The sequence below is a fragment of the Periplaneta americana genome, chromosome 7, assembly GCF_040183065.1.
Source record: "Periplaneta americana isolate PAMFEO1 chromosome 7, P.americana_PAMFEO1_priV1, whole genome shotgun sequence".
Classification (NCBI taxonomy): domain Eukaryota; kingdom Metazoa; phylum Arthropoda; class Insecta; order Blattodea; family Blattidae; genus Periplaneta; species Periplaneta americana.
Genome location: NC_091123.1, coordinates 144,181,490 through 144,253,578, shown reverse-complemented (window position 1 = coordinate 144,253,578; position 72,089 = coordinate 144,181,490).

Here is a 72,089-nt window from a genome sequence, read left to right as displayed (position 1 = left end):
CAGGCTAAATAAATACATGTCACCTTAAAAAAAATAAATGTCACCTTTACACTTTATACACAACTTTTTAAGTTCTTCTTGAATCTCCTTAAGGAAGGACAGCTCTCAAAGACCGCTGCAGGTAGGTCATTCCAATCATTTATAGTTCTATTTAAAAATGAGAGTTTACCTACCTAGTACATCCGTTTTCTGTTTCCTACATTTGATTTTAAAATCATGATCGTTCCTGCCATAGTACGTTGGCTTCTTTAACCGAGCCGTTATGTCTACCCATGCTTTCTGACCTAGATGTGCTCTATACAATGATGTTATTTTAGTTTTTCTACGTCTGTTTTCCAATGTTTCCTATTTAAGTTCTTTTTTCTATCATTTCCGTCTTCTCTTTTACCTTTAACAAATTTAGCTGCCCTATACTGGATTCTTTCTAAGAAATTTATCTGATATATTCTACAGGGCTCCCAACATGTAGTTCCGTATTCCATTAACGGTCGTACTAACGTTAGATATGCTATTTCCCTCGATTTGGGGCTAGCCTTTTTCAAGATTCTCATAATGAAGTGAAATACTCTCCATGATTTACCCTTAACATTATCAATATGCTCTCCCCAATATATTGTAATATATATTTGATTATTATCAGTATTATTATTTATATATTTATTACATTTTTATTATTCTATTCGTGGAATAGTTAGGTATAAATACCACTCGAAGTTTGACTTCCCCTAGATCAATTATTTCTTAACTAAAGCTTCTGGAAAATGTATCGAAATAATCAAAACCTCTCGCATGTTGCAGTGCATACTGAATCTTAGTTACGCCTGCTCAATGAACAGGAAAAGTTGGAGCTGGTAGACCCCAAAACCTGTGGTTGCGATAATTTTCTGCAGAATTACGTCTGTGATGAAATGTTGAAATTATTCGAAGTGCAACACCACAAAACATAGAAAAAAAAAAAAAAGTAAATATTCGTGGAGACAGTTTCAATAGTTTGTGAAGTGCGTGATTGTAAATTGAAGAGGAAAGCATCAACAGGTTGGAAATATTTTAAAAGATTGGGGTTCTAACATGAGAAAATGGCGGTTAATATGAAGAGTGTCGGTATAGGGGAGAGTTGGGCAGTATCGGACATCGGGTAATATCGGACAGTGTGTCTCTTTCATCTACCACCAGATTATACTACCTGAATGTCATGGTTACGTTTCTGTGATGTTGCATATAGAAATCATGTCATTCAGCTACTACCATCTTCTATGAAACCCGTGATAAATGAGACGGCAAAAGTGATACAAGGGAAATATTTTAGGCAATATCAGCGAAATTAAATATTCCAGAGATGCAAGAAACGCTAAAAGGGAAGAAAGAAAGAACATGCTAGAAAAAAGAGAAGTCGATATAGCAATAAAATCGATTGTGTATTTAATTTTTAATCAAAACTGTGTTTTCAATAAATGATCACGAATAGATTATGTAACTTTATGTAATAGTGTTTCGATCAAGTAGATCATTGTCTTTTCCGAATGTTGAATGTTTTTGTTTTTAGAAGTTGTCGAAACGTTTTCTAAAACAATTGGACTACATTATGCAGGAAGGAACCAACCCACATGATGCTAACGTTGAGTAAAACTGAGTCGAAGTTAAAGGAAAATAAGAAATTCACAGATAAATGTATACAGTAATGTATTTATCAAATTTATATTATGGGGGATACCTTCTGCCCAGATATTGAATTCATAAACTTTATATTTTTAAATATATAATATATTTTGTGGTTTGTTCCTTTCTGCAAAATGACATGCATTACAAACGATATTCTGCAGAAATATCCAATTCACATGTTTGTTTTGATGCAGTATTGTTTTAATATTTCAGTGACATTCATTCAATTACTCATAGTGTTCTGTCTGAGGGAAAGTCTTTCACTGCAAATCCAGCATCCTACAATCTTTCCTATTTTCCATCTTGCTCTTAGTCTGTATACATTATCCATTTATCTTAATGTTGTTTTAATGACAAAGATCTATATTACAAATTACGCAGTTTGTTTAATATAGGGTGACCAAACGTCCTCTATTGTCCGTACATTTCCTCCTTTTTAGCCCTTTGTCCGGGGCCCTGGCAGATTTAAAAAAAATCAAGAAATGTTCTCCTTTTCGTAACTTGTATGCCTGATATTTTGAAATTATTTGATTTGACATCTTTTTCAAGTAACTTGCCTGTAGATGGCAGTAGCATCGACGGAATATAGTCTCTTTGCTCCTATTTGTTATGGTCGTTGCTTTCAAATGTAGGTAACTGTAAAATAATTTTGTATTATTAAGTTTTATCATAAGTATGCTGTAATAAAATAAATATTGACATCATTTTAAGTATAATATAAGCCTATATCTAAAAGTAAATAGATATTTTCTGTCCTCTTTAATATTATAGTTCCCTTGACTTTCATATATAACTAACTGTAAAATCATCATCATCATCATTATTATTATTATTATTATTATTATTATTATTATTATTATTATTATTATTATTATTATTATTCATGGGAAATGCCTGTCATTATTCGGTTGAGAAGCTTTTATCATCCAGTCTGCTGTCAAAAAATCTGAAAGTTAGAATTTATAAAACAGTTATATTACCGGTTGTTCTTTATGGTTGTGAAACTTGGACTCTCACTTTGAGAGAGGAACATAGGTTAAGGGTGTTTGAGAATAAGGTGCTTAGGAAAATATTTGGGGCTAAGAGGGATGAAGTTACAGGAGAATGGAGAAAGTTACACAACACAGAACTGCACGCATTGTATTCTTCACCTGACATAATTAGGAACATTAAATCCAGACGTTTGAGATGGGCAGGGCATGTAGCACGTATGGGCGAATCCAGAAATGCATATAGAGTGTTAGTTGGGAGGCCGGAGGTAAAAAGACCTTTAGGGAGACGTAGATGGGAAGATAATATAAAAATGGATTTGAGGGAGGTGGGATATGATGATAGAGAATGGATTATTCTTGTTCATGATAGGGACCAATGGCGGGCTTATGTGAGGGCGGCAATGAACCTCCGGGTTCCTTAAAAGCCAGTAAGTAAGTAAGTAAGTTTTATCATAATTATTTTGTAATAAAATAGATATTAACATACTTTTAAGTATGATATAAGCCTAAATCTGTACTGTAAATATTTTGTAATAAAATAGATATTGGCGTAATATAAAGTATAATATACGCCCAAGCCTAAATCTAAGCACATATTCTCTGTCTTCTTTTTTCGAAAAATGTCCTCCTTTTTTAAGCTTTGTGTCCTCTTTTTATCGATGTGAATCTGGTCACCCTAGTTTAATATTAATTATAGACACATTACGTGAATTATTATTGAAGTGTAATATTTTTATTTATTTATTTCATCAATCTTTGTTCACGTCATGGCGGATTAGATGTGTCCCAGTTCTTAATCCGCCATCACTCTCTATACAAATATAACAAAAACTAATACATATTGAACCTATAAGTATCCTCTGTTTACAATAATACTAATAATAATAATAATAATAATAATAATAATAATAATAATAATACACAACTAATAATAAGTATAGCTCTTGTATTTAATACTCCAACTTTAGCTTTTTCATTTTTATGCTCAATCTCTTAAGAATTATTCTGTTAACTTCATTGACTACTCTTCGTAGTTTCTTATTGTGTGACTACTCAACATTTATAGTTCCATCTCCGTTAGAGCTTTGACTTTCTCTTCCCATCTAATTTTAATTCTAAAAAGAAATTTTCCTAATTTATGCAGATTGCTGGCGTTTAGGTGACCATTCATTTGAAGTGTAATATTAAATTTATACATATCACATTTCTACCAGTACGATTCTTTTAAACCACAAAAATCATACGAAACTTTACAGAAAAAATTAGTAATCATAGTAGCAATAATAATAATAATAATAATAATAATAATAATAATAATAATAATAATAATCATCATCATCATCATCATCACCATCACAGGGCAGAAAAATACAGAATTGTGACGTTCTTCTGTTTTGTGATAAAAGCAGAGAGAGATTAAAAAATCACCTGTGAATTAATTTTCTTATTAAATAAGGTACGGTTAAAGTAAACAATGAATTTTGGTCCAGAATGAATAACCATAGTGTTCCAACACAGTACGGATAAGTGAGCCATCTGTCGGTGTATCTGGACAAGGATGCAGTCTCTCGTCGGCTACTTGTTCGGATGTGGAACGTTCCGACTGGTAGAATGCATTCGGTTGACTTCGGCTGACCTCGGTTAGAGGCTGTTTTGGGTAAGATATCTACGATCAGCACGCTCTACGACTGAATGAGCTGTCTGCCGGTGTAACTAAACTTTTTAGCTGTCCCGCGGGGACTCGAATCGTAATGTGGTTTATTTACATACTTAGTCTACATTTAATGTGCGTTTAAAGAGCAGCATAATAGCTACAACAGATTTCAAAAGCATTCAGTTTATTAACATTTCCTCTCAAAACATAGTTAACATTCCACGGCTCTAATATTAAAAGAAGTACCGGTAAAATTGTGATCAATAGTTCATTAAAAGTTAAACAACTGATAAGCCTCTAAGGTAGACCTACATGAAAGGCACGACAAGAAGAGCTTTGATAAATAAAGTAAAAAAAAAAAACAATGCAACTGAAATTATTTGAAGCCATGGCTCTGTGCGTGTGTAAGGAAGTAAGCTTTTGAAATCAAGGAAGAATAATATTATAAAGGACGATTGCAGTCAACAGAAGTTGGATTCAGATTAAACCTAACCTAAAGAATGATAAATGAAGGTTTAAGACCGAAACTAAAAATGCAAATCTTGAACGAAAATATTATAATGCAATGTAGAACAAACTGTTCGAATTACTTAAAAAAATGGATCCGATGAAAATACATAGCATGCCTTTAGTTATAATTTTTTGTTGGTTATTTTACGACGCTTTATCAACTGTTACGGTTATCTAGCGTCTGAGTAAGATGAAGGTGATAATGATAGTGAGTCTAGGGTTCAGAGCCGACAGTTACCCAGCAGTTGGTCTTAATGGGTTGAGGGAAAACCCTAGAAAAAACCTCAACTAGGTAACTTGTCCCAACCAGGATTTGAACCCGGGCCCGCTAGTTTCACGTTACTCCACAGCGGTGAACCCTTAGTTACAATAAATACTTAGAAAATAAAATATAAACCGACCAAGAAAAAGGTTCAGGTGAAAGCACTAAAATAGTTTATGTAGATTATGAAGAAAACCAACTGTTCACTTATATTGTTCGCTACAAGATAATGGGTATTCATTTGTCAAAATCAAGCTTTTTCCGTAATTTAGTAAAGGAATAATATGGCAAGCATGTCTGATGATTTTATTTATAATAATATACCATAAATTAACTCCATTGCATATTAGTTTTGTTATTGTCGTATCTACAACATTATGATTTTAAAGTAAATTCAAACGCCTTTACCTTAGTCACAAATATATAAAGACAAGATAGCTTTTAAAAGTCCAATTTAAGATTACAAAACATGAATTTGTTTGAAAGTTGAGGTAATTTCCTGCATATTTGAAGGGTTCAGAGCCATAGTGGGCCAAGCGCCATTTATACCATAGTTTAATGAAGATTGACATATCATTTAGTTTTAATGTGTATACTTTATATTACTTGCTATATGTTTCCATTGTATTATGGTAATAACTTCATTTTAACCCTTGTTTTCTACGGTTTTAGCAAATGGCGCTTGGCCCACTATGGTTCTGAACCCTTCATTTGTACTATGTATTTACCATTATATTGCAGCGAATCCTTCAGTTATTTCTCCACTCCTATTTATGTTTTAAAAAATTGTCAAATGCAAAACATAATATTAAGAATAACTGAAATGGTTGTCCCTTACTGTGGCCTGACTGGCAGTGATGTACATAATATATCAATCCAACTTCAATTCTTTACAGGAATGTGAACATTTATCCTTCTCCCATTGAGAATGGGAGTGCCTCTTTTCTTGTGTTTGTCTTGTGTTCTTTTATGAGGAAATTTTGGACCATGTTAACGACATGGCTTTGATCATGTCACATATGAATATTAAATGTTTCGAAGTTGATGCTAATTTTATTATGACTGTGAAAGAAGGGTCCAAAGATTAAGAACAGAGACTTATTAATAAAGAAATATATTAATTTACTATAAACAATCAGATCTAATGTTTACATATGTGGTTTAGTTGGTCAAGTGATGAGATCACTACGAGGAAGGAAAATCAAGACAGCACAAGAGGAAAAGCTTACAGGGAAAAGACCATAGGGAAGTAAACGATAAATATACGTACGTGGCTTTTTAATGATTATGATGATGCAAGAGTAGAAGCAGCAGTAATGTTGTAGTAATAGAAATAGTAGTACTACCAATAGAAAGAACAACTGATAGTCTAGTTAAAAAAACTTGTTCCGCGCCATAGAAATTAAGGTGAATGTAGAGTATCCTACGCCCACTGAACGAATATTTCACTTTTATCACTGCCAATGTTGCGCTATAATCGTATATGCAAGGTAGGCTATAACAAAAACCTAAACTAACCAAACCTAACCTGTCAAAGAAGCAACAAGTTATACTAAATATGTGTAAAATTGCCCTATGTCTCTATAGTGGGTGGGACATAAGTAACATTGACCGAAATTAAATACTCTATTTTATGTGTCATAAAAGTAAAGATGTATAAGTAATAATATGTTTAATTCTATGTTTGATGAGCTGATGACATCAAATTACTTAAATAGGTTACAGCAGTGCATTACGTTGCAGCCTTTGTTCCCAATCTCTCCGACCCCTCTACGTCACTCTACAAGTCACCTTCCGGTGTACCGCGGGTAAGCTGTAACGCGGGGGTTAAGTATATCGCCCGACAGCAGAGTTGCTGTATATTGGATCTTTACTAAGATTCGTAGGATGAACTAGAAAGAGGGGAGGAATCAGTTTTAATAGTATCTGGGATATACCGAAAAGCTTAAAATCATAACGTAGATCAGTGGTTCCCAACCTTTTTTGAATGACGACACACTTTACTGAACGCCCACGATATCGCGACACACTTATTTGTTTTTATTAAGGTTGTGGAACTCTGTGTAGAATATTTTATAGCGGACGGGGAGATAATTACTGTTCACTGCACGGGAATTTTGTCGTTTTTAACCTCCTTTTCGTCCAACTAAGACTATCAGGATCTAAGCGGAATTCAAAGAAAAAAAATATTAAAAACATAATTATTCACACATACTTCGGTTCCATGATGAAAAATGTAACAAAAATGTGCCGGAATACCAGAGCGTTCCGTCAGAAAAGAGCACTAATAACAATTTCCATGTAGTGTCGGACATTCAGTGTTGTAAATAGGTCGATGTTGACACGCAATCGAAAATTCTTAAAAAAGAAAATAATAAGCAGCAACTTGAGTGGCATTAGAAAAAAAACAAAAATCTCAACCTGTCTATTTTTATTATCGTTTTTGGAAACTCACCTATTTAAATTAACGTGAACTGCGCTTGGTGGGTTGCACAGAGTTTCTCTGTATATGGCCTTATGATTGACAGGCCAACACGTAAATCATCTTCAAGACGCAGCAGTCTGTTCTTTTGTTTAGAGTTCACTATTTTCATGGTAAAAAATTCTAATTGATTGACATAAGTATGACGTTGAAAACGGCAGTTCTAAATGTTTTTTTAGTTTATTCGGCACCATCGACTGATTTGACAAAATATTTTTGCACATTAGACATTCGGAATTTTGTTTATATTCATCTTCACGCTACGTAAAACCATATTGCAATTATTCATTACTATAATATTTACGAAACGCAGTACGTTTTTGCGAACCCTGAAGGGAACTTTCGCTCACATTATTTGAATTACCACTGCTGTCATCTAGCCCAGAACTTGATTCAGATTGAGTTTTTTAATTAAAAATTTGTCCATGAAAAATTTAAATAAAGCACTTTTGATAAAATAATCGCACTGTCACCCGCTCACACATATATCTGAAACTGACCAATATGTTCTAACGATTCTAAATTCTGCTAAGTGGAAAGAGTAAACGAATTACTAAACATTGTTGGAGGTGTTCACTTTCATTCAAATTATCGCCACGCAGAAAAATTAAACTAAGCATTGTTGCAGATGTTCACGTTTCATTGGTAAAGACTATCTCAAAATAAAATTTATCATATCAAAGACTTCGTTGTAAATAAAAAATGCGTTGTAAAGAGACTTCCTGGATGGCATATGTTTAAGTTCCAAAATTTCGTGACACTCCATTGGGCTGTGCGATACACCAATCTGTCGCGACACGCCGGTTGGGAACCACTGACGTAGATTATGGCGATTCAGTTCTTGGTGAGAGTATTATTAGCTACATTGTAAACTTCAGAAATGTTTTTAATTGATATTATTGCTTACTGAGTTTTAAGCACACTTTAATAATAATAATTTAACTAACCTTTGGAATTTCAGTAAATATTGGAAGCATAATAAGACACGAGCTTTGTGAAACAGTCCGTCACGGTTCATGTAGGCACGGGAGAATTTCACTTTTGTGTTGGAAATGAAGGTCGGATTCCAACTGTCTGAAGTAACTTTGAAACACTGAAAGACCTCGAATTTCAACTTAACTTCACAACGTTAATAATGCACGCATAATCTTACTACATGTATGCTTCACAAAATATGGATTTCAGCAAGAATTTAGGTTAAATAAGAAGCCAACATTTAAAGCTCCACTTTAGAATGAAAAGCCAGCATTCGTTTTAAAAAGGCTTCATAGAAATCATTTATCCGAAGGCATTCCTACAACATTATCTTCATATGGCCTTGGAAGGAAGTTGATATCCATGCTGCGTAGCAAGGAGAGGAGGGGAATCGTTCCGTGATTTTTGACCTCGTGGATAGATGGCACTGGACTCGGCGAAACCTGCTCGCCCGACCAAGAGTCTATCTCTTTCTACAAGTCAATTACTTGGGTATAGTAGCTATGTGAAAACGCTTGGTTCCAACTCTCCGCTCTCTCTCTTTGTGTTTGTTACAGCTACCAACAAGTATGTAAAGCTCTCCTCTCTGAAATCCCTCCCCACCCACCTCCGTCATCTTCTTCATCGTCTTTTGCTTCATCTTCGGGGTCAACGGAATTGCTGTCGCGTGATAGCTCTCAGGGCGGTCATTTCTCGCTCTCTCTTTCGTCTATGTTGCCACATTTACTCCGAGGCAAATTACAATTACCCAACAATACTATAGAAACAATGATCATATATTTAAAGAAATAAATAGCATAACATAAAAGTATAATTAATGCAATTCCTTAAAAAATATCAATAATATTAAACTTACTTACTTATGGCTTTTAAGGGAAGACTCCACCGAAAATCATGAAAATTTTTCCACATTTTTTTTAGCTGTTTCACTTATTCAGAATTTATATTTTCATACCCCAAATGGATTCAGCTCAATTCTGATTACAAATACTCTATGTTTACACTTTTTAAATTAAGGCTGGAAGGGGGCGTGGAATTTAAAGAGCTGTCAAAATTGTTTTTCATCGAAGAATTCTTTTTTAAAATGTCTGATTACAAATCTAGTAACTTTTTGTTGGCTCCCTGAAGTTACTTAGATGAATGTAGCGGAGGAGAATATTAATTTACATAAATATTAATTTTATTTTCAAATCTATTTTTCTGTGTTCATTTTTGTTGATTCAACACCAACTTTCTTATGCCAAATATTAATCAATCTGGATGAAATTTTTACTGCAAGTATTTATGAGGTAGCTGCATGTTTCTATGCATTTATTTTGTGAGAAATGCTGCTAGTTTATTTTATTAATGTGTTTCTTAACAAAAATATCAATAAAATAAACTAGTAGCATTAAGAAAAATATTAATAAAATAAACTAGCAGCATTTCTCACAAAATAAATGCATAGAAACATGCAGCTACCTCATAAATACTTGCAGTAAAAATTTCATCCAGATTGATTAATATTTGGCATAAGAAAGTTGGTGTTGAATCAACAAAAATGAACACAGAAAAATAGATTTGAAAATAAAATTAATATTTATGCAAATTAATATTCTCCTCCGCTACATTCATCTAGTAATTTCAGGGAGCCAACAAAAAGTTACTAGATTTGTAATCAGAAATTTTAAAAAAGAATTCTTCGATGAAAAACAATTTTGACAGTTCTTTAAATTCCACACTCCCCTTCCAGCCTTAATTTAAAAAGTGTAAACATAGAGTATTTGTAATCAGAATTGAGCTGAATCCATTTGGGGTATGAAAATATAAATTCTGAATAAGTGAAATAGCTAAAAAAATTTGGAAAAATTTTCATGATTTTCAGTGGAGTCTTCCCTTAAGGAACCCGGAGGTTCATTGCCGCCCTCAGATAAGCTCGCCATCGGTCCCTATCCTGAGCAAGATTAATCCAGTCTCTAAAATCATATCCCACCTCTCTTAAATCCATTTTTATATTATCCTTCCATCTACGTCTCGGCCTCTCCAAAGGTCTTTTCCCTCCGGCCTTCCAACTAACACTTACGATGGAATAAACATATTACATATTTATGCAATAGATTACGTAAAACAATTTATATCGTTATACTTCGGTCATATTTACCTGCTAATATTTTTTATGTCACATTTATTTGAGCTTTATTTCAATCCATTCTCCAGTATGGAATTTAAGGATGGGGAAATGCTTGTAATTCTAATCTCACTCCACTAATACTTATTCAGAAAAAGGTAATTAAAATATGCCTTAATAAACCAATTGATTACTCATCCGAGCTTTTGTTCACTGATTTTAATGTTTTGAAAATTAAACAAATTTATTATATTGCCTTATTAAACTTCATACATAAAAATCGTAATAAATTCAAATTGTATCATCATAAATACGTATGGAACTAAAAGATCCGATTTCATACGACTAGTGGAACCAAAGTGATTCACAAGCACAGCTTTTAGCCATGGTACTTACTTTGATCCAAGGTTATATAATAAAATAATTGAAGCCTCCAATTCCAAAACTGTCTACATCCATTCTTAACAATTTTCAGGAAACGCCAAAAACTGGTAACTTTTTGCAGTGTCCGTCATATTTGAAGCTTATTTATGGAAGGAAAGAGGGAATTTAGGCACAACATGCATTAGAAAATTGCTAGAGACATTTAGGTAGATGACGAAACTGCCATTATCTCATTTTTTTTAAATGGATTTAGACAGTTTTGGAATTGGACGCTTCAATTGAAAAATACCCAAATTTGGAAAATTTTAGTGTCAGAATTTTCAAAAACAGCTTTAGGAATTTAATTTTTAAAGAATGTATATTGATTTAATATGTATATGTATTTGTATGATTTAAATTGTTAAAATTGAAATTTTATTTTTATAGTTAATTTATTCCTATAAGTTTTTTTCTTGGCCCGCTTGTGTCAAATAATTATCTTTGTTTGTGTTCAATATGTGTTTAGATAACTCCCTGAACACGAGTTTTTACTTCTTCAGGGAAGAATTAAGACTGTATTTTTGTAGGCTACATGTTATTTTACTAACAACAATAAACAATAAACATTATGCATTTCTGGATTCGCCCATACGCATATTAAATATTTAAGATATAGAATTCATTTCTGTAGGCAACGAGGATTTTTATAAAAAACTATAATCGTCTAATTGACATTATATTATAAAATTCTGCATAACATGTGAGGAAAGATGATTCTAACGCAGTACAGAAAATACTGTAACTTAGTAAAGAAAGAATATGGCAAGCATTTCTGAAGATTTCATTATTTTGTATTGATATAACTTACCATAAATTAACTCCACTGCATAATGGTTTTGTTATTATCACATCAATGGCATTATTATCATTATAAAGTAAATTCAAACGTCGTAAGTTAAATATTTACATTTGCCACAAACATATAAAGACAATTATTGATATCAGTGTATGATAGTGAATATTGCACTGACAAAAAACATCACAAAAATAAAACTGTAGCTGCAAAGCTAAGAGGATGTTTAATAGGTTTTCAAAAGTAAAACAGATGAAAATTAGAATTGAAAATATTAGGGAACAGTTATAGTCTGATGGAGGGGCTTTGTGTCACCGCCCTCTCTGTAAAATTAACTTAAATCGTTCATTTTATTTCCTTCTCTAATCAATGCTTGGGTTGTGATATAAGACGTACAAATCTAAAATTAGAATATTTTAACGTGGAACGCTTAAATTGACACTTATTAGGGAAAAATGTCAGTTACTATTTCTGTAATAATCTATTCGCATCCTGCTCCTTAGCAACCTGCAACATATTATTATTATTATTATTATTATTATTATTATTATTATTATTATTATTATTATTATTATTATTACAAACTGCCTCCCAACGGAGGTAGACTCCTAAGCTTCACTATACGGACATATTATTTACAACATAAATAGAGTAAAATAAAAAGAAGAAAAAGAAATTAATATGTATACTAAAATAGAATTAAAATATACCTCATGAATATCAATGATTATTTAAAATTTGACAAGATTTTTTCAAAACTATTGTGACAATGTCATCTATTAAATATTTAGATAAACCAAACTGTTTTCTAAACGTATTAAAGAATTTTGGAATAACAACCACGGGCACCGATAAAAACATCAATCAGATCTATGTGTTTAAGATGGTATTTTTCTTCAAAGTACTCAATGGTTGATTCATAAATGTCTTTTTTTTTTCTTGGTGAACTTACGGGAAAAACAAATGAAGTTTGAATATCATTGTAAGTTACATTACATTCAATGTATTATTAGTGGTATGAGCAGTAGATGCTACATTTATTTTCTACCACTGGTTACGACGTTCATTAAAAGTTCAAGTTCCTTGTTTTACGATTATTCTAAAATGATTCTCATCAAGTGGTGGTGACCTATGATTATTTGAACTCACACAACCAACAACCACTTAAACGTGCCACCAATTACAGGTATTTTGCGAATTTCCTGCTATCTTTTAATTTGCCATTTTGATTTTCATAATAAATACTTCATGAATAAATTCAACGAGCCGCCACTGAATTACCCATAGGGAGGTAGATGTTAACTTTCAGAAGCGACTGAGATTTTTCCTCCCTGATAATTCTTAACCAACGCTAAACATTCACAAATAGAGAAATTCTCGACATATATCAGGTTCAATGACAACAAAGGCAAGGAACAACTCTCTTAATCTCTACAGAAAATAGATAAATATGTGCTTTCTCACCGGGAATCAAACCGAGGCCCTCTAGATTAGTACTTGGGATTAGCACCATTATAGTTACAGCACAGGACAGTTTCTCTGAAGACAAAAATATGAAAATGGAATGTAGAAATTCAAAAGCATCTCTCCTGGAAATAGATTAGCATTCACATAAGCAACAGTCGTTTATTATTAATGATATGTGAAACGAGAGCCTTTATTCAAATACTTCAAAATTGATGTCAGTACTTGGTATTAAACCACTTCGTAAATAAATATATCGACGTTCTACCCCAATCCACGGAGGCCCATCCATGTGTCGTGTAGTGTCACAAAGAAAAATAATGCCTATATTTCGTTCCATAATGTCTGACAGGAGAAGTAAACACTGCCGGCAGAGCAGGAGAGAAGTATTAATAACCAATGGCAGAGATCTCATTCCAGGCTTGTCTTGAAGACGGGCGGGGGTAGAACGCTTCAGACTGCCCAATTTCAAGACAAGCATGGAATGAGATCTCTGTCATTGGTTGAATAACATTTATATTTCTCTCATCCTCTGCCAGAAATTTTTACTTCTTCTGTCAGATATTATGGAACGAAGTATAGATATGGATTTAAACCATGGGTGTTCCAGTTTTAAAATACCACGTAGAAGAAGTAATAGAAATAGCAGAAGTAGTAGTAGCAGCTGCTGTAGTAGCAGACATGTAAATTTAGAAGCTGTGGCATATTTTAAAGCAAGGCTAGTCAAAACCAGTCATTATAAAACACACAGATATGTAACATGATATATTTTAAGTAAGGACTGTACGTAAGCATACCCCACAATCTTTACTCATCGAGCTTCAAATAGCACGTTTTATTATCGTGAGCTGAAACGTGAACAATAATCCTAATTAAACAGAAGACGTTTATTCTTAAACCTGATTGTTTCAATAGTGGTTACAATAAACCTACAGTATACAATAAATACTCGTATATTTTCGAACTGCACTTGTATTTATTGTACCGTGCGCGTGTCACTGAAGATCATTGCTTCCATGCCTGTTGATTCAGTCTATCAAACAGCGTCAGATTGTCTTTAAGGACTGAACTTCTACACTTGACTTTATGCAAACATGTCAAGGATCTATTGCGATTTTTTTTTTTTTTTGGAATATCTCCATATACGCCTTATGGCTAGTCTTCTTTTCTGCCTCTCAAGTGATACATTTAGTATACATTCCTGGCGTTCCCCTAGTTCTAGATAACATCTCCGTTTCCTATGTCATGTGTGTTGCCTACATTGAGGGTAGTCCGGAAACTTATTGGTTGCCCCTTGTAAATACAAAACATATTGAATGAGCTAGCTGTCAGGAATTCTTTTCCAAATTGTACCGTTAAGAAATTATCGCACAATTAATGAAGGTAGGTCCACAATTTGATTTTAACGTGAAACGTTTATTGTCAAGCGTCAAATGAATAAAGTGTTAAGAAAATTTCAATATCTGACGTCAGTTATTATTAGTAGTAGTAGTAGTAGTAGTAGTAGTAGTAGTAGTAGTAGTAGTAAGAGCACTTTTGTTGCTGTTGAAAAACTGGAGATATTTCTGTCTCAGAATTTTGTAGAGGTGACTAAAACTCCTGTCTCGAAGCTCGAACCGTGGGACGTGACATCAGCATCAGCGCCAATTGCCGTGGGCACGATTCAACTGGGTGACAGGCGGAGGTTACAAGGGTCAGGAATTACGACACCGAGCCAAAACAGGGTGGAGTGTAAGGTGGGTCATGTCTGCCCACCGCTATGAGCAACGCCACTCAAGATCATATGGAAAACAGCGATTTAAACCCAATCCCATAGCCTACACTTCGGAGTGAAAGGATGGAGCGCGCTGACGGCTAAGAGACGAAAGCGAGATATCGCACAGGTCTTATAATCGATATACTCGTAGTATGACATTGCACTTTATTGTAGCTTTTGGAAATAACGCAAGCCGTACATTTATTGTTGTGGGAACCCAGTACAAATAGAACTACTGTAGCGATTAGTTGCTTTTAGAGAAAACATGGAAAATAATTCCTTATGTTTATGCAAATCCAAGGACCACATGGGAGGAGGTGATGAAGCAGGCCACTGCAAGCCGGGGAAAAAATTTGGGTCAGCTCCGCAGCCTAGCCAGAGATAGGGACAAATTACAAGTGGGTCCGAATCAATCCCCTAACGTTGCGATAGCGGCACAAATAGGGAAGAAGAAGAAGAAGAAGAAGAAGAAGTTTATGCAAATGTGAAAGCGAGTTATCGGATAGAATCTATCACTGCGATTTAAATGCTTTATTCTCGATTGTCGCTTTCCATGAGGGCGTTTATTTTATCTTTCTCTGCAGCAATACGACGTACTGTACATTTTAAGAAAACAAAATCACAAAAATTAAACCTGGAAATGATTATTGACTTGATAGCTAAAAATGAAAACTCATAACGGAATAACGTACAACAGAGTAATCTACAGTAAGTTAGTAAAGATTTAAAACTGTATTCTTATACAAAAATTATATGCCAGTATATCTACTTGTAATTCTTGGAAGAGTCATAATTTTTTCAAGTGGAATCGTAACTTTTTTTTTTGTAGTACTTATAGTGACGATGACTTACTTAACGTATTCCTGCTCCAATTTTTTCTAATAGAATTTCACCTCTAAATTTCTGAAATTTGTGAAAATTATTAAAAGTAAATTTTAAAACAGTTCAACTTCGTGTTATTTAGCATATAAATCGACGGCCTACTTTAAAAGGGAAACAACTCAAAATTTAAAATTTTGAGAAATCTGAATTTTAAAGCTTCATATTTCTATGAAACATCTAATTAATAGCCTACAGGGGTTCCCAACCGGTGTGTCGCGCAGCTCCATGGAGTGTGTCGCGAAATTTTGGAATTGAAAAATAAATTTTACGTCATCCAGAATGTCTCTTTACAATGCAATTTTTATTTGTAACGAAGTTCTTGATGTGGTACATTTTATTTTGAGGTAGACGTTACCAATGAAACGTGAACAACTGCAACAATGTTCAGTTCAGTTTTTCATTTTTTTTTTTTCAGCCATAAGGCCACGTACAGATAAACTCTGTGCAACCCACCAAGCGCAGACTTCACATAAATTTAAATATTTAAATATGCGAGTTTTCAAAAACGATAATAAAAATTTTTATCAGACATCCAGCATAGATAGGTTGGGATTTTTTACACATATCTTTGTTTTTTCTATATGCCACTCAAGTTTGTTCTTTTAGAATTTTCGATTGCATGTTAACATCAACCTATCTACAACACTGGATGTCTGACACTACATAGAAGTTGTTAGCAATGCTTTTTTTTCTGGCGGAACGCGCTGAAACGGCGTTCCGGTACCTTTTTGTTGCATTTTTCATCATGGAACTGAAATATGTGTGAATAACTATGTTTTTAATATAATTTTTCTTTGAATTCCGCTTATATCTTGAAAGTTTTAGTTGGACGAAAAGGAGGTTAAAAACGACAAAATTCCCGTGCAGTAAACAGTAATTATCTCCCCGTCCGCTATAAAATATTCTACACAGAATTCTACCGCCTTTTTCTCCAGAAGAAAAATACTGGTTATATTATTATTATTATTATTATTATTATTATTATTATTATTATTATTATTATTAATAAAATCAAATAAGTGTGTCGCGATATCGTGCGCATTCAATAAAGTGTGTCGTCAGTCAAAAAAAGCTGGGAACCGCTGAATTAATACACTCTAATTTTAAACTTAGTAAACAACAGTGTATAATATAAAACATCATTAACAGAATTTTGACTAATTTGAATGAGCGTTCGATTTTTAACAGAAACATAAAGCTTTAAAATGCAGGTTTCTCGAAATTTTAAATCTGGAGTTGTTTTCCGTTTGAACTGGGCCGTTGAAATATGTTTCTTCTCTTTTTTTCCCCTTAGCCCAGTACAGTACTTTAATATCATATATATTTATTTATACATTTTTTTCTCGTTATGTAGTATACAGTGAAAGAATTCCCATTCTGTAGAAAGAATGTCAGTATTTCAGAAAAACACTTTCTCTCAGCATCCCTATGATCCCTCTCCCCCCCCCCCAAATTTTCACATGACGATTGTGCTCTCCTTGCCCGTTCATTATTTAGGTTGTATGGTGTGTAGTAGCGTCGTGCATTACAGGCGCTATGTTCGGTTCAAGTTTGTCGAGTATGGCGAAGTTCGATATTCGCCGATGTTCGCTCTGCAGAAGGAGGTCCGTCACGTTTGTTAGTGTCGTTATGAAAATGTTCGCTGTCCTCCACTTCCATCCCTTCATGTTTTAACCGCTTAACGATTTTAGGCAGATATTGCGACTGGTTTTTCATATGAAATAAGACGGAGTTTATAATATTTTGGTTGCCTCTCTCATGTTCGAACATTGCAGGATTCTAGTATGTGCAACAATTTCTCCCAACGAATTAATAAAATTCACCCGGAAATAATGCATAATATGAACTAATATAATTTTCTTTAAATATATCACTTGAACATTTATATAAAACATGAAATGGAAAAAGATTCGAAATTAATTCCATCGATTTTCTTATTATTTTCCGCCCTCGAATCTCTTTTGCTACCTATTTGATAAACGCGTAATACGGTAATCGATAATCATTTCTTTCTATTCTTCTCAGCGGCAGAGTGAGAATGACATTGCTGTATCCTGAATCGGAACAGAAATTTTTGACGAGGTAACACAAGGTCAGATCTGGATTCATGCTGACGATGGCCTTCCCTTTACTCTCCAAGGTAACCAACAAACGTCCTGTTTCCTGCTTGGTACAAACTCGTTTTCATCCTTCTCGGATGTCTCTCTGTTTATCGGATTTATGACGATAGAATCTGCATCATCTTAAGCACTAATATTATAAGGATAATAATAATAATAATAATAATAATAATAATAATAATAATAATAATAATAATAAATGCATGCGTATGCACGCAAACACACACATATACATGTGGCTCTTAAGAAAGCCCGAGGTTCATTGCCGTCCTCACATAAGCCTGCCATCGGTCCCTATCCTATGCAAGATTAATCCAGTATCTACCACCATATCCCACCTCCCTCAAATCCATTTTAATATTATCCTCCCATCTGTGTCTCGGCCTCCCTAAAGGTCTTTTTTCCTCCGTCTCCCAACTAACACTCTATATGCATTTCTGGATTCGCCCATATGTGCTACATGCCCTGCTCATCTCAAACGTCTGGATTTAATGTTCCTAATTATATCAGGTGAAGAATACAATGCGTGCAGTTGTGCGTTGTGTAACTTTCTCCATTCTCCTGTAACTTTATTCCTCTTAGCCCCAAACATTTTCCTAAGAACCTTATTCTCAAACACCCTTAATCTCTGTTCCTCTCTCAAAGTGAGAGTCCAAGTTTCACAACCATACAGGACAACTGGTAATATAACTGTTTTATAAATTCTTTCAGCTTTTTTGAGAGCAGACTGGATGACAAAAGTATATACAAGCAACTAATGTAACCCGTTCAATTCCACACCTTTTCTGTTATTCTGAACTTTCCTAATGACATAGTAATAATAATAATAATAATAATAATAATAATAATAATAATAAATGTAAAATTACCTGCCTGCCTGTTTATTTATTTACTTATTTTTTATTTACTTATTTACTTATTTATTTATTTACTTACTTATTTACTTACTTATTTATTTATTTATTTATTTATTTATTTATTTATTTATTTTACATATCATAACATCATCAATCATCACAACTAGACCTAAATATAGCTGTGTCAGCCTTAATTATCTCATCATTGGTATTACGGGACAAATCCAATCAGTAGGGTTGTATTTATAATTTGTAAAGCAATTAGTTAATTGTTCATTCGATAAGCGTGTTATAACCAACTGTTTGTGGATTTTTTAATTGTTTCTGCACGTGATGTCATGTTAAATTCTTTTATCTTCATTTTTCTCTCTTCTTATTTTCTGCTGTTTTTCTTCAGAAAAATTTGATCTCAGCTGATTACAATCTCTCTTTTTTTTGTATCCAGATTTCACTATCATACAATAGAGTTGGTAAAGCCAAAGTGTTGTATAGTCTTAATCTCAAAATTCGTTTTATTGATATCTACTTCATTAGTGCCTTAAGATATTTCACAATCTAGTCCCACTCCCAGTAAAATACTATCGTAAGCCGAAAATTGCATATTACTTTCGTAAACTATTTCTAACGCTATTTACTAGTTAGAGGTATGAAATTCTAATAATAAAATAGTAGGTTTTGGTACCTATTTATTAAAATATTTTTACAGCAGTATTTTACTAGGAAATAGCATATCTTTACAAGTCATCATTTTCGAGTTACGACACTACTTTACAGGGAGTGCGATATTTAAACCTTAGAATTAGTCCTAGACGGTTGTCTGTACTATTATTTGCTTCTTATTGGATTTGTGCCAACAAATGCGTTAATTTTGATTTTGTTGTTGAAACTTCCATTCCGAACTCTGTTACTATGTCGTTTAAGGTGAATATCGCTCTCTTTAAATTATCTTCAGGATTTGCAATTGACAATTTGTCATACGCAAATAAAAATGTTTTTACTCCCGTGTCCGTTTCCCACATTTATAAATTTTCTTATAAACTTGGTTCTACTTTTTTATATTTTCGTTTATGTAAATATTGAATAGTATGATTGAGATTGGGTATCTCTATCGAACTGTTCTGTTTATTATAGGTCTATTTGAATCAGATAGTCCATTATTCATTATGATTAAGATCTTATTTTCGCTGTACTTATATCTGAATTATATTTTGTAATATATTATTTGGAAAGTTTTTTTTCCCCTTAATAGACTATATTAAACAAAATATTTCTGTTAGCTTTATCAAATGCTTTGATATAATCCACAAAACTAAAAGAATCTCTAAATTAAATTATTTTTTTCTCATATTAATAATCTCATACTAAACAGTGGATCAATGCAAGATCTTTCTTTCCGAAAACGTTTTGACATTCCAAAAGGATATTTTTCTGCGTAAGATTTTATTTCTCATGTAATATTTTTTGTTTATCGTTTTTCTTATGTAATGGTAAGACAATGATGAAAATGTATTTAGTTGGAAAATGTTATGAGCACGGGACGGATGTTGATGACCTAAAAATCTACTTAAAATGATCATTAAAATGCTCATAAACTAATGGAAAAATGACATAAAATTAAAAGAATGACATTTAAATATTATTCACCGTACTCGCACCACAACTTCTTAAAAATTAGTCACCTTGTTTCAATGACTGTCCTGCAAATCTCGGAGAGAGGAGACAACTTCTTGGAATTTGGCTGAGATAAAGGAAAAGAACATGCAACAAAATGAAGGTTTTAAGGGAAAACTATACTTTTTAATGAGAGTTTACAATGTGTCTCAATCAGTGGTGGTCCATGTCAGTGCCTTCACTCTCCGTCTCCTCCTCCTTCCCGCTTCACTTTTGTTACCACATCTTCCAGATGAGGAAGTGTGAATGGCAAAACAAATTGTGGGCGCAGCGTCCATTCTTGCATGTGAAAGTTTCCCCCCTTCCAAACATAAATTCTAAAGACACCCTCGTGCCGGCAAAAAAAAAAACAGTAGGAGTCAAAGTCCTCACTTAAACTAAGCTGCTGTCAAGCATTTTATATTACTTCCGTTATATGAAATGAAGCCTTCAGTGGAATGAGGGATGGACTTTAGAGTCTGTTCCAAACTATAAAATTCAAACTTCACGTTATTCACTTATTCAGTAGGTAATTACTACTGACCTATACTTACTTACTTACTTATTGGCTTTTAAGGAACCCGGAGGTTCATTGCCGCCCTCACATAAGCCCGCCATTGGTCCCTATCCTGAGCAAGATTAATCCAGTCTCTACCATCATATCCCACCTCCCTCAAATCCATTTTAATATTATCCTCCCATCTACGTCTCGGCCTCCCTAAAGGTCTTTTCCCCTCTGGCCTCCCAACTAACACTCTATATGCATTTCTGGATTCGCCCATACGTGCTACATGCCCTGTCCATCTCAAACGTCTGGATTTAATGTTCCTAATTTTGTCAGGTGAAGGATACAATGCGTGCAGCTCTGCGTTGTGTAACTTTCTCCATTCTCCTGTAACTTCATCCCTCTTAGCCCCAAATATTTTCCGAAGAATCTTATTCTCAAAAACCCTCAATCTCTGTTCTTCTCTCAAAGTGAGAGTCCAAGTTTCACAACCATACAGAACAACCGGTAATATAACTTTTTTATAAATTCTAACTTTCAGATTTTTTGACAGCAGACTAGATGACAAAAGCTTCTCAACCGAATAATAACAGGCATTTCCCATATTTATTCTGCATTTAATTTCCTCTCGAGTGTCATTTATATTTGTTACTGTTGCTTCAAAATATTTGAATTTTTCCACCTCTTCGAAGGATAAATCTCCAACTTTTATAGTTCCATATCGTACAATATTCTGTTCACGAGACATAATCATATACTTAGTCTTTTCAGGATTTACTTCTAACCCTATCCCTTTATCCGAGGCTTATTGTTAGGTTTCGTAACAAGCTGTTTTTTACGGTGATGGGTTGTTAGCCCTTCGCCCAACCCCCAAGCTGGTGGACCACCCCTTATCGGCTGTCCACGACTGCTTATTCAATATATTCGCAGCTACCCTCCATATTTGGAGGCCGTCTCCTCTATCCGCAACCTGACCTATTTGGTTAGAAAATGATTTAAGAGACCTATCGGTAAAGAAGAAAGTAAAATGCATTCCAAATGATCTAAAAGTTCTTCGAAGTATTAAAAATGACCAAAAAATGCCGAAAAAATATATAAATTACTTATTAGTTCAAAAACACCAAAATTCAAAAAAATGCTATATAAGAAATTACTTTTTTTACGTTTATATTAACACAGAAAAGATTTCTATATTAATAGGCATCGTTCTAATGTGAAAAATATGAAGATGACTTTTCATCAACATCCGCCCCCTGGTTATGAGCAATCTATTTTATATTTATAGCCTACAACAATGAGTAGAAAATGATGTATCGGTACTTTATTTCCTGAAGTGACATGAGTTGTGGACTTCTTCGCAATGAACGTAAAATCAAATTGAGAACAGGCTAATAAGAAATGCACGACTATTTGCAAAACGAACGAGATTTTCAGTCTCCAACGTAGCAGGACACAGAGTGTTATGTCAAGTTATAATTGAAAGTAAAGCAATGGCTTTCCTGTGTTGTCGTGCCCCACTTAAGAGAGTCTGTCTACACTTTCACGTGCACAAGCACTGTAACGTTGAGAAATATGTTTCGTAAAGGTTCCAACTAGGAGATCCGATTGTGTTGCTGCTGTTCCGGAATGTGTCGATACAAGATTCATTTCTTTATATGCGTAATTAAATTCAATTTAACGGGAGAGCATCTGTTGGCATTGACAACGAAGGTGAACTATGTTATATCTTGTTTCCATCTCTGAATTGCATTCTGTAGGCTATGGCAGTGAAAAGCAAATGGATAAAACACGTTATACACTGCTCCACCGATTTAGTAGAATGCGTTTGAGTCTAAAGAAAGCAGAAAACAGTACAGCATGGCCTGTTGTGACGAGAATCAAAGCCCCCGCAAACAGATAACGCATCATGTCACAAAACTTTCGCGCCTAGCTATTTTTGACAACATAAACATTATTCAACGCCTAGAAAACGGAGTAAATATTAGAGATATTCCTGGAGAGTCTAGACTAATATTTATTTATTTATTTATTCACTCACTCAATTTTATTTCTCTCCATAATTCTCTTGTTATCCCTATTTCTTTATCTTTGTAACTATCATGCTTATTTCTATTTATTTTTGTCTGTTTTTTACCTCCTAATGTACTGAGGATCACGTAAGAGTAATTCCTAGAAGAATAATAATAATTTGGCCGTCTCATCAGTGTTGCCAACTAATACTAGATATCACCAAAAGAGGCTAAAATCACACTGCCATGTATAATAATAATAATAATAATAATAATAATAATAATAATAATAATGATAATAATAATAATAATAATAATAATAATAATAATTAGGGATAGGATTTTGATGACCTATAAATCATGAAAAAAGTCCTAAAAACAATGTATTTATGACCTAAAAATTTTTCAAAAATGCCCTTAAAAATGCCCCAAAAATTGATCTTACATAATTGACTTAGTAGGAAAAGAGGTTTTGTACTACTTAATATTTAGACCAGTAATTAAATTAAATTTTACATAATTTTTTCTAAGTAGTACACTTTAATTAATTATTTTATCTGATGTAGTTTCCATGTATGATCGTTCACCTTTGCTTCGGCATGTGGACGTGAGGTAAACAGTCAGGTGTTCGGTCTTGGTCCTTCATGGGCTGTAGCGTCATGGATTTACTTTACTTTTAGTTTCCATGTAGTCTACCCCAAGGGCACTCTTATCCGGAATTAGCAGGTATAGTGGAGCTTATACTGAAGGGGTGGTTGGACTGATCCATTACATGGGGTATACTACGTTAAAATGGTAATATTTGTGTAGAAAAATGATTAAAATATTATACAAAATAATGGGTATTAATGGACAAAATATGTAAAGAAAATATCAAATGAAATAAACATAAGTTTACATTAACAATGGGGATTTATTGCCAAAATTATGAAATAATAATAATAATAATAATAATAATAATAATAATAATAATAATAATAATAATAATAATAATAATTTTTACTTACGTGATTAGGACATTAATTGAAAATTATTAATCGGTAATCTACAATGGATCCACTAATAAAACGTATCTCAAATAAACAATAAAGTGAATTCAATCTGTAGTCACCGATATTTGCAAATAGCCCCGGTATCTAATTATCGTCTTCTTGGATACACAATGACAATACCAACAAATGAAGAAAACTTCCCCGGCTTTCTTGTACGGAGATGACGTGATGCTTCCAATTATGCGACAGAGGCTCGGAATAAACCGCAGTTCTTAATAAGTGACCTTGGTGGCATCGCTTTTCGCTACATCATCTTTCTCAGCTTTGTTAAACGATACAAGGAAGAGCAAACAGAAATGGTCGGCCATAGCCGTACATCTGCACAAAGTCCACCTGCACGTACAGTTCGTGTTGTATGTAGACAGAATTATCGAACCCTGAAGCCGTCCATCCAATCCGTCCATCTGTTGTCTGTCTTTCCACCCATTCATCCATCCATCCAAGGATACACGGTAACATAAAGCAACAATAGTTGTAATAAATACGTTGTGATAGCTGTAGTTGTAGTAACAGCAACAGTTGTTACTGTAGTGGCAGCTATAGTGCTGTGAGAGCAATTTATGTGCCGCGGGACTATGTCACAACTTCCGCAAGTGTTTAAAACGTGTGTAACGCTTGTAGCCTACATACTACTATTCCATTAATCTGCAAATTTGACTTTTTAACCTTTCAAAGCTGCAACAATTTTACAAAAAGCACGCAGAACTACTGCACAATCTTCCTTACGAGCAGTTCGGCTGAGTGACTGACACCTACAAACTTTAAAGTCTTGGTTTTTCTGAACCGGCGCGTAAAGGGAATGCTTTACGATCTGGAAACACGTGTCAACAACAGATCACTGCCAAGAATGCCAAGAAAAGTAGCAGCCACCAGTCATACAGGTAGAACTCAACTACACTAGAAGCAGCAGCGGCTGGTGGTCAAAATAATGAGTGTGCTACAATTTCTATATTGGCCTACTGTATACAATTATATGTATTTATCTTAATTTGAGACTCGCCTAGTGACGAAATATGAAATCCATACGACGTTCCTTCCTACTGTAGAACCTGTCAATTACCCTGGTGTTAAACCCTTCAACTTGGATATCATACTCTTTTCTATTGACAGTGTTACTTCACAGAATGGATCCTGTGAATTGTTGGAGGCTATGTATCGTAACAATTGAACAGCTCCATCTGTATTCCGGAAGGCAGGTGTTCCGTATAGAACTCAAAGTTGTGTCTTTAACACTCTTTTGTTCAGTACAGTATAGCTGTTGACAGCAACTTCAAGTTCGCGTTCAGGAAAATTAGGCTATCCAAAAATTGCCAGAAAATTTGCTGTTTAACAATTTTGTTGCATCTAGATAGCTTAAAGACTGGAAACGGTGAGTAGTTTTCTGAATTATACGGTCACATACTTCCTTGGCTTCAGTTTTCTGGGATTTCATTCTCCGTCGCTTGCTGACTGATTCAGGAGGAACCTCAAAAACCAAGTAGACGGCAGCAGCAGTCGGACACTTGAATTACCAAATAGGCCAAAGACGTTTTATAGTTTAACCGAAATAGGCCTACATTGTAAATAGTTCCGAGTTCTTCCACAAACAAGCATTCTCTCGTTACGCTTTACTTTTGCAATCTCCAAGCTGTGTTGTGCTGAAGCTGACTACAGCACTTCCCCGCGTAAAAATAGCTAATCAGGGCAGTGATTTCAGCTTCGCACATGCGCATTAATTGTCTACATTCTCATGTAGAGTTCTGAGTAGCACATTGTACCCCCTGAGGCACCAAAGAGCTAAGAGCGAAGACTAAACACTCTATAACGCGTCATGAACATAACCACGGGAAATTGTCAAATGGCAGATGAGATACTATGGTGGTATTGCAAATACATTTTTTGAGCAAAAATTATCATTGTGCTGTAGCACTGTAGCACATAAGGACGGGCCGCCCCTGACTAGAAGTACCGTAGTTTAATACTACAGGGACATCACTTTATTTTTACCAACATTTTTAACATTAACCTGGCTATACTCGGAAACACTGTTACCCCCTTCCATTACAGGAGTTTGATGTTACTAGTGCAATATGTAAACAAATCATTTTACTAGCTATAGGAGGAGAGAAAAGTAGTGTATCCATTTATGTTGTAGGGAAATACGATATTACGATTTTCAGTTTGATCACCACTTTTACGGAATTTATCAAAATACAGCAGAGTACTAACATTTTTTTTTTTCAAAAACTCAACTTTTCAGGCGGCTATGTTCGTTATGTAATGTCTACTTTATTTAGCATAAATTATTAATTATTGGTGTTAACATACAATATAGAGAGTGCACTTAAATTGAGGGGGTCATAAGTAAAGGGCTGTAAGTGCACTTAAGTTACTTTTTTATTTAAATTTTAATGTGTGATGCAATTAAAATATCCCTTTGCCACTAAAATTTTAGATACTTTAGCTTACACTGGATGCACTTAACTCATGTTATTACAAATGTCACTAGCATTCCTTTGCTTCTAGCCACCTCAATTCAAAATAAGCTAATCTGAATTTTTAAACAAGTTGCTGAAAATGGTTGCCGTTCATTACAATGCAGGCTTCAATTCTTTACGCATATTAGCCTATTAAAAACATTTTGAAGCATATTCTCTGAAACTGAATTTATCGTTTCTTGAATATAATTTTTTAGTACGATATTATTAATATAGGTTCTTTCTTCTATAGAAAACGCAACCATATTTCTGAAACACACTATGCACTGCAGTATTTACTTCACTGCTTGAAGACTTCGAATGCAACAGCGGCCGTAAGTTTGTGTGTCTGACGGGAGCAAGGACATTAGTGAAGGGGTGGGAGTGAAGTACATTCAGAAATGCAGGTACAATAAAAATGCAAGTAAAAATAAAATGATGTCCCTGTAGTAGTAGTGACAGTAGTAGTATCAGCAATGACATCAACATCTCTTATCGCTGTGCACAAGTCACTTTCTTTAATTTGAGAGTACATACATACATACATACATACATACATACATACATACATACATACATACATACATACATACATACATACATACATACATACATACATACATACATACATAAAGTGTTCTGCTCAAGGACAGGTCTTTCATTGAAAACTCAGCATTCTCCAATCTTTCCCTTTTCTGACTTCCTCTTAGTCTCCGCATATGATCCATATATCTTAATGTCGTCTATCATTTGATATCTTCTTCTGCCGTTCACCATTCCTTCCATTGCATCCTTCAGTAGGCAGTTTCTTCTCAGCCAGTGACCCAACCAATTCATTTTTTCTCTTTCTGATAAGTTTCAGCAACATTCTTTCTTCATCCAGTCTTTCCAACACAGCTTCATTTTTTATTTTGTCTGTCCATTTCACACGCTCCAATCTTCTCCATATCCACATTTCAAATGCTTCTAGTCGTTTCTCTTCACTTCGTAGTAATGTCCATGTGTCTGTCCCATACTATGTCACACTCCACACAAAGCACTTCACTAGGCTCTTCCTTAGTTATTTTTCCAGAGGTCCGCAGAAGATGACCCTTTTCCTATTAAAAGTTTCCTTTGTCATTGCTATCCTCCTTTTGACTTCCTGATTGCAGCTCATGTTACACCCCAAGTATTTGAAGCTGTTAATTTGTTCTACTGCCTCATTTAGTATTCGCAAGTTTATTTTCTTTATTTTTCTTCAGACAACCATGGTCTTCGTGTTGTTTGCATCAAGTCTTAATTTAAACTAGTCTCTCGCATTTAAATGTTTGTATTTCTTTATTTCTTTATTTATTCTGGTAGAATTAAGGCCATGAGGCATTCTGTTCCACACTACCAGAAGTCGAATATACATTGAAACAATTATTAAGGAGCTTACATGCTGTTTAATGAAATATTGACTAAACATGATATTTACTGCAAGCTTTACCAATAACCAAAAATGTATTTAAAAATAGGCTTAAGGACTTTACTAATAGACGGTACTATATTATACACACTATTTAAAGGGTGTAATTGATATTTTGTTATTTGAAGTATTGTATCAGTGAAGAAGTGTGTTGTGTCAGTGAAGAGTGAAGTGTGTTTTGTCAGTGAAGTGTGATGTGTAAATAAAGTGTGTTTGTGTCGGTGAAGTTTTATAGTTTATAGTGGTAGTGCAAAGTATTTGAACAGTGAAATGTTTTTGAATTGTTAGTGAAATCAGGATAGTATCAGTGAAATGTGTCGTAGTTCCAGTGCAGTGAGTGAGTTGACAGCGAAATGAGTGTAGTGCTGAAAGGTATACTTGTGTATGTATGGACTTATTATACTCGTGGGTTTTAGTTCGAACTTAGGGTTAAGATACAAATTAGATTTACTTTAAATGTTATTTAAGTGATAGTGCTTCATTTAATTTAGGATGCTCCTTGTTGTTGTTATTATAATTATTATTACTATTAATTATTATTAGTATTATTAATAATTGTCCTTAATGAGTGTAATTACTTACCACTGTCACCGGGTATTTACCCATTTGTAGTGTGAATACATACATACATACATACATACATGCATATATACACACATAATTGATTACAATTTATATCCTAATTCCACTTTATAATAGGCCTAAATGGGAATTTATAGAAACACACAGAATCTATAAAAATCAGCTAACACTCGCAAATCAATTCCATGTAAAAGTATGTAATTCTGCTGCGCATATAGAATATAAATCTATGCAAATCAGTACTAATATATCATATCAGGAACATTTGCCTCGACTAATAATAATAATAATAATAATAATTGGTTGTAGATTCATTTTCCGGGCTGAGAGGCCGTGGTCTATTAGTACTAATTAGTACTAATAGACCACGGCCTCTCAGCCCGGAAAATGAATCTACATCTATAGACTCCGGCCGTGAAAGCCTACACTGCAAGAATAATAATAATAATAATAATAATAATAATAATAATAATAATAATAATAATAATAATCTACTCCTGTAACAATGTTTTTTGCCACCTTGATTAACTTTTGTCCATTGGAATGCCTCCATCCTTAAAATAAAAATGCTGGTGTCACCACTGTTCCAGGTGTTAACGTGTTGGATCAAATTTACAGAGGCTTGTACCAAACGGTTATTCCGCCATGATACAGGAAAGTGGAACAATGCATGGCGACAGATTTATCTCGCCGTAATAAGAAGAGAGAAGCTCTGGTTTCGGACCGGTGCCCTGTGTTGTACGCATTCCCAGAAGAAAAGAGGGCAAGGATCAGTTGTCTTTGTCAAAACATTTAAAAGTTTCCCTCGGACTTACTCCTTCCACGTCTTTCTACCAGTCCCCCTCTCCTTTTCTCCTTTACTCCACACGTCCGTCGGAAGCTGATGAAACTTCTACCAAGGAACATTGCACCAGAAAACGAATGACGTAACGAACAGCGTTGCCAGTTTTCGGAGAAACATAAAAAGACCGCCACGAGGTGGGGAGTGGTGGGAGGACTCATTATGCATGAACTCGACGTACTCTAGCCTGGTCACGTGTGTTGATGACGTAGCCACGCGGACCGTACTATTGTTGGCGGGCAAAAGGATGCGCCTGCCTTCGAGCCGGATGGCTGGCGCCCTCATAGTGAACGGGGAGGGGGAGGGGGACAACCCAATGAGCCTCGGATTAATAGAGGTTGTGGCGGCGCGCTGTTGATTTGCTCACATGGAATGCAGGCCTTCCTGTTCGGCGGAAAATGCACACCTGGCCGGAAACGTTGAAATCTGCACTGGAATAAGGGTTAATCGGGAAAATGTCGTGTGGACAACGGCGGGACCCAGCCACATCTTGTGTACAGACGCTACAATACAAGGCAGGGTTGCCACCCGTCCCGATTTTACCTGGACAGTCGCGATTTGGACTTCGTTTTCCCGCGTCCCGCTTTGATGTCGGTCGGGACGCTAACTGTCCTGATTTTTACAACTTTTACAATTTAAATCATTACAGTAATTTTTCCCGTTTCTCCACATGAAATTTAATTTATTATTTGAAAATTCTGAGAAACATGGGGTGGAAGTACAAAAATTAATCTTAGTCCGTTAAATTTACTACAAAAAATAATTAAAATTTGTTTGAAGAAACGTTTCGATTATCCAACTAAATTAATTTATTCTGAATTTAATGTATTTAATATTGAACAAATTTATAAGTATACGCTGTTAAAATTTTATCATAAAAATCGTAATAAGTTTGTATTACAGACACACAATTATGACACAAGACGAAATATTAATTCAACATTAGTAGAACCTAAATGTCTCACATCTGCTGGTCTAAAGCATAGCATAAATTTTGGCCCTCGGTTGTACAATGCTTTAACTAAATTACACCCAGAACTTCTAACATGTAACCCACTAACATATAACAAGAAAATTAGAAACGTGTTAATATCTTCAATTTGATTAAATAAATTTATAGCCTATGTGTATGAATTAATCAACCTATATTGTATTTGTATTCTATAATTTTGAAATATATATTAGTCCTACTTTTCACGTGCGATATTATTCTTCTCTAGTGTTAATACTATATTATATAATTCCATTGCCGCTGTAATTATATTTTAGTTCCTATTTTATTTTACTTATTTATTTTTATTATTATTATTATTATTATTATTATTATTATTATTATTATTATTATTATTTTTGTTTTAATATTATATCTGAACTGCGACCGAGCACGAGCGCTGCTCATTCGGTCTCAAATTTTGTTAATACTACTGTATCTTTTTTATGTTGCTTGTATTATTTTATTTCTATTTCTCTTGTTTGTTTGTAATTATATTCTTTATTCTGTATATTTAAATTTAAATAAATAAATAAATAAATAAAAATAAATACATGTATGCACTCAAGGACAGAAGCAGAGCTGACTCCGAAGTTATAAAATTATCCGAAAGTGATTTTTTTTAAAGATATATTATAATGTTATCTTATATCTGCAGAAAGGTTTCAATTTCTCTGAAAAAAAAAATCCTACAGACACTTGAATCATTATCATTATCATTAAATGGAAGCAGTCAAATATATACCGGATTAATTAATTAACTAGTTTACTTATTTATTTATTTATTTATTTATTTATTTATTTATTTATTTATTTATTTATTTATTTAACGTAAGCATGTGTGTACAAAAATAAGTCGATCTACCTACGTATGTACAGGTTGAATCAGATCTAGAGCAGCTAGTTGGGTGGCCTACCCAGGTTATTACATGCGACCATGTTTGGACTGACGTAGAAGTTACACTAGCTATGGTTGAAATAAGTTTAATTTTGTTCTTTAAATGTGCAGAAATTTAAAGGACAAAACTAAAATTGTTTCAATCATTTATTATCATAATACACTTACTTACTTACTTAGTCTACTGGCTTTTAAGGAAGCCGGAGGTTCATTGCCGCCTTCACATAAGCCCGCCATTGGTCCCTATCCTGAGCAAGATTAAACCAGTCTCTACCATCATATCCCACCTCCCTCAAATCTATTTTAATATTATATTCCCATCTATGTCTCGGCCTCCCCAAAGGTCGTTTTCCCTCCGGCCTCCCAACTAACACTCTACACTAATAATAATAATACACTACTCTCTTAAATTGATTGGGCATATTGGAAATTAAATCAATGACTTTCCCAAAACACGCTACGAAATATTTCATATAAAACATTTTTTTTTCTCGAAATGGAAGCGAAAACGAGCGAAATTGTATTAAACTTTTTTCCTTGATATATCTCAAAGAATCACCCGTTGAAATTAATGACACTACCTACGATTCATCCTCTATATCGGAAGAGTTATAAATTGGTTAGTCTTTTTAGGTTATTTTATGACTTTTTTCAACAACAGGTTATTTAGCGTCTGAATGAGATGAAAGTAATAATGCCAGTGAAATGAATCCTGAGTCCAGCACTGAAAGTTACCAAGCATTTGCTCGTATTGGGTTGAGGGAAAAACCCGGAAAAAACCTCAACCAGGTAACTGGTCCCGACCGGGAATCGAACCCGGGCTACCTGGTTTCGCGGCCAGACGCGCTAACCGTTACTCCACAGGTGTGGACATGGGTTAGTTTATACCATTTATTTATAAAATATGTTTACAAACAGGTACCCGATTATTCTACATACTGTAAGTCGTAGACCAACTTGTTCACCTATAATAAACTGGATAGGCCACCCAACTAACTGCTCTATATGTTATCTAAGACAACCTGTACAAGACTGTATAGCCTATTGGTAAGTGAGTGATTGCTAAATGACGGGGGGCCAATGCTGTCATTCATCATTGCAACCAAATAAATAAGCAAAATATAGCGTCGTAAATAACCACCTTTAAACATCATGATCGTTGCCACCATCAGTATTCATTAAGAGGTAATGTATGAAAAAACAAGCCTACAGACTTAATATTTCAGAGTCCATACAGCAGTTGGGAAGGCCGCTAGCAGGCTTTCTGTTTCGTAAACCACCACAACCACTGGCGAGGTAGATGACCTGCTTGCAGAAGCGGAGTAGGAGGAACGTGGCAAGATGTCCGCCGCGAGGACAATCATCTGGGAAATTGAGTCACATGAGATCCGTTAAAAGAGCGAGACTGGAAAAATGCAGTTCCGTTCTACTTGCGGCAACTCCACTTGGATGACTCCTCGGTCTCTACGCATTAAGATCATACCGATGGGGCGGTGTAACAACATGCGGGTCCACAGTTTGATAATTATTCCGTAGCCAGGGTTCGAAATGGATGTTTTCACGAACCGGAACGTTCTGCTAATTTTCGTGAACACGGTACTATTCATGAATACAATAACGAAGCTGATGACCAGTGAAATGACGCCAAATATTACCATGATATAATAATAATAATAATAATAATAATAATAATAATAATAATAATAATAATGTTTTATTTTCGCTGGCAGAGTTAAGGCCATAAGGCCTTCTCTTCCACTCAACCAGCCTTAATCAATGACATAGGACTATCGCAGGGTTTAAGCTAGAAAATAAATAACTGTCGCAAAAATGCACAAATTAAAAATCATCATCATCATCATCATCATTATCAATAACAGTCTTGGATTAGGCCTCCTGGCCTGTTCCGCTTCCAGAAGAAAGTTGGTCTTTCCATCTCTTCCTTGGTCTTCCGATGTCTCGTTTTCCATGAGGTGTATAGTCCAATAGTCTCTTGGGTAACCTATTGCTGGGCATTCTTATTACATGTTCATACCAGTTGTTGCGGTAAGATTCTATAGTATCCGTAATGGCGGTGATATTCAATTCTGTTTCTTGTATGGTCGTAAAGGGTATATCCTGCAAGAGGTCTTAGCAATCGCATTTCAGCAGCTTCTATTCTTCGAAGTTGCTCTTTCGTTAATGACCATGTCTCTGATCCATATAATAATGCCGGGACTGCCATAACTTTATAGAATTTCAAAATTGTTTCTGGTCGAACTTTCTTTAATAGAGTTGATTTGATTGTTCTTAACAGTTGCTGAAATTTGGCTAGTTTATATAAGAAAGATTGCAGCCAAGAGAGTTAAATGTGTTGACATGTTCTATACAATTATTATTTATTGCAATTTTGGATCTTATATGGTTCTTTCCTTCCTTAGTTGAATTGGGAATACACAAACATTTAATTTACACAATCAAGAATATGTACAAAAACACAAAAATCAAATTAAAAGTAAATAACACTTTAACCAAGGAAGCTAGAACAATAAATCAAGGAGTAAAGCAAGGCTGCCCAATGTTACCCACCTTATTTAATATTTATATGAAAAATTATTCTATATTTGTGGAAATTGCGAAATGCTTATACAATATTATAAATAATTGCGCAGGAAGATAAAATTAATAAAGTATGCAGAAACAAAAAGTTATGTGAGGGCGGTAATGAACCTCCGGATCCTCTAAAAGCTATAAGTAAGTACTGTATAGAAAACTGAATTCAATCACTTCTCGTTACTTCTGGAAAAACAATTACAAAAATTGTGTTAAGGTGAAATAATAATAATAATAATAATAATAATAATAATAATAATAATAATAATAATAATAATAATAATAGCAATGGGACGAAAACGTAACATCAAAGACGAAAGTTAAGCGATCACTTCTAATTCCCGAAGATTATCGTGTCAATACGGTAGAGCGGAAGTACTGAACTAATTACGGGCGATTCGTACATTATGCATGAACGTTCGTAGGTCTGTAATTTGACCACAAACTGATGACAACAAACTTACAGCAACAGCCAGCTCGTCCTTTTGTCTATATTAGTATTCCATGATTTTACAAGGTCCGGTCTGGTCCATATCTCGGTTTTTTTCTTCACCAGACATACTGTAGGAGGGTCCTGAGCAGTAGCGGCTGGTGACCGAAATCCTCGGTGAGGCCTGTACTAAGTAGTTTAAGCAGGCTACCTTCCATACAAAATGTTTATTATTGGTGATACTTTATTATGATTGACATTATTATTATTATTATTATTATTATTATTATTATTATTATCATTACTGAAAAATTATAACATGTCAATCTTCAAATAAGTTGCTATGCTATGAGTTGATTTCAGTAGGCTTAACTATTTAATTTTTATAAAGTAACGAATATTATGCTCAACTAAAGAAGCATGTGTTGAAATTCCCTTGGAAATATTTTTCAGATCGCTGAAGTTTCAGTAGGCACACTGTTCTCTCTGTTCTCTATTTTTTTTTTTTTTTTTTGTTTTTTTACAACAACAAGCACGACCAACAGAAAAGTTTATTTCGCACCACATTACCAAAGACCCATTTATGTTACTCACACCAGAATGCATTGAAAGCTCGAGTTTTAAGATTATCTTCCTGAAAAATTGTCAGTGATGGCGTAGGTCTGTCTTAATTAAAAACTTTTCTTTTTTCAATATTATTTCCTATCGATAACGATACTCTAACAATGAATTTATTACAATTATCATCATTATTTCTCGCATTTCTTTCGATTTCTCTTTTCCCGAAACACATAACCACACTGGACCACACGACGATTCACCACTGTAATTCTCATCCCAACCGACACTTGAGACCGGCATTGACAAAAGACCGGGCTTTGAATGGGAGAAGCGAAGGCTGATGGGTGGGGGAAAACCTGCTAGGCCACAAGAAATGTGCCTCAGTTTCAGCTTTCCGAGTACAACCTTAAAACCCGTGGAAACATACGAAATGCAGAAGCCAAACCCGGCACAAGCGATCCTGACCTCAGGAACAAATTTTACTGCAAGACAGGTCTATATACATCATAAAGTTTTCTACTTCTACAACTCTATACGCTCCATTGAAATAACTAATATATATGTCATATACGACTAAAAACCACTAAAATTTTGAGCTTAAGGAAGCAAAGTGACTGAGGCCCGGCCTCACTTGCCTCAGCCAATCAGCCGCCACTGGTCCTGAGACAAAGATCAGCCCGACGACGAGTTTTCATACTAGAGATCAGACTACATCACATTGGCATCTAATAAACTTCCACGCACTACAAGGGGTTCGAACCTACGCTATGTCCTGCCTGATTCGCGCGGTGTTATAGCTGCGTCCTGATCTTTTTTCCTTCGTGGAAGTCGGCTGTTGCTCGATGCTTCACTGCTTCATTTCTGCAGCCTCTGTCGTTATGTAAGCTAATTTAAATTTTAAAATAACACTATACAGAGCACGTAGAAACTGCGCCAAGGCCGAATTCAGCTCCTATAAAAAGTCTGGTTTCACCTCGTTTCCAAGATCCAGCCATGTTTCCGTTCCAGTAATTACCGATGTCCACGATGGTCTGAATGCTATCCTCTGTCCTTTAAGTTTTATCGCTATTGTTTGCGTGAGTTAAATTGAGGATCCGTTCTTCGAAATCAGTTGTTATGTTGGCCAGTTGACTACTATGAAATGCAATAGTTCTACAAGAAGCATTCATATGACATGGGGGGAGGCTTTTGCTGATTTCCAGATGACAATTAGGTAATTTTTTCTGCATATACTGTAGATGTCTTGCCTAACTGCTTTTTATTACACAAGAGATTACATAATAATAATAATAATAATAATAATAATAATAATAATAATAATAATAATAATAATAATAATAAATACCGAAAAGACTAAGTATATGATTATGTCTCGTGACCAGAATATTGTACGAAATGTAACTATAAAAATTGGTGATTTAGCCTTCGAAGAGGTGGAAAAATTCAAATATCTTGGAGCAACAGTATAAATGACACTCGGGAGGAAATTAAACACAGAATAAATATGAGAAATGCGTGTTATTATTCGGTTGAGAAGCTTTTGTCATCTAGTCCGCTGTCAAAAAAATCTGAAAGTCAGAATTTATAAAACAGTTATATTGCCGGTTGTTTTGTATGGCTGTGAAACTTGGACTCTCACACTTTGAAAGAGGAACAGAGATTAAGGGTGTTTGAGAATAAGGTTCTTAGGAAAATATTTGGGGCTAAGAGGGATGAAGTTACAGGAGAATGGAGAAAGTTACACAACACAGAACTGCGCGCATTGTATTCTTCACCTGACATAATTAGGAACATTAAATCCAGACGTTTGAGATGGGCAGGGCATGTAGCACGTATAGGCGAATCCAGAAATGCATATAGAGTGTTAGTTGAGAGACCGGAGGGAAAAAGACCTTTAGGGAGGCCAAGACGTAGATGGGAGGATAATATTCAAATGGATTTGAGGGAGGTGGATATGATGATGGAGAGTGGATTAATCTTGCACAGGATAGGGACCGATGGCGGGTTTATGTGAGGCGGCAATGAACCTTCGGTCTTCTTGAAAGCCATTTGTAAGTAAGTAATAAGTAAGTAAGTAAGTAAGTAAGTAATAATAATAATAATAATAATAATAATAATAATAATAATAGTAATAGCCTAATAATAATAATATATGAATGATAATAATTTATTATTAAAATAAAAGACTAGTGAAGTACTTTGTGTGGAGTGTAGCATTGTATGGGGCAGAAACATGGACATTACAGAGAAGCGAAGAGAAGCGACTAGAAGCGTTTGCATTGTGGATATGGAGAAGGATGACACGTGTGAAATGAACAGACAGAATAAGAAATGAAATTGTGTTGGAGAGAGTGGGTGAAGAAAGAATAATGGTGAAACTGATTAGGAATAGAAAAAGAAATTGTGACTGAGAAAAAACTGCCTACTGAAGGATGCACTGGAAGGAATGGTGAACGGGAGAAGAGTTCGGGGCAGAAGAAGATATCAAATAATTACGACATTAAGATATATGGATCGTATGCGGAGACTAAGAGGAAGGCAGAACATAGGAAAGACTAGAGAATGGTGGGTTTGCAGTGAAAGACCTGCCTTGGGCAGAACACTATGAATGTAATGAATTTATTATTATTATTATTATTATTATTATTTTTATTATTATTATTATTATTATTATTATTATTATTATTATTATTATTATTATTATTATTATTATTATTATTATGTAGTATTAAGAATAACGATGTCTTGTGTTTTCTAAAAGGTTCAATAATTTGTGAAAGATTATATTTTTTTTCTGGACCTCTCAGACATTATGTTAGTAATTACTGTAGTAGATTAGTGTATGATCTAATATTAAAATGTATTTTGTCTGACAACAAGAAATTCATTGCTTTGATTAAACAGTTTATGATTCACGAGGCCTAACCTAAAAATGTAGTTTGTTTCATCATGTGAAATGATTAGTATGAATTCCGAAAACGAATGCCACTTTGAAATGTATGCTTTAGAATATTTACTCCATTATTCTAATAAAAGTCTAAACACGAAAAAAATTAATTAAAATGTGGAATGGTATTGCTTTCGATTACCCAAGGGCATATATCACACGAAATATGTTATATTTATTTACACTTAGCCTACCTGACTATAATCTTGGATTATAACCACAACACAAAGGAACACATAAAATAATTATTATGTATTAATACTAATACTAAAGATTATATTCAATGAAAAAAAAAGTAAAAGCCGAATTGTAATAAAAGTCTAAACACGAAAGAAATTAATTAAAATGTGAAATGGTATTTCTATCGATTACCCAGGGACATGTATCACACGAAATATGTTATATGTAGGCCTATTTATATACATTTAGCCCACCTGACCTTAATCTTGAAATTGTAACCACAACACAAAGCAACACATACAATAACTATTATGTATTAATATTAATTAATTATTAGCATGTTCAAATTTCACTAGCTTCCAGTAATCGGCTCAGAAATCTAGAACAATTTGAATTTTCAGAATTTAAACTACCGACAACTTGTGTCACTGCTGCCAACATAACAGTTATAAAATCACTACCAGTTGTATTTCTTAGTACCGAAATTCGAAACGAATTTGGCAAAAGAAAATTCAACCTGCAAAATAGAAAATCACCATAATCTACTAGCTTATGTAGTAAATGGGAGAAAAATGGTCAGGTTTCACCCTTAGAGTATTAAGTAAGCTGACCCGGACTATACAGGTCTATCATGAAACTGAATGAATAACAAGTTTAAAACATACTGTAATGCTTTATCAGTCTACACTATGAAATATGGCCAAGAAACTAGGAGGACCGTGTTTAAATCTCGGTGGGGACAAGTTGCCTGAAGAAGATTTTCTTTCGAAATTTTCTTCAATACGCTTGAGACAAATGTCTGACGACTTCTAAGCAATTAGTCCTCGGAATCAATCTCCGCCATATCACTTTCATCAGTACAATGGCTTGTTTTGCTACTTACGTCAATTGGGACAACCCCATACCTCATTCATTCAATGCTCTTATCAAGAGAGCAAACAAAAACCATTCATAGAACACTACGAGATTGTAGTTAAATAACCATCAGCAAGGCCATCTAAGATAGTAAGAAGCATTGTTTGTAAACACTTGAATGGGGTCAGCTGTAGATACAAAAAGTAAGTGGCACACAGAAACGATAGTAACTCTGTATCGGCTATTTAAGGACGGTTACCTAGTCAAGTGTCAATGAAATTGAGTCCGAGGTTTCGCCACGGGGATTACTGTATTCGCCTTAAAGTTGCGAAAATATCGAAAAAATAAAGAGTGACAAAGATTTCATCGCATCCTTATAATTGAGTGAAACGTTTATGCTGTTCGTGATTGATATTGTGGGCATGGTTAGAATTGTAAGGATGTTTGGAATTTGGAACAAAAGTTTGATAAGTCACCCACATTTAAATACAGGGACATCATTTTATTTTTACTTCAATTTTTATTGTACCTGAGTTTTTGAATGTACTTCACTCCCACCCCTTCTACTAAGGAAGTTCCAACTCCACACAGAACCAAAACCGCAGATAGTAAGCAGTACTGAGTTACTGAGTATAGTACGTTACAGAAATATGTTCGCGTTTTCCAGTGACGAAAGAGCTTTCAATATTGAATCATATTTTCGCACAGGTACTATCCGTTTGCCTACGTCGCATCCCGATTTCCCCCACCTGCTTCTGCTCGCCCCTCTGTAATAGCTGGGCTGTCTTAGCTCTTTTCTGAAAACATTAATTTCTCTTAGGAATTGGAAGTTTACGTAATAGTATACAGCTGTTTAATTTAACTTCATAAAAGGGTCTCGTTCAGTAATTAACTGTCACGTGATTTCCTCCCCTTCTACAATCCTGCGGCATAACCACTTGGACGGACAGTAGAGAGCATGTCTGAGTAATTTTATATTTTCGGGTCGGGCAGAAGTGAAGATTGAATTTACAGTACGTAGAGTAGGTACAGAATTATTTCAACATGAGTTACTAGTACGAAGGACGAAACTGGCAATTGGAATTAGACGCAATAGTCTATAGTGCGATAATATGCACAAAAGAACTGAAGCCTGTATCGAAATGAACGGCCACCATTTTCAAAATTGTGTTTAAATATTCATATTATGATTATTTTTCAATTTAACTTCTTTCTCTATATTGTACGCTAATGTGCTGTAGACAGTATAATATACACTGCATAATGAATACGTTCGCATGGATAACTCACTTCGTGAGTAAAAACACTTATTCTTAATACAGTACTGTACTTTGATTAAAGAAAACCCTAATGAAAATTATCAAACTCAAAATCGCGATATTTCCTAGTTTACGTAAATGGATGAACTACTTTTCTTTCTTCCTATGCCTAGTAGAGTGATTTGTGTTTTACGCCAGTATCATCGAACTCCAGTCTTGGAGGGGGGAGCAAGCGGTGTTTCCGGTTCTCTAAAGGTATAGACAGGTTAATATTAAAAATGTTAGTAAAAATAAAATGATGTCCCTGTATAAAAAGCCGGAGCCTTCTCATTAACTACTACATAATTGCTTCCTCATTCCATGAGGCCTAGTCCGGAGACAACAGTGCACTAATAGACGAAACGATTCATACATTAATATGACGCCAAATAGTTGTTAGTTGTTTCAAATATATGGATATTATGTTAGTATTTGACCGAGGATTTATAGGCACTAACAACTGCCAAAATATGCATGCACTAAAAACCTAAGAAATATGCATTTAAATACGCACTAAACATTTTAAAATAAGTTGACTATGAAACACTTTAGCGTACTTTTAATGAGAGATTCAGATGACTTTTCACTATACCTTTACTTTTAAAAAATTCTCATGCAGTTCATCTCTGGAACTCTCTACCACAACATGTCAGAGACTGTCGGACATTGTCTAGTTTCAAAAATAAACTAAAATTGCACTTTTTCAATTCAAATTCCTTTCAGTTATAAAACCTTTTCTCTGCGAAAGTTTTGTAAAATATATAAGGAAGGAAAAGAAATATATACATATACACACACACACACACACACACACACACATATATATATATATATATATATATATATATATATATATATATCTTTTCCTTCCTTTCCCCTTTTTTGTTCTCTTGATCACCAGATGAATTTATTATCATACCCTTTTTATTGTGAATTTTATTTAATTTTCGTACTTCTTTTCTTTCTTATTTTTATTTTACTACATTCCATTTTGTTATATTCTTTCTTACGTTTTCCATATTAACTATTTGTACTAAATGAGTTGCTTTTACTATATTCCAATGTATTTTACTTTTTTTTCTATTATGGTATTATTTTCATGTTGTTTAGTGTCGATTTTATTATGCTATTATTTTTTTGTAATATGTTAGTATTCTGTTCTTTAACTTTTTGTTAAATTTTCACTGCTTGTATACTTTGTGATCTGGTAGGGTGTAAGAGAAGGCCCTATGGCCTTAACTCTGTCAGTATAAATATTATTATTATTATCATTATTATTATTATTATTATTATTATTATTATTATTATTATTATTATTATTATTATTATAAAACAACTACACGTGTGTTAATGCATGTGCTTTAGCCGTAGACCTACTTTAAATGGCAATAAACTGTAACGCTTTTCTTCCAGTTTTGTTTCAGTTAACACAAGCCTGCATAATGAAAATGAACGTTCAACTACACAGTGGGGCGAACTTAAAAAGAGCCAGTCTACTTTCTTTTAAACATCAATTTTTCATATCTTCTTGTAGTAAAAAAAGGTAAAGGTATCCCCGTAACATGCCATGAAGGCACTTGGGGGGCATGGAGGTAGAGCCCCATGCTTTCCATGACCTCGGCACTAGAATGAGGTGGTGTGGTCGGTACCACGCTCTGACCGCCTTTTACCCCCGGGAAAGACCCGGTACTCAATTTTATAGGAGGCTGAGTGAACCTCGGGGCCGTTCTGAAAGTTTGGCAACGAGAAAAAATCCTGTCACCACCTGGGATCGAACCCCGGACCTTTCAGTCCGTAGCCAGCTGCTCTACCAACTGAGCTACCCGGCCTGTAGTATTTTATTATTATTATTATTATTATTATTATTATTATTATTATTACCACCTATGTATCTACCCACCCAACCACCCACCCACCTAGAAGGATTCGGCCCGATAATTAGGTTTCCTTGTACAACAATTCCTGTTATTCGACAGCGCACAAATACACAAGTCAGAAATCGAACCAACTACTTGGCCTCCATGTAGCGTCACAGTTGCGCATTAAACAGTGCGTACATCTCGGCCGATTAGACAGTGAATCTGGCGCAGTGACTCACCAAGGCGCCCAAACATTTACTGGAATAAAATATTAAGTTAAGTAAACACAGCGTATGTGAAGGCATGAGAGAGGAGACAATCGCTTGTTTGGTTATATTATACTAACCACGCTGAGAGTTCAGTGGCTTCAGCACGTCTCCAGATCGACGCAGTTGGGGGCAAGGAGGGAGGAAGAAGAGAAAGTCTGTTACAACGGCTGCCATATTTGGGTGTGTGCGACACCCCACCTCGTCATTTATCACCGAGAGGGGGAATAATTTTACTTGCCCTCTTTGTACTAATATGTTAATGTGAAGGGGGAAAAGGTTAGCATGGCAGGGACTTTCCTCACCACCTTGAACAAGAGATTACTAGGTAGTATGAAGAAAGTTTCAACTGTACCAGTTTCCGTATACAATAATAATAATAATAATAATAATAATAATAATAATAATAATAATAATAATAATAATAATAATAGCCTTTAGAGACCCTGGAGGTTCATTGCCGCCCTCACATAAGCCCGCCTATCGGTCCCTATCCTGAGCAAGATCAATCCAGTCCCTATCATCATATCCCACTTCCCACAAATCCATTTTAATATTATCCTCCCATCTAAGTCTCGGCCTTCCCAAAGGTCTTCTTCCCTCCAGTCTCCCAACTAACACACTACAGCAGCGGTGGCGAAAATGTAATCGTGCGCCGAGCCATTGTGTAACCAGCAACGTGTACAGCACCTATGGTGGGAGGCGGACACCCGAAGGGGAAGTCAAGCAACTGTATGACTTATTAACGAATTTTCATTTTCATTACGTCAAGCACTTAAATATAATTTTATACAGTACAAGACTACAAACTAATGTTTAGTACGTGTAACGAAGAAAGAAATGAACAATAAATGAACAATATCACAACCTAAAATTAACTGTCTTCAGAATGTCTCTGCGACAAAGTTTCAAAATCAGGAATTATGTCACTTACTGCCAGTCGTAGTTGATCACGAAGATATTTGTCTGTCAGTCATGATCTAAATTTGATTTTTACTATTTTAATTGTTGAAAATAATTTTTCACAAACGTAAGTTGTAGCGAACATGGCTTCAACAGAGCAAGCGAAAGGACGAAGCTTCGGATATTTATTTTTTGGCAAAGATTTAAAAGTTCAACATTTGTCAAGTTCTTACATCTAGCTTTCATTTGACATCACATTGTAAATCAGTGAGTTCAAATTGAAGAGCTAACCGCATTATTCGTACATCTGCTGAAAAAGGGTCGACGTACAGAGATGATGATGATGATGATGATGATGATGACACTTAATCTTTTAATGTTTTATCAGTAACATGTAGCATAATGCCGTTTTATGTTATACAACCGTTTTCCTCGTAATATTTGTGAACAAATCAAACATTTAATATTCTCATCATATTGACAGCAAAAAAATATGTTCTCCCATCCTACTTGGAACTTTCGTACATGGTTTCGAGAGAGACATATGCCACTCGCAAGTCAGAGATAAATACAAATGGAACGGAGTTTGACACCAGTGAGTGAGAGGGTGGGGATTGGCGGAGGTTAGAAGCAAGCGAAATGCACAGCTATCACTGCGAGCCACAATGTCTCGCGAGTCACGTTCTCGCTCTACAGCATATGCATTTCTGGATTCACCCATACGTGCTACATGCCCTTTCCATCTCAAACGTCTGGATAATGTGCGTCTGAAGGAACGAAGAACAATACATTCACTGTCTCTTCTGTTTAGAATCGTGCATACTTCTAGCCTACTCCGAATTATCTGTTATCGCGCTTTCAATTTTTTACAACTCTCCGAAACCGGTATCAAGCACTTCTCATCACAGAATGTCTTTATACTCATCCTCTTACACTGTAGAAATACCTCGCCTCTGGAATTCGTTACCTAATGTCGTCAGGGACTACCGGACTTTATCACAATTCAAAATTAAGTTGGAAAATTTTGTCTTATTTAATGCTTTTTAGGTACTACTAGAAGTGTTGATTTGTGTTTTTTTTTACTCCAGATTAAAATTGCAAGTTTTTTGTTTATATAAGTTAATTAGTTAGAATACAATTAATTACGATCTTTAGGCCCGATTGCATAAACCATTTAATCTTAGATCAGAGGTTAAATTGATCCTTGTTTCAGCTGAACTTGGAATTTTGTGTTGTATAAAGTCTAATCTGAGATTAATTTGTCTCAAACTAAAGTCAGTTTTGACTGAAGAAATTTCTCCGATTAAGTTAGATGATCCAAGTTCAGTTATTTCTTTTCTGTTTGAAATATACGAGTGACAGATTGAGCAAATAAAATATTCATTATTATTAATATTAATAGATATGTTAGGTACATTTATATATATTTATTTCAATTTCTTGCCTTAATATACAAACATTCTTATATTTTATAAGGCTCTATCGTGTTCAGCAGTATCAAATAACACAATCTATAATTATATTATGTTTATAACAACCATTAATTATTAATGGATAATGTTCAATTAACTGTATTACTAAACGAAAATTGTAGTTTTATAAAGCTTTATTATGTTTAGCAGTATCAAACACCATAACATGATAACAACATGGAGAACAGTCAACCTTCTTCTTATTGTCCGCCATTATTTACATTGCAAAAAAAAACAGTGTCTCCAACAGAGTGTAATACGGAAAGTCGCGAAAAAGTAGTTGTAAAGTCGCTAGATTTCTCATTATCAACAAAGAAAGATTAAATTTTGTCACTATGGGGTGCTAAAAAGGTCACTAAATCCCTATTTAAGCAATATAAAAGTTAAAAGAAATTGTTGTTGAAAAAGAGTTAAAATCGCTAGATTGGCAACACTGAACAAACCTGTATAACATGGTCCGCGCATCACGTATTTCACCTGTTTATGCGATGTTGCAAAATCCTTTTCACGTGAACTTAGATTGCATTTGAACCAAGGTAATTTGATCGCAGAAAAGTTTTATACAATAGAAGAAGTGCCTGAACTTGGTTTACTTTTCGATCTTCGATCAAAGTTGATCTTTAGTCAGGGAGTTTTATACAATTGGGCCTTAATTACTCATTTAAAGTTTGTGTGACTGCAACCTGTGTATATTTTTGTGTGGCTTTACTCTGTTTATAGTGTGATTTTTTTTTGTTTTTATTTATATTATTTTATTGTATTTCTGGTGGTGTGAAAGAGAAGGCCTGATGGCCTTAACTACACCAGAATAAATAAATAAATAAATAAATAAATAAATAAATAAATAAATAAATAAATGTTCCTCATTATGTCAGGTGAAGAATACAATGCGTACAGTTTTGTGTTATATAATTATCTCCATTCTCCTGTAACTTCATCCTTCTTTGCCTCAAATAATAATAATAATAATAATAATAATAATAATAATAATAATAATAATAATAATAATAATAATTTTAGATTAGATTAATCCGGAAATGTATTAATTTAAACATTCTGTTCGTTCATTTTCATACAAGAGAATTACGCCCACTCCAACTTCTAGAACAGTGGTCTAAGGCAGCTGTTCTCAACCTATGGTACAAGTACCACCGGTGTACATGAACTACTGTTGGGTGGTACAAAAATTGTGAAATAAAAATATAAATTATAATAAAATATAAACATATGAAGCTGTTTTCTATATATTTTACGAAACACTCCATTAAATAAATTAGAACAGTAACTCTTTTTAATTAAACACGCCTAAATAAAGCAATAAATTATTGGTATTGGAGCGTAGGAACGTTTATTATGACCCGGGTGCGACACTTGACGATTTCCATTATAAATGTGGTTAGTGGTACAGCTAATGTCCTAAATTAAAAATAGTGATACGTCATTGAAAAAGGTTGAGAATTTTTGGTCTAAGGCGTTTCTCAGCAAAACTCTGCGTTTGTCCAGTGGTGACGTTTGAATGTCTACATATTTAATGTCCCTTATTTATACGGAGTTATTCAATCCCTCATATTCACAGTCAATTCCATAAACGCAGTACTCGTAGTCATATCTTAAATACAAAAGGAAGTAATGTGCCTATCATAGCCTACTAGATCAGGTGATTAAGGCGTGTAGCTGGTAATGGTTTGCGGATTCGGATCTTACGCTATCTGTATGTTACGTAATGCTCTTGTTTTAATATGGGAACCCCGGAATATTTCACATATTTCCTCCTACAGATTCCATGCGAAAGGTGTCGTAAATGCACTATAAAACGAGTCATGTATTTTATAAAAATGATTGTGGTTTCAACACTAACACCTTAAATACTTATATTCGTAAATAAATAATGCACGTTTTTCACAATACTTCGATATTTATTTATGAACTGTGGCCGGTGGGCTGGTACATCTCATCCTCATTCATCTCATAAATTCGGGGTGAACAATAGGCCCCCAATATGGCCGACGTATAAAGGGTCGTCCCTAGCCCGCCCCTAGCCAACGTTACCTAATCTAACCTAATCTGACCTAACCTAACCTAACCTAACCTTCATGTCAGTACTGTTGTGTTAGGTTCGTTCAGTTATGAATAAATCAATTTTACTTTTGCACCATCCTTTTTTAATCACTTTGTATAATAATTGTAAAAATGGTTATTGATATATAAATTATTTGAATTGCTCATTTGTAATGCTTGTAAGATGAAACATAAAGAGCATATGAAAGAACTGATGGGTCGTAACTTGCAAGTTTTTTTTTTTTTTTTTTTTTTTAACTTGGGGATATGATGAAGTGAATTTTTGTGGCAGGCAGAGTAACTATCTCATGCCCCCATGTTTTAAATTGCTTCCAGTGCACTTCATTAGAACCAGGTACCCAGCTTCTAAGCCGTTAGCCCTGTGATCTTACAGTATAATTATTTTCCCCTATTATCATAGTACAGGTTATCTAAGAAATTAGCAAGTTCTTTGAGATAGTAGGAGAGAAAGAGTGGGGGAAGGGAAGTCGTCCGTGGCCCATTTCTTTAGGGCTCATCCCGACATTTGTCTGTATGAACTGTCTGAACCCTGACGCACCGGACTCCCCTTACAAGTCTAGAGTTCCTGGTTTATATAGAGTCACTCTAGCTGAGACATAGCGACAGAGGTACTGGCTATCGAAGCAGGGAAAGTAGATAGGCAGCAACAAACAATACCATTATTATTCAATGGATAAAGTTTTGCTTAAAAAATTAATACGTGATTTAACCCTATATTTATTATTACTGCCATTATTCTGAGGTTTCCTTACAACCTGTGGCCCCCAACGACTGTCGGGTTCGTCCGTGTGTTAAAACAGCACTGTTTCTTGTTCAGAAAATATTCACCCAAAAGCATATGATTTTCGTGTCCGGGTCACGAATCCAGACCACTCTTAATTCAATTATTGCCAAGAATGGACTGTAAAATAATTATAATGTGCGCTTTTGTCATTTTTCCACTTGCACTCGCCTCCACATAAATGTTCCTTGGGCACACTGCCGTGAGCTGCTTTGAAACAATAGGATCAAAAGCGCCCTTTGTTTCTGAAAACAGATATACGTAGAGCTTGTTAGTTAATCTGCCATCCATGGATACAGCCACATCTATCGTGTAACTGTGGAGCTTTGGTCAGATTGCAGAAACACCAGCTGTTGACTTTCGTGTACTATGTAACAGTATCGAATAATACGACATGCCATAATAAATTTGACTTTGGTCACTATTCCAAACACTTTCCCTATCAATGCTATCTCCTTTCATATAATTACATGTTCATTCTTTCCCCCCAAATTCTTGTGTCTTCCTCGACATTTTCCAAGTTATGAATTCAATAAAATATCTGGGCTAAATAGCACGTTTAGCCTTAAGATTACTGATAAAATGAAAATAAGCTCTTAAATTCTAAGATCAAGCACTTTAGAAGCTTCCAGAACCCATTTTTGAACGTGCCTGTAGAAAATTTTTTAGTCATAATCTCCAGTCTGTGGACTTGGAAAAGGCACTTGACAGAGTGGATTAGTATAAATTTATGGGGATCCAGAAAAAAATTGGTGTGAATTGGAAAGAAAGGAGGCTATACAGTAATATATACTGTATATATATATATATATATATATATATATATATATATATATATATATATATAAAATTTATTTTCAAAAAATCGCCTGTTCAGGCATCATGAGCTGCCAGAAACACAGAATAATATTATACATACAAGAATAATATCTGATTGCAATAAGTAGATGAGTCAAATTTACATAAACATAGAACGTGAATTTTGGAAATAAAATAAATTATATATATATATATATATTTATTACAATCACACAGTAACGAAAAAAGAGGGGGAAATTATAATATTCGGTATACATGGTTTTTTAGGATTACCACAGACCCTTTAAAGGTTGAAATGATTATTTCAGGAATTATGTTATGGATTCCAATGAAACAATGAGTCAAGTCACGATAGAGTAAGAAAAGAAATATCTTAGGGAAGTGGAATAGGAAGAGAAGTACGACAAGGATGCCCTTTATCACCTATTGTATTCTGTTTAATTAGATTTTGAACTTACTTGGATAATTCAGTGAAAAACTGTTTTCAGAATATGGGAGGGGTGATACTAGGAGGAAGACGAATAAAATGCATAAAATTTTCTGGTGATATGACGTTGTAAGCAGAAGAGGAGACGATACTAAGCCTAAGAATTATGCTACTGAATTAAATGACAGCTGTGAGCAATAGGAGTCTATGGGATGAAGATAAATGCTAAAACGAAGGCCATGGTTATCGGAAGAAAAATAAAGAAGGCAAATATGCGAATTCGAAATGGGGGCAATAGAGCAAGTCAACAGCTTTAAATACTTGGGGTGTACTGTAAGTAGTAACATGAGCTGCTGCCAGGAAGTCAAAAAGAGGCTAGCAATGGCAAAGAAAGCTTTTAATATAAAAAGGACCAACTTCTGCTGACCTCCGGAAAATGGACTAAGGAAGAGAATAGTTAAGTGCTTTGAATGGAGTTCGACGTTGTATGAAGCAGAAACATGGCTGATGAATTGTATATGTTCTTAAAATGATTACTAGTCTGTGTAGCTCTACTGATGAATTGTATATAGACCTACTGTAAATTGAATGGTAATATGTATAGCTCAACTGATGAATTGTTTATGATTATAAATTGAATTAATCTACTTGATATTAATTGCACAAATTTGTATAGCTTAATAAAAGTATGCTGCTTTGTATTGTATATATTTGTATAGTTTTGGCCGATGAATTGTATATGCTTTAAATTGAATAGTAATCTATATAGCTCTACTGATAAATTGTTTGTGTTTGTAATTTGAAGTAGTTTGCATGATATGTATTATCAATTTCTGTATATCACAACTGGTTGAATTGTTTATGCCTTAAATTTAATTAACTTGTTTTGTATTATACATATAGCTCAACTTATGAATGATCGTTTGCGTTTGTAAATTTAATAATCTGATTGGCTATGTATTGTATACTTTTAGTAGAGCCATCGATGTAGCTCAGTCGGCAGACTCGCTGGGCTGCTGATCCGGAGCTGCGTTCGGGCTTGGGTTGGATCCCCCTTTGGTCTTTGCTTTCTTCTGGGGTTTTCCCCAGCCGTGGGACTGAAGCCGGATGGTCTATGGCGAGTCCTTGGCATCAACCTCTTTGATTTGATTACCTGGTTGGGTTTTTCCGAGTTTTCCCTCACCAAAAGGCAAATGCCGGGTAATATTTTGGCGAATCCTCGGACCTCATCTCATCTCACTTAAAAAAAAAAAAAAAAAAAAAAAAAACACACACACAAAATTGAAAATTGTAAAAATTGTAGAAAATTACTAAATTGTAAAACTATAAAAATTTGTAAAACTGTAATTGTAATATTGCAAAATGTTGACTGTTCCACATCTTAAAGCTTCATTGCTCATGTAAGATCTATGGAATAAAATAAATGAATGAACGACGACGTGAAGAGAAACGACTGAAATGTAGCTATGGAGAAGAATGAAGCGTGTGAAATAAACAGACAGAATAAGGAAATGAAGTTGTGCTAGAAAGAGTGAGTGAAGAAAGAATAATGCTGAGATTGACCACGAAGAGGAAAACAAATTGGCTGGGTTATTGGTTAAGAAGAAACTGCCTATAGAAGGATGCATTGGAAGGAATGGTGAAGCGGAGAAAAGTTCGGGACAGAAGAAGTCTATGAGATGCAGCCGCATAGTACTTCCTCTTATACTTCGCATGAGACTATAAAAATATTGCTTTGATCATAATGCTATCCTGAAATTTATGTCTCACTCTACAATAAAGACTTATAAAATTCTAACTGTAGACTAAGTCGTTTTGAAAACTTTCAAGTCCTAAATTAAACTCCTGGACAAAAACATAATTTGTTTTTATTCCAAAACATGAAGTTCAATAATAATAATAATAATAATAATAATAATAATAATAATAATAATAATAATAATAATAATAAGTCCGTAGCTTTTAGCATTCATAATTTCCAAATTTGGCAAATTGTAGGCTATTAACAGGAAATAGTAAAGCAAGGATAAAAAAATTATGAAATAATAAATTAAACAATTTTTTGGATGAAATCAAACTGCATAATTTACATTCATGATCAACGTTATGCCTATATTAAAAGATAACCTTATTAGCATTTCCCTCCAATCATACTGATTTAAACTATCACTGACTACATTGTTACTTCTTTCTTTAGACATCATCCTGATAGTGCTGTATTTTCAAAATTGTCTCATAATAATCTCTTTCTATTATCTAATATTATTTGAAATATATTAACATTCTACGTATTTTAGCTTAATTCTGCTACACAGTTTATTTCAGTATTTAATTAATAGTTCATAGTATTTTGTTGTTTAATTCGTAAATAACTCTTGTATACATGTAACTCTCATCTAAATCAAATTGTTGAATTATTTGTAAGTTCATGCATATGTATATATACTTTTTGCTGGTTGAGTGGAAGAGAAGGCCTTACGGCATTAACTCTGCCAGCTAAAATAAATCATTATTATTATTATTATTATTATTATTATTATTATTATTATTATTATTATTATTATTATTATTATATTCAGTTCAAGCACTGAAATTTAACATTGCACATATTTCGATCGTGAATTTTTTCATCCTAGCTCTTCTGTCACAATAAAATTATACGTACTGAAAAATCTTTGAGATTCAACACTATTTGTTGGGGCCCATGTATAATAAATATTACAGCCTGCAATATGTCAGTTTCATTGCCATTAAAATTTGAACTCAGTAAATATTTTCCTCATTCCCAATATTTTCACATAACTGCATATGAAAGGATTGAATCTCCTCCACAAATTCATCTGTTGTAACGCTATCAAAAAATGGCAGCTCAGCTACACTATTTTGCCCTAAAATTCCTGGGCAAAGAGCTCGTCCATTTCCTGGAAATAAATGTTAGTCTTGTTCATAAGTATGTATGAATCATGTTTGCTTAGAGACTTTTGCATGCATGACCTAAACTGAAATACATTTATCCAGAATATATTTTTTTATTTGTGACGTAAATAATCCAAATCCGCAAGTAGGCCTAATACTAAGAGGTCATAGACAATTTATGTGCACATGAATAAGATGATCCCTCGAGCACAACAATCAATTTACAAATTCTTATTGAAATATTTACACAAACTTGATTTGAAGTTTCAGCAAAGCAAACATGTTTGACAACTGCTATTCAGAGAATTCTCGCCAAAGCAGGAAATAAAAGCTATTTTTTTAGCAGAAAACCATAGATTTATTAAAATGAACCTTTTTCTTTTACAATTTCTTATTTATTTCGCAAAATAAAGTCATATCGCATTTTCAGAACTTTTCGCATTCTATCGCAAATTCAAAAGTAACTAATTTTATCAATATAGAACCCGTGAAAAATGTAAATACTAAACAAATATATTATATTGACTATTTCGTTTATATGACGTCATTTCATTTTCTGCCAATGAAGTGTAATGCAATTTTGAATTCCAACATCGCGATAATTTCTGCAGCTCGATTTATCACTATCAACTTTATCGCATGGTCGTTCTTTTGTTTACTCAGTGTCGCCAACTGTTTCCACGTAAATCGATGAGCATGAATCCATTGTACTAAATAAAGTGCGAAATGCTACTTCCACATCAACGTATTTCTGTTAAAATAACAAGAGAAAAGCGCAGTACATGTAATTAACATTTTCAAATCTGTATTTCGCTTTTCTGAATTGGCATTAATGAATAAAATTTAATTTCTTTATTGCTGTAATCGTTATTCATCTATTTCGACTTCACAATGTCTGAATAGGTTAAGTATTCATAAATATACAATTATTAACATTTAGTGAGCGAATTTTAGGATTAAATTATTTATATTTTTATTTTATTCGCGAAATAGTCCTAATAAATGTTACACTAAGTCTGAGATTTCCCAAATAAATCCACGAGCGAAATATCTCTTGTGACATTACTATAGAAGATATTTTGGATTTATCGCTACTTTGAAAAACCACGAACTCTAATAGTAAAAGAAGAAGAAGAAGTTGTTAAATAATGTATTTATAATTGAGTTTCATGCAGAATCAGCAAAAATTCTTTGCTAGTTTTCATACAGACATAAAACTTAATTTATTCCAGGAATATCTTGTTTAAATAGGAGCTGCATGTGAATGACGTATGAAAAGACGTAAATAAACCGATTCTCAAGTTCCCAACTTGTAATGGCATTGCATAAGCAGCTCTTGGAGATGATAGTGCTCTTTAAACGTGGTTTTCGCACTAGATTATTGTCTACAGTCAGGCCTTTCGGAGCAAACCCACATTCCTCACAAAATAAACATGAAAAGAAAACTGCTTCTCTAGCAAACTCTCACCACGTAAAGTAACCCTTCCCATCCCCTCCACATGCACCTGTCCATGTGTACAACGTTGCCAACACGACTCCAAGCGGTGAAAGTGCATTTTCTAGGACGTAGGAGGAGTAGATACGAGGTATCTGGATTCCTGCACTCGGTTTGGGAGTATGCCAATTTGATGTTTCGTCTCCCCACACCCCCCTGGCTGGCTGACTCCACTGCACAACAGCTGGTTCAGCCAGGGAGGAGAGACAACCCGTGGCCAGTTTTTAGATTTAAATAAGTTGCAGATCTCAAATACCGGTTGTGCGTTGGCTGCACACGGCAAATATCATGAACGTAGGTCAGTAGTTACCAACCTGTGGTTCGTGATACTTGTCCAAGCTTTCTAGCCATCATTTGCGCCTGTATACGTGGAGCTGCAGGTTATTTCATTCAAACAGTCATAGACCACAATTACGATATAAAAAGTCACAGGAGATTCATCGAATTCTTATAATTATGCTGTTGGTGATTGTTATTGTGAGTATGGTTAGGAATGTAAGTATGGTTGGGATTTGAAGTAACATTCTGATATATATATATATATATATATATATATATATATATATATATATATATATATATATATATATACAGTGAAACCTGTCTAAAACGGCCATCTGAATTTACCTTGTAAAATGGCCGTTTTATCAGGTGGTCGCTTGATTAAGGTTGCGGTTTTTTATGAATCAGCATAAAAGTTCTGAATTTCATTGACTTTTTAGTACTGTGCGCGTACAACAATCGTACATAGTAATGTCAGCCTCTTCCATTCTTGCAACTAGCCTTTTCAAAACTCAATTTCTTCGCCCTCGCACACTCGAACCATTCGTAAACGAAAGCATTCACATTACTAAACACAGATTCTCTCTTCTTTTTTGGCCACCATACATATTTTCCTCCCATTCTTTTAATATTTCATCTTAATTATACCGTGTATTTGTGTCCCACATTTCAATATTTCTGCAATTTTCCTCGCAGATGTTCCTTTCTTACTTTCTTCAATCATTTTTCGTCTCACCTCTAAACTTAATATCACTCTAGATTTATTATTAGACATGATTTCTCTCTAAAACTTACGTCACAGTTCCTCTGAATGAACTGAATGAAAAGAAGAAAAATTCGTAAAAGCTGGTCTAAATAGAAAAAGACGGAAAGAGGAGAAAAAAAAATTAAAAAAAAATTCGAATGGTTAACTACTGACCTAAAACATACTGTGACATTTTCGATAGAAAACGTCCGTGCTTCAATCCTTCAAAAACAAGTAAGAATTTATAGCTGTGCAGGGTCGGAGTGGAAAGTGACAAAAGAGTCATAAAACAGTAACCAACTAACCCCAAGATATGAAGGGTGTACTGTTGTACACTTAGCTATTGTCCTCGTGATATTGCTGTCTGTCCCCTAACCATCGAAAAAATAGGTCAGACAGTATCCGTGAAAAAATTTTTTGTTGGACAGTGACTGTTATAGTCAGGTTCCAATCCAAACAGACCCCGGCCGCTGGCCGAAGCATGAGGTGGCCGCTAAATAAAGAGACATTTTGTATTGATCTTATGGCAAATCCAATTGGTTCCAGAGAAAATTGGCCTTTTGGCCAGGTGGCCGTTTAAATGAAGTGACCGCAAAGGCAGGTTTCACTGTATATATATATTAATATCCGTCTTCATACTCCCCGCATTTAAACTGAACAAGTTGGAGCCTTCTCATTAATTACTTCATGATCGCTTCTTCATTCTATGATTCTATGAATGCAACTGAAGAGGTGGATTCCAAAGTGTCCTAAGTCATTTTGTCAAGATTTTAACTTGTTTCATTCACGCTTTAATTTATCCTTTTCAAGTCCATATAGGCATACAGGATGGAAGTGAAATAACTAGGGACCGGATTTTTAGGTTTTTAAAAAGTCCAGTTTAGGTTTTTGGAATAGGGGAAATAGATTTTTTTAGGTTTTATGTCCAGCCTGTGAAAGGGATCGCAAAAACTGTCCGATCGTTAAAAATGTATCCTTACAGTTATTCTTAAAAAATAAATAGCCTATATATTTATTAAGGCAACATGAACCACGAAACTGACTTCTACAAGAACCAAACTATTTATCAAAATGTATAAAAAGGTAAAAGGTAAAGGTATACCGCCACATGCCATGAAGGCACTTGGAAGGCATGGAGGTAGAGCTCCATGCTTTCCATGACCTCGGCACTAGAGTGGGCCAAGCGCCATTTATTAAAAACGGAGAAAGCAAGAGTTAAAGCTAAGTGAATACCATAGTTTAATGAAGTTTGACATATCATTTAGTTTGAATGTTTATACTTTATATTACTTGCTATATGTTTCCATTGAATTATGGTAATAACTTCATTTTAACCCTTGTTTTCTACGGATAGTAAATGGCGCTTGGCCCACTATGGTTCTGAACCCTTCATTTGTAATTTGATTTTATTCAGTAGGTTATCTTACGACGCTGTATCAACATCTCAGGTTATTTAGCATCTGGATGAAATGAAGGTGATAATGCCGGTGAAATGAGTCCGGGGTCGAGCACCGATAGTTACCCAGCATTTGCTCATATTGGGTTGAGGGAAAACCCCGGAGAAAACCTCAACCAGATAACTTGGCTCGACCGGGATTCGAACCCGAGCCACCTGGTTTCGCGACCAGACGCGCTAACCGTTACTCCACAGGTGTGGACTTGTACTTTAAATAATTAATATTTTGTCTAATATAATTTTCCTTGATATAACTACATAAATTTCAATTTTCAATAGATGAAAGGTAGAGTATACACACAACTTTTGAATTAAATTTGTTCAAACTTGATCAAAAATTATTTTTAAAAAGTAACAAACAAACAAACAAAATAACATTATTTACTGGTACTGTTCCTGGTTGCAATATATGACCAAATACATTTCAAGATTCTCGACTGAGAAGCTTTTTCTATTGTCTCTGAAAATATGTTTGAAGGATGAAAAGTTTCTTTGACAGCACGTCATGACGTTATAGGTGCAAATTTCATCATTGCCACTCCAGCAGATACCCACAGTAACTGGCAATTGAAGGTTTCCCCCTGGAGAATGGAGCACACATTTTTCATTTTTTCAAACCCTGGATTCCTCTGCAATACTTTTTTCAGTTTTGATATGACGGCTTCACTCACGGATCCTGGTACTTGTTTCCCGTAGAAGCGAGTCAATGACACCAAATTGCATCTTTCAGTTGTAGATACGAAGATTCCAAGTACTCAATATGAAGAGTCCACTGCGAGGATGATTGATGTCATTTGGAATACATTTTGCAGGAAAAGCAATTGAAAGTTTGAAATGCTTAGCGCTCAAAACTTAACTGTGATTTTTCGATCATTACTGGACAATGACTATCAGTGTTAATGCCATATAACTCTCTATGCACATTCTATATGTCTTAAGCTGTGCATTGACAGTCTCGGTTCATTTTCGACAAGAAAGTGACATCCATCATTCTTGCAGTGGATTCTTCATATATTTTGGAAAGACACTGAAATGTGCCTTGAGAAAAGCAAGGGAGCCATAGATTGATGTCACTGCTAAGTATAGATTCTGCCTTAGGGATTGAGGCAGCCTCCTCCACGTCGAGAATGCTCTCTCTCTCTCTTTCTCTCTCTCTCTCTCTCGAAATGTATTTATATTTCTCTCAAAATAAAAAAAATCAATATATTGTATAACGCAGTAAATACAGGATTACGCTTATCAACAATGATTTAGGTTTTTCAGGTACTAAGGTCCAATTTAGTTTTTTTTTAGGTTCAAAATAATTCACATATGATTCCTACGATCATGATTCGGAAAAGTATTGAAGAAATTAGGAGTTCAGAAGCAAGGGAAAAAAAGTAAAAACCTACAAATCCGATCCCTAGAAATAACCTTGCAGAGTGATAGGGAGGATAGGGTACACGTAAATGACTAGAAAACCTTCACTGCCATACAGAATACTTAGGTGGTCGAGCCATGGTTTTAAATAGTCTGAAGCTTGTTGACTGTGTGAATGCCTATGGAGACTTCTAAGGAAACCTACTGCATTCATGTATCCAGCTGATGGTATCCAGCCTCACCACACAATAGGACGTCTATGGTCCGTCCCAGGATCTGTGGAGTAACTTAACGCATATGGGGGCGGAGTCTATCTGTGCCGGAGTGTATTGCGGGCAGATCAGCTCTAGGCCACTAAGATGCTCGTGGTAGAAGGTAGAGATGAGTTCAGATAGAAATGATCCAATCCCTGCAATCGATTTCTAACTTCGTTTAACTAACTCCTCCCACCAAAGCGATCATTGGCCCTAGCCCTCCCACATACCACTTGCGCTGAGGTCTTGTTTTGTCTTTCTACTCAATAGATTCCTAGGAAGGACCATAGGTGAATGTCTGTAGAAAGTTTTCCTAAGGAAATTGCTGTATGGTATTTATCCAGATGATGGTGACCAGGGATGCAGTGGAGGTGGAGCGGAGCGGAGCGACGCTCCGGCACTGTGTTCGAAGGTGGAGCGGAGCTCCGGCACTGGTTTGAAATTTTAAAATCTGTTTTAACATCACCATACTTTCCCAGCTAACGATATCTTAGTTAATGTCAGAATATTTAGTGATTATATTTTCTGTACTTCCTTTAGAAAATCGGAACAAGTTCGGAAGTAGAGGGTCGCAAGACCCTCTGTGGGTGTGTGGTGTATGGTGAGAAATGGGGGAAGAATCAGTGACAGAACAACCACCAAACTAAACTTTAGTGCAGATAAACACAATATAATATTTGTTACTCAGTCAAATGACAAATCAATGTAAAATAATGACTTATATTATATGGTCATTAAGTTTTATATACATGAATTACAAATTGCAAACGTTTTCGCCCATTCAGACATCTTCAGGCACAATTATACAATATCTCAATATCAAACCGTGTAGCCATTACATTGGTGGTAGATAAACTGTTTAAGATTAATGATGTACAAAACATCTCATAATTAAAATGTAATATTACGGGTCATAAAATTAAAATAATGTTAAAAACTACGTAGTGTTGTAATTAAACTTCATAATACTCTGTGGAACTCTTGTTCATTAGAGTCCAATGAGTGATGAATTATGTCTGAAATATATAAATAAATACGAAATAGAAATGGAAATTATCAAATGTAAAAGTGTAATCGAATTGGATAATTGAAAGTACTCACGTCGTTTGAACGTGGCAACTGTATAGATCACTATAAAACATCCTATGTTTGAAGTAGGTATCTGTAATGAAAATAATAAATAAATCTAAATTTTGAAGAAATTGAAAAACTAATTGAAAGACTAAATTATGGACGTACTTACGTAGACGTGAGACGACCTGCTGCTGTTGGAACTGAAGATGCCTGAATGGGCGAAAACGTTTGCAATTTGTAATTCATCTATATAAAACTTAATGACCATATAATATAAGTCATTATTTTACATTGATTTGTCATTTGACTGAGTAACAAATATTATATTGTGTTTATCTATATTAATTGACAATCTGAATATTTTCATCATGCTTTCTAAGTTAATAAACTTTAGTGCGCCTGCGTGAAATGATCATATTCCTAATTCACTTTCGTTTCGTATCGTATTTCGTTTGTTTTCGCGTCTTTGTACGATACAAGAGATTGTCTATGGTATTACTTACCGAAATGTGTTGTGTTTGTTTCCCGGTTATTTTACGAAGTGAATTTTAAACAGTTAATTTACTGCCTATAACGTGACTAAAAGACTGCTTGAAACTTTTGTTTTTATCTATTGTCCTTCAGTAAATATGGAACAAAATAAATATAGACAAAAACCAATAACTTCTTTCTTTTCTCGTGTCATTGCTGTTACTAGTGGAGTTACAAATGCTTCCTCTCCTGATGTTGTTGATATCTCAAGCCCATCGCTTCTATTTGATGAACCTAGTAATTCAACCAGAGATACTGTTATAAAAGATACAGTTCCATTATGACTGCGAAGAATATTCAACGTCATAATGTTCAAAATAGTGAAAACCAAAAAGCCGGCCTGCAAAGTGAGTGGCCGAATGTATGGAATGAAGAAAATATGTGGTCAAGGGGGAAAAAAAGAAGCTTATCCGTGGATTGATTGTAAGCTAGGCTGTAAAGTGTGTCATGAAGTAACTACATGAGGTGCATTAAAAAAAAAAAGAGTGTTTTCTGCATCTAATGAATGGTGCTCATTTTCAGTAAATTACTACGGATCGAACAGATCAGATCAGCTTAAGCCACTACGAAAAAAAATTATTGAATACAAGAAATTCAATGCTCATAACATAGCACAAAAATTATTGATATGTCTGAAAAGCAATCAATTGAAAATGTTGGCGAATAAATGAGTGCAGCCCACCGTGAAGCAATAAAAGTGAAATTTATATCAGCTTATTAAGCCTACATTGCGCAGAATAATCACCCTTACGGTGACATTTCGGTTTACTTGAGCTTCAGAAGCTAATTAATGGAATAGGTATTGATTGGTGTTGCCTTGCATTATCCTGACAGTCTTACTTTATGGCATTTTTTTCTTTGTCTTTTTTTATTTGCATCCAAACCTTCCCCTTCCCCATAGGTTAAAAAACATAAAGAGCTCCGGCACTGTAAAGTTTGGACTGCAACCCTGATGGTGACACCTTTCCATACAATGGCACGCCTCAGTGAATGCCTAGATAGGGACTTCTTCTTAGGAATCTTACTGCAAGCTTATGTACGTATTTAGTTAAGTATCTGGGCAATAAAGAATTGACAGCACAATTTTGTTGAGAGCATCTGGTTTATAGTATGATACAATTTGTTTGTACTATCTGCAACCTGAGCTTGATAAGCAGCACGCAACTTGAACGTTTTATGTCGTGGAAAACAACTATATCTTTATAACTCTTCAATCTTGGCTGATGGTTAAATCTATAATGAATCAACTGAAGAGTAAAAGCGCGAAATATTACATGTTAAACAGTTTAACGTGAAATCTATTCCGAACAGTGATTCTTCATAGTCGCTTAAGAACGCTCAGCAATTTCTCGTCACGAGCCGGAACGTTCGAAGGTCGCTCTCTCAAGTGGGCCATATCAAACATCTCTGACGACACTCCGCTGTGTCCTTGAATCTCCATCGTTTCTACCGAGGTTGGGCGCGCACGACAAGGCAATCTTCAACTGAACTTTTAATCGTCTCGTACAACAATCATCAAATCCAAGTTTCACAAAAAAAGAAAGTCGTATTCTAATAATAATTCACATTCATTATTATTATTATTATTATTATTATTATTATTATTATTATTATTATTATTATTATTATTATTATTATTACTATTATTATCAAGCTGCGGATTTTTAGGCACTAAAAACACTTGAAATAGGCAGGCAAAATAGGCATTCAAAATTCTAAAATAGGCATTTAAAAAGGCACTAACAAATTTCTAATTCTCAATGGCTAACACGTTCATAGCGTAGCATTATACACTACTTTCTATAGGAATGTCATTATGGCAATGAATAATTAAATATTCGTCCAAATGTTGTAATGAAAACTGATGTCTATTGTCTGTAAGAATGTTCTTAAATTGGGAGAAGCTCCCTTCCACTTCACATGAAGTGATGGGGCAATACTTGAATCAGCTGGGGACGAAACCAGTGGGAACGCAGTAATGTCAATGTATTTTCCAATCAGTGCTTCTGATGGCTTTTGCTTTGGCAGTCTCCTCGATATACTTCACCTATTACAGCAGAAAACTCAACTCCATACTCAATTCACAAACTCACAAAACGGACACACAGTTCAAAACAACTAGCCTAGTCAACTACCACAATGATTCATGCGGGTTTCGAAATACATTTTTTCTTATTGGTTGATTTTAAATTATTCGATTTCTCCGCGCTCTGGTGGCAGTAAAACGTAACACACAGAATTATCGATACTTCTATATCACTTCCCTCTGCTAGATAAAAAAGAAAGAAATTACAGATTCAAAAAAGTTGATAGAATGGTCAGTAAATTCAAGTATAATAAATAATATGGATATTTAGGCAACTTTTAGGCATTTATAACAAATAAGCATTTACTAGTGAAATAGGCAATTATAGGCACTATAGAATTCGCATATATTACTCACAATGTCTTAAAATGGATATGCAACCTAAAATCTTCCGCTATTATTATTGTGTACTTCTATGTTTCTATATTCCACATACAAGTTTATTATTAACACAAAAGACAATGAAGTTGCAACCAAACCTGCAAGTCACAACTAAGGAAGACAATATAAATTCACACTACAAGCAGGTAGCCATAGCAACTATTTTAACTAAACTAACTCCATGTTGTACATTTTACAAACAATGGGAAACAATTTTATTGTTAACATTATCTTATCTTAGTTACTGACGTAGCTCAAGTGGCAGGAGCGTTTTTCCGCTGATCTGGAGCTGCAATCGGGCGTGAGTTTGATTCCTGCTTGGACTGATTACTCCGAGTTTTTCCCCAACTGTAAGGGAAATGCCAGATAATTTATAGCAAATCATCTGTCTGATCTTGCCAAACACCATCTCGTTATCACCAAACCCATCGACGGTAAATAACCTAGTAGTTGAGGGCGATGGATTTTAAAAGACGATAATATCACAGTCTAGTATATACAGTCACGAAGCTTGAGTTGTGAGGGTGCTAGGAACAATAGACTGTGCCGGTACTATTTCGCATTGTCTGTAATGAGGCGATGTTAGCGATCCTAGTGGTTAGCAACTATCTATGGATGCATATTTACTACGTATTGAGCAGCGGCGGCCCGTCCTTATGTGCTACAGTACAATGATAATTTTTGCTCAAATAATGTATTTGCAATACCACCATAGTATCTCATCTTCCATTTGACAATTTCCCGTGGTTATGTTCATGACGCGTTATAGAGTGTTTAGTCTTCGGTCTTAGCTCTTTGGTGCCTCAGGGGATACAATGTGCTACTCAAAACTCTACATGAGAATGTAGACAATTAATGCGCATGTGCGATGCTGAAATCACTGCCCTGATTGGCTATTTTTACGCGGGGAAGTGCTGTAGTCAGTTTCAGCACGACACAGCTTGGAGATTGCAAAAGTAAAGAGTAACGAAAAAATGCTTGTTTGTGGAAGAACTCGGAACTACCGTATGTACAATGTATCTGGTAATTCAAATGTCCGACTGCTGCTGCCGTCTACCTGTTTTTTGAGGTTCCTCCTGAATCAGTCAGCAAGAGACGGAAAATGGAATCCCAGAAAATTGATGCCAAGGAAGTATATGACCGTATAATTCAGGAAACTACTCATCGTTTCCAGTCTTTAAGCTACCTAGACGCAACAAAATTGTTAAACAGCAAATTTTCTGGCAATTTTTCGCATAGCCTAATTTTCCTGAACGCGAACTTGAAGTTGCTGCCGACAGCTATACTGTACTAAACAAAAGAGTGTTAAAGACACAACTTGGACTTCTATACGGAAGACCTGACTTCCGGAATATAGATGGAGCTGTTAAAATGTTACAATACATCTACTACTACTACTACGATGGCATCACAGCCCAAAGTCGAGCCTTAGCCTCCTCAATTTTCTTCCTCCAACTGTCCCTGTCCTGTGCTAATCTCCTCCAGGCAGTTGTTCCGAGATAGTCCTGAGAATCGATCGTTACCGCATCTATCCATCTATTTTTGGGCCTTCCAATTGGTCTTTTACCATGTATTTTCCCTTCTAAGATCTTCTTTGGTATTCTGTTCCCTTCCATCCGATAGGAAAACTTGAAGAAGGCCCGAACCCACGACCTTTGAATCATTAAACAAGCACACTACGCTGGTCTACGAGGCGTAGATTGTTACAATACATAGCCTCCAACAATTCACAGGATCCATTCTGTGAAGTAACGAAGTTGTTAAATATTTTGGTTACAACACCAATGACCACTGCTGAGCCAGAAAGATGTTTTTCTTGCTTAAAACGCATAAAAACGTTTTTAAGGAACACTATGTCCCAGGATCGCCTCACTGCTCTTGCAATACTGTCAATAGAAAAGAGTATGATGTCCAAGATGAAGGGTTTAACACCAGGGTAATTGACAGGTTCTGCAGTAGGAAGGAACATCGTATGGATTTCATATTTCGTCACTAGGCGAGTCTCAAATTAAGATAAATACATATAAGTGTGTACAGTAGGGCAATATAGAATTTGTAGCACACTCATTATTTTGACCACCAGCCGCTACTGGTATTGAGCTTCGTGACTGTATATAGGTACTACACTGTGATAATATCCTTAGCATGGCACCTCTATGATCCCGAGTCTCAGATTCATTCCAGGCAAAATCTGTCGACCATTTATCGCCCACGCTGAACAATCCCTGCAGTAGAATGCGTCGATTAAGGAAACAGACTTGCTGCCACTTCAGCGTGTTGCTCGCTGCTCGGAAAGCTCGCCTGGAAGGAAGATCAGGCGCACAGCGCGCGCTTCGTTCCCGTTACGCGACACAGGCGTGCTAATTCGGCTGCGTTTTCATGACCTCCCTGCACAATATTTAAATGCCAAGGCATTACACGCCCATCAGCGAGGAGCTTCCCCTTCACTTCGCGAGGCCACTCGCTCCGTCCGTTATGTCTGCGTCATAAGAGCCGCTCAGCGCTCATTCAACAGGGATGATCCGATCGCGCGCGCTACGGATGGGATGCAGCCTCCATTGTGCTGTAATCTAGAGACCGCATAATGAAACAAGTTCCCTCTTTGCTTTCGGTATCACTTTTAATGTGATTCCGAGTTTGTTTGCTTTTTACCAATGTATACTCTTAACGGGTATCCTATATCAGAGTACTGTAATGAGGTTATAGTTAGGGAACGGATTTTTAGCTGCTAAAAACTTTAAAATATTTACTTTTATGTACTAAAAATTGAAAATTGCTAGGTGCTAAAAGATTTTAAAATATTTATTTTTATGTACTAAAATAGAAAATTGTTATGTACTAAAACAATTTAAAATGTTTATTGTTATGTACTAAAAACAGAAGAATGTTAGGTGCTAAAAAAAACTTTAAAATATTTATTTTTATGTAGCCTACTAAAATAGAAAATTGTCAGGTGTTAAAAATTTTTAAAATATTTATTGTTATGTACTAAAAATAGAAAATTATTTGGTGCTAAAAAAAACCAAATACCTTACTATAATACTACCGGACAGCTGTATACTAGCAGCATTGACGTTGAGTGCGAAAAATCGCGGACCTGACATCTAGCGGAGCGGGGTGGAATTTCGTCCACAAATACAAATAATAACATAGCGAGATTCGGACTATTGTTTAAAACGTGAGTTACTAATGCGGAATAATATATGAAACACTAAGAAATGTTGAATAGTATTTAATATAAAATTATTACCTTATATCAGAGCTGCATATTATGAGAATATTGCATACTTCATATTACTTTCCGTAATTAATTGTTACATATTTTTTCTTTGCTTTAGTGAGACAAAATCAGTTCTGACATGAAGAATGAATTTACAATAATGCTTTATATACCCATTGCTGACAACTGCAAAGATAAAAATGTTAGTATTTTGATGCTTGTAATAATTAGTAAAGGCATGCAGACAACAATAAAACTTAATTTGCTAAAACCTTAAAATTTCCAATATATTTTAACTTCTATTCATTTATTAGGGCTAAATAAAAAAGCTAATTTTTATTGTTCTATCAACACAGAGACAAAGGTATTAGGCCTAATAACGAATTTTGTTGACTCACGTTTTATGAACTGTCGGAAATCGAAAGTACGATTTGGAGCAATTTGTAATGTTGTAATTGTCACAATTATAAACAGGACACATACACCCTGACATTTTAACACAGCACTAATTAATAAAACTATTAACTAGCCCAGCAACAATATACAGTGCAGTTGATTACAGCTTGTTTCGCGAGTATCTCCACACCGGCCGCCTAGGTAGCAGCACCAGCGTCGTTCGCACGCAAAACAGCTAGCTGTCCGGTATTATTACCAGTAAGGTATTTGAAGAAGTAATTTGTGAATATACACAAAAGCCGCCCTAAATAAGGGTTCGATAGATCGGCCTACTAATCAATTCACAAAGATTAATAAGTAAAGAAAACTTTAACCCTTTAAATTGGCATAACTTAATTTCTCACACTAGTTTATTAAACCGTATCGGACTGTAAAGAAAACAACTATCGCAATGTCCATATTTTATATATCGTACAATATTAAAGTATTGTGAAATTTTAATTTTCCTACCAATTTCTTTTCTAGTGTTCTATTAAAATTATAGCATACAGCCTATTAACCTGTTGTATCCTACAGGATACTTTGCGAATTTAAGGGTTAAAATGTTTATTGTATATGCTAAAGTAGAAAATTTTTAGATGCTAAAAACTTTAAAATATTTATTTTTTTGTACTAAAAATATTAAATTGTTAGGTGCTAAAACATTTTAAAATATTTATTTTTTACATTAAAAATATAAAATTGTTAGGTGCTAAAAAAACTTTAAAATATTTATTTTTGTACTAAAAATAGAAAATTGTTAGGTGCTAAAAACTTTCAAATATTCATTTCAATGTACTAAAAATAGAAAATTGTTAGGTGCTAGAAACTTTCCAAATATTTATTTTTTGTGTTCTAAAAATAGAAAATTGTTAGGTGCTAAAAAACTTTAAAATATTTATTTTTGTACTAAAAATATAAAATTGTTAGATACTAAAATTTTAAAATATTTATTTTTATGATGACTACTAAAAATAGAAAATTGTTAGGTGCTAAAAACTTTCAAATATTTATTTCAATGTACTAAAAATAGAAAACTGTTAGGCACTAGAAACTTTAAACTATTATTTTTATGTACTAAAATAGAAAATTTTAGGTAGGTGCTGACCAACAAACAAAATTTGGGCTACCCTAAGTTCCAGATACAACGCATTGCGCATGTGCAGTAAACAAGAGCGCCTAAATGTTTTATTGTATATTGCCATAAAAATACAATACAAAGAAATTGTAAATTTACAAAATTCTAGCATTCCCCTGAAAGAAATAATTGTTCTCATGCTCAGGGGAGGAAATGTCTGTTACTTGTAGACAGTCTTGCGAAGCTTGTTGCATACATAGAGGAGGATTGTTACCAAGACTCGGCCCATTTTTAATTCCGTATCTGTACTAAACAATTTGAAATATTAATTTTTATTTACACACAATATAAATTTTTTTCGGTAAAAAAAACTTTAAAATATTTATTTTTACGTAGTCTACCAACTATAAAAAACACTACAGGTGTAAATAAACTTGTAAAGTATTAATTTTTATGTACTAAAAATAGACAATTTTTAAGTTCTAAAGAACTTTAAAATGCTTTTATGTACCAAAAAAAATATATTTTTAGATAACTACAGTACTACAAAAACTTCAAAATATATTTTTATGTACTAAAAACTGAAAATTTTTGGTGCTAAAAATTTTAAAATATTTATTTTTATGTACTGAAATAGAAAAATTTTAGGTAGGTACTAAAAACTTTAAAATACAAAAATTGCAAGTACTAAACATTTTAAAATGTTTATTTTTGTGTACTAAAAATAGAAAATTTTAGGTGTTGAAAAAAAACTTTAAATATAGGCCTATATACTTTTATGTACTAAAAATTATTTGTAAAATTTTAAAAATATTTTGATTCAATATTACACAATCAAACTAATTTTATCTGTAAAATAAATATTATTACTCACCAATTATGGCGAGAGATCGATGGGTGAAAATACTTCCTTGTTGCTTAAAATGGGATATTTACTGAAATCGAAATTATCAATTGTTAATTCCATATAAACTCCAAAAGTCCTAAATTAGATTTAATGTAGTCCTAAATCTCTCCTTTTTTAGTACCTAGAAATCCGTTCTCTAGCTATAATGCGCAAGACGTAGAGAGGCCCTTCTCCAAGTATCAGGCATTGTTCCATGATAATCGACATCGATTTGTGGTGGAAAACTTAGGGAAAGTATTCAAAATGCACTGCATACAAAGAACTGGTGCTGACAATGAGTGCTATGAACTGAAGAGTTCAATTATATCAGTGAAATAGAGTCATTGCTGACTGGTCAGTTTCATTTTACTTGAAAACTAATTTGTAAGCTTTCGCCTAACCTGAACAACCTACCACCCCTTTTATGCTAGATGGACTTTTCCAAACGAACTTCAGTTCCAGGAGATTAAATCTTCTTCCTCCCCTTCTAAGACCAATATAGGACGATTTTGCGAGACCGGGGCATTTTTGCATTTACAGCACCAGTATTATTATCTCAAATATGCCCAAAATACTAAAAAGACGCTTTTCAGGCACACACATTGGTTTTAGACATTTATAGGAATTTATGTGCATTTAGGTGTTTAGATTCTATATAATTTTAATAGGGGCTCCTGTGTACTTGAAACGTAGAAATATCTGAATAACATACGTCTAGGTAGAGCGTTTACCTACTGATCCGAAGCTGCTATAGAGCGTGAGTTCGAATCCCGTTTGGGCTGATTGCCTGGCTGGGATTTTCCCGAAGTCTTCTCAAACCTTAAGGAAAATGTCAGGTAATCCATGGCGTATCATCAAGCCTCGCCAAATATCATCTCGCTACCATCAATGCTAGATAATCTCGTAGTTGTTACAGCGATGTAAAACAACAGAATAAAAACAGCAAGATGATTAACAGCCTGCGTTCTATTTTATATGGTATACTGACTGTACTAGAACGTCACCTTTACACACAACACGTTATGTACCGACTGTTGATTTGGTCGACCAGTACTTGTAGTGGCACTTGCGTAGTGAAGTCCCTCTCTCTGTTTCTTTCTGTTATGTGTACTCTAATAGGTTACGTCACCTTCTCGGTCCTTTCCCATCCAATTTCCTTAATCGTCTTCAGTGGGGCGGTGAATCTTGAAATGAGACAAATGAGTTACGTTTGTGCTCACGTAGCTAGTCCATCAATATGACTTCTCTTCAATCTTCAGTTTTAATTCTTCTCATGTATATTCATTCGCTCATTCATGCACTCACTATTCGTTGATTCCTTCGGTTATTCTTGAATTCAGTATTTCGTTGATTCCTTCGGGGAGTCATGTATTGACTATTTTGTTAAATCATTCGTTCATTATTATTATTCAGTTGATTCATTAGTTCATAGATTCACTAATTAGTTGAGCCATTCGTTCATTCACCTATTCACTATTTATTTGATTAATTCGTTCATTTATTCTTGATTCATTTGTTCATTTAGGCATTCACTATTTAGTTGATTCGCTCGTTCATTCATACATTCACTATTTAGTTGATTCCTCCAGTCATCCATGCATTCACTACTCGTTGATTCTCAAATTCATTCAGCATTCACTATTTCGTTGATTCATTCATTCTGTCACACATTCAGTATTTAGTTGATTCCTTCTCCCATTTGTGCATTCGCTCTTTAGTTGATTCTTTCTCTCATTCATGCATTCAACTATTTAGTTGATTCCTTTCATCATTCATGTATTATTTCGTTGATTCATTGTCATTCATACATTCACTCTTTAGTTGATTCCTTCTCTCGTTCATGCATTCACTTTTTAGTTGACTCCTCTCATTCATGCATTCACTCTTTACATGATTCCTTCTCTCATTCATGCATTCACTCTTTAGTTGACTCCTCTCATTCATGCATTCACTCTTTACATGATTCCTTCTCTCATTCATGCATTCACTTTTTAGTTGACTCCTCTCATTCATGCATTCACTCTTTACATGATTACTTCTCTCATTCATGCATTCACTTTTTAGTTGACTCCTCTCATTCATGCATTCACTCTTTACATGATTCCTTCTCTCATTCATGCATTCACTTTTTAGTTGACTCCTCTCATTCATGCATTCACTCTTTACATGATTCCTTCTCTCATTCATGCATTCACTTTTTAGTTGACTCCTCTCATTCATGCATTCACTCTTTACATGATTCCTTCTCTCATTCATGCATTCACTTTTTAGTTGACTCCTCTCATTCATGCATTCACTCTTTACATGATTCCTTCTCTCATTCATGCATTCACTCTTTAGTTGACTCCTCTCATTCATGCATTCACTCTTTACATGATTCCTTCTCTCATTCATGCATTCACTCTTTAGTTGACTCCTCTCATTCATGCATTCACTCTTTACATGATTCCTTCTCTACAACATGCATTCACTTTTTAGTTGACTCCTCTCATTCATGCATTCACTCTTTACATGATTCCTCCTCTCATTCATGCATTCACTCTTTACATGATTCCTTCTCTCATTCATGCATTCACTCTTTACATGATTCCTTCTCTACAACATGCATTCACTTTTTAGTTGACTTCTCTCATTCATGCATTCACTCTTTACATGATTCCTCCTCTCATTCATGCATTCACTCTTTACATGATTCCTTCTCTACAACATGCATTTACTTTTTAGTTGACTCCTCTCATTCATGCATTCACTCTTTACATGATTCCTCCTCTCATTCATGCATTCACTCTTTACATGATTCCTTCTCTCATTCATGCATTCACTCTTTAATTGATTCCTTCTCTAAAACATGCATTCACTCTCTAGTTGACTCGTCTCATTCATGCATTCACTCTTTAGATGATTCCTTCTTTCATTCATCCATTCACTTTTTAGTTGATTCATTCTCTCATTAATGCATTCACTCTTCAGTTAATTTCTTCTCTAATTCATGTATTCAATCTTTCGTTGATTACTTCTCTCATTCATGCATCCATTCTTCAGTTGATTACTTCTCTAATTCATGCATCCACTCTTCAGTTGTTTCCTTCTCTCATTCATCCATTCGCTCTTTAGTTGATTCCTTCTCTCATTCATGTATTCACTCTTCAGTTCATTCTTTCTCTCATTCATGCATCCACTCTTCAGTTGATTACTTCTCTCATTCATGCATCCACTCTTCAGTTGTTTCCTTCTCTCATTCATGCATCCACTCTTCGGTTGATTCCATCTCTCATTCATGCATTCACTCTTTAGTTGGTTCTTTCTCTCATACATACATCCACTCTTTAGTTGATTACTTCACTCATTCATGCATTCACTCTTCAGTTGGTTCTTTCTCTCATACATGCATCCACTCTTTAGTTGATTACTTCTCTCATTCATGCATTCACTCTTCAGTTGGTTCTTTCTCTCATACATGCATCCACTCTTTAGTTGATTACTTCTCTCATTCATGCATTCACTCTTCAGTTGGTTCTTTCTCTCATTCATGCATCCACTCTTCGGTTGATTCCATCTCTCATTCATGCATTCACTCTTCAGTTGGTTCTTTCTCTCATACATGCATCCACTCTTTAGTTGATTACTTCTCTCATTCATGCATCCACTCTTCAGTTGTTTCATTCTCTCATTCATGCATCCACTCTTCGGTTGATTCCATCTCTCATTCATGCATTCACTCTTCATTTGGTTCTTTCTCTCATACATGCATCCACTCTTTAGTTGATTACTTCTCTCATTCATGCATTCACTCTTCAGTTGTTTCCTTCTCTCATTCATCCATTCGCTCTTTAGTTGATTCCTTCTCTCATTCATCCATCCACTCTTTAGTTGATTACTTCTCTCATTCATCCATCCACTCTTTAGTTGATTACTTCTCTCATTCATCCATCCACTCTTTAGTTGATTACTTCTCTCATTCATCCATCCACTCTTCAGTTGATTACTTCTCTCATTCATCCATCCACTCTTTAGTTGATCACTTCTCTCATTCATGCATTCACTCTTCAGTTGATTACTTCTCTCATTCATGCATCCACTCTTCGGTTGCTTACTTCTCTCATTCATTCATCCACTCTTCGGTTGATTACTTCTCTCATTCATGCATCCACTCTTCAGTTGATTACTCATTCATGCATCCACTCTTCAGTTGATTCCTCCTCTCATTCGTGTATTCACTATTTCGTTGATTCCTTCGCGTATTCTTGCATTCTGCCTTTCGTTCACAAACTTCCTCACATATTAATTAATACATTAATCAGAATTTCTGGCATGCCTCATTAAAGAGTTTTGGTCAAGTGGGATGTGAGAAACCCGACACCGCAACGCAGAAGACGTGGGAATATCAACAGACAAGAACAATTACTTCATTAGTTCGCTCATTCATAATTCAATAACTCGTCACCAGAATTGCGCCACGTGATGTGTAGGGTGATGCAAGCACGGCGCTCTACACTGGACTTGCTCCTCCAGTCTCAGCTCTGTGCAAGGTTCGAGGTTACATAACCGCCGCAGTTGATACGGCGTCATTATTACATAAAGGCACGTTACTTTCCAATCGCTCAAATGTGTCAGGTCCACAGTGGCGTTTCGCAACAGCGTGAAACGACCTCACAGCGCGTCCCGTTTGCAGTTACTCTGTTAACCTCACAGTAAGGAGATTCGTCTCTCCAAAGTGTAATTAATAGTACGTTTGCAATATAGAAAACTATTATTGAAAAAAAAAAGTGACAGGGATTCATAAGATCCTTGTAATTGCGTGAAACATTTATGGGTAAAATTAACAAAATCGGACAAAATAAGATACGTTTCACAAATATCTTTAATTATGTGTTTATTTAGTTTATTATTTTTTTGTATAGTAGTGACAAAAAAACCGGACCGACCCTTGTAGCTGATTTCAGAGCTTTGTTCACTCCAGAGCACGATAGACTGGTAACTAAGACTTTCGTGGTTCGAATCCTGCCTGGGAAGGAAACTTTTTTTGTTCCTTATTCAAATTTATTATAAAACAGT